Source organism: Hippoglossus stenolepis, chromosome 8 (assembly GCF_022539355.2).
Source record: "Hippoglossus stenolepis isolate QCI-W04-F060 chromosome 8, HSTE1.2, whole genome shotgun sequence".
Taxonomy (NCBI): Eukaryota; Metazoa; Chordata; class Actinopteri; order Pleuronectiformes; family Pleuronectidae; genus Hippoglossus; species Hippoglossus stenolepis.
In genome coordinates, this window is record NC_061490.1 from 26,124,379 (window position 1) to 26,195,354 (window position 70,976).

The 70,976-nt window shown below is 44.5% G+C and overlaps 5 protein-coding genes across 5 annotated transcripts in view; 4 read left to right on the forward strand and 1 right to left on the reverse strand.

Annotated features, from left to right (window-relative positions):
* Positions 1–2,996: 2,996 nt before the first annotated feature.
* LOC118113974 (beta-2 adrenergic receptor) lies at positions 2,997–5,937 on the reverse strand. The gene is made up of 2 exons (XM_035164143.2): positions 5,715–5,937; positions 2,997–4,318 (listed from the first exon to the last, which is right to left on the reverse strand). Exon 2 carries the CDS (start codon positions 4,281–4,283, stop codon positions 3,249–3,251), a length of 1,035 nt encoding a protein of 344 aa, XP_035020034.1. The 5' UTR covers positions 4,284–4,318; positions 5,715–5,937; the 3' UTR covers positions 2,997–3,248.
* A 5,148-nt stretch (positions 5,938–11,085) lies between these two features.
* plekhf2 (pleckstrin homology domain containing, family F (with FYVE domain) member 2) lies at positions 11,086–33,132 on the forward strand. The gene is made up of 2 exons (XM_035163442.2): positions 11,086–12,407; positions 27,601–33,132. The coding sequence occupies exon 2, from the start codon at positions 27,612–27,614 to the stop codon at positions 28,344–28,346; it is 735 nt and encodes a 244-aa protein (XP_035019333.1). The 5' UTR covers positions 11,086–12,407; positions 27,601–27,611; the 3' UTR covers positions 28,347–33,132.
* Positions 33,133–34,760: 1,628 nt separating this feature from the next.
* nagpa (N-acetylglucosamine-1-phosphodiester alpha-N-acetylglucosaminidase) lies at positions 34,761–52,285 on the forward strand. Its single transcript, XM_035164451.2, has 12 exons — positions 34,761–34,944; positions 38,915–39,120; positions 40,062–40,329; positions 43,485–43,624; positions 44,997–45,105; positions 45,855–45,983; positions 46,363–46,568; positions 47,835–47,882; positions 48,425–48,553; positions 49,235–49,366; positions 50,552–50,636; positions 51,404–52,285. Exons 1-12 carry the CDS (start codon positions 34,841–34,843, stop codon positions 51,558–51,560), a joined length of 1,713 nt encoding a protein of 570 aa, XP_035020342.1. The 5' UTR covers positions 34,761–34,840; the 3' UTR covers positions 51,561–52,285.
* Positions 52,286–58,976: 6,691 nt separating this feature from the next.
* On the forward strand, positions 58,977–68,970 carry tp53inp1 (tumor protein p53 inducible nuclear protein 1). Its single transcript, XM_035163514.2, has 4 exons — positions 58,977–59,196; positions 61,363–61,732; positions 64,227–64,752; positions 65,374–68,970. Exons 2-4 carry the CDS (start codon positions 61,612–61,614, stop codon positions 65,594–65,596), a joined length of 870 nt encoding a protein of 289 aa, XP_035019405.2. The 5' UTR covers positions 58,977–59,196; positions 61,363–61,611; the 3' UTR covers positions 65,597–68,970.
* A 768-nt stretch (positions 68,971–69,738) lies between these two features.
* The window catches only part of ccne2 (cyclin E2), a 7,970-nt gene continuing 6,732 nt past the window's right edge, over positions 69,739–70,976 (forward strand). Inside the window, exon 1 of the mRNA XM_035162469.2 lies at positions 69,739–70,300. The gene's annotated coding sequence lies outside the window, so the exon portion shown is untranslated. The remainder of the gene's footprint in view (positions 70,301–70,976) is intronic.

Consider the following 70,976-nt stretch of genomic DNA (forward strand, 5'->3'; position numbering starts at 1 on the left):
TCAATGGATGGAATAGAAAGTGAAGATAATGAGACGGATGGAGAACTCGCAGGTTCAACAAACAAAGAGCACTTTATCTCCGAGTCCAGCTGTGGAGGTTCGTCTGATGTCTCCTCCTGGACTCAGACTCGTCCCACTGACTGAATCTCGTCCTCCTACAGCTGCTGTCAAACCAAACTGAGCCCGGAGCCTGGAAAACGATGCCCATGAACCTGAGGACCAATCGCTGCTCTTCAGCCTGAGGATGTGACGTGCGTATGGAATTAACCTCAAATCAAACACAAACTCAAATCATGTCTGTTGCGTCTGATGACGATGAAATATCTCCAGCGTCTTGAAATAAAATGGTGAGACATTTTTCTTGTTTGTTTGATGCATCTTCTCCATTTAATAAAAGCAGAGGTGGATTTACTGCTCTGGAACTTAACTCGAGTATTTCAATTTTATTTCAACTGCACACTTCTACTCCACAACATTTAAATCTCTTGCACATTGAAATGAGGAAGTGGCCCAATATGACATCAGTGATAATGATTATTTGTGGAGAAAGCACTGATTCAGAGGTGGTGAGTCACCTCAGTCCTTCCTGCTTCAGTAACAGATGAACAGCTGGTGGCGCTAAGCGGTTCTCACACTGCTAACATCCGGACTGTGTCACTCTTTAAACGAAAAGCTTTCACCTCAATCATCACACAACCTTCATCTCCCCATGAAATCCGTCTTTCTGTTTGAATGGAGAACATGAGAGAAACTTCATCTGGTTGCTATGGTAACATCATGATGGTATTACTAGCAGTATCAGCACCTTCAAGCACAGTACTCCACAGTACTCCTCAGAACTCTAGTTCAGATGCACCAAGTGAACGTCCTCGTGGTTCAAACATATCGTCGGAGCTGAAAACTGCAGCTGCTTCCTCTTCTTCTACTGTTTAATTCTGTCTCTACTTCCTGTGATTGCTCCAAAATTCAAAGTGTTTTCACTGCAAACCAACAGAACCTGGTTCAGTTTGATCCAGACCCAGAACTCCTCTTCTGCTGTGAGGAACCTTTCACACCTGATGTTCAGGTTCAGACTGAACTGAAGAGTCTGAAGCTCTGAACCCAACCAGGTGTGAACGAGTCCTGAGTCCACGTGGTTCACATCTGTTCAGTGACACAATGAATTTCATCCAGATGTTTATCAGGAGGAAGATGTTGATGGAGACAGAGAACAGAAGTTCTCCATTTTATTTAGTTAGGGAGATTATTAAGACTGGAACAAGTCACAGTCATAAACATGAGGAATTACTAACACCTGACATGTAACTGTGCACATGAGCTAAATCCTTTGTGTAAATACTCTGATGATTGACGTTCTCTGAACTGTGACTTGACGGGCGCCTCGTTAGGCCTTAATGAAGCCTCCTCTTCCTCTGCATTAAGCTGCGACTCAGCACAGAGACCTTTAATTAACAACGTCAACCGAGGAGCTTCTCTCTTTACTTCAACACACCAGCTTCACGCTGCACAGACAACATGGAGCCTTAATTAGACCGGTTCTGCTCCACAGCTTCGAATCAGAGACACTTCACATCCACGTTGTTATTGTGCTGCTCGGACTTCAAAACTACATTCATCATCTCATGTGTTGTTCCTGGACGTTTCTCTCTGTAGACCCTGATGTGTTATTTTAATAGGTTCAGTCATAAAAAGTAAATTCTCATTAATTTTCTCCATTGACGTTTCAAATAATCCTTCGACAGAGGAAATGCGACGCTCCTGAAATAACAACTGTATTTGATCAGGGTATTTTTTATTTATTCTTTACTTCTTTAGCAAAAAAGTAAATAAAAGCAGATCCATGAATTATTCTCTGAGAAATCAGTGAAAATGTGAAAACACTTCCGACGTCATCAAGAGATGAAAGATTTGAAAACATGCCACAATACGAGATCTTTCTTGGCTCCTGTACCAACGTTCAACCGAGTTTTGTGGAAATTAGTTTCACAGTTTTTGTTTAATCCTGATGACAAATCCTCGGACGTAACAATGAGTCTCAGTTGGAAATGATTCAACAAAAACGGCGCCTGATTTATAACCTTTGACTGATTGAGTAAATGTAGATGGACAGTCTCACGATGTGTCCGTCACAGGTTCGAGAAGGACGTCCAGTCAGGACCTGGTTTCAATCCCACGCTGCTGCTTTTAATCAGCACAACCTCTTCAGAGCTTCTTCAGTATTAAATCACAAACCCACAACAGGTTTGTTTGTCCAGAGAGAAGTTGGAGACTTTGCTGCCGTCTTCTCTTCACTGACTCTGTCGATTTAAGCTTATTATCCATTTTCGGCTCAATTCTCCAGGTTTGTCAGGTTCTGGGTGATAAGCAGCTTACATTTGAATTGGACTCTGAAACAATCACCTGAGGGTTTTAAAGAACTGACAAACCGACTAAAGTGCAGCTTTCTGCATCGCCTTTGATTCTGCAGCGTCTCCAACACTTCCACATAATAACCACACTCCACGGCCAAGAGGCTTCAGCAGGTTCCTGCAGATGTTCATGGTCACAATAACAAACTATAAAAGGTTGTTCTCTGACGCTTGTTTAAATCAGCTGTGTGTGTGTGTGTCTGAATCACAGCGTCTCTGAGGAGCGTAAAGAGAATCGGACTAAATCGATCTCATCAACAATCAATCACAGAACTGAGCGAAGTACTGAGAAAAATGTCACATGTTCAGTTCATGTGAGAATCCGTGAACAACACGTGTTCACACCTCAAGATTCAAGACAGGTGCTTTTAACTCTTCATCTCTCAGCCTCCTCTTCTCCTTCTCCTCAGATTCTGTCCTGGTTCCTTTTCATGGCTCCTCACTCACTCAGTGATTGTTCACCTCTTCTTGCTTTTATCTATAAGTCATTTGGCCTCGATGCTTTCTGTGTGACGCAGGATGTTTCACCGTAACTGTCTCCGGTTGACGTCAGTCCTAAAAGTCTTTTTATCATCTCTACACAGCGGAAACTGTTTTAATTGTGTTTTAATAGATCACAGTGAGATACACCATCAGGATGTGGACCTGCAGCGTCACACACAACAAGACAATGAAGGACACTTCACATTCGGGATGTTCAAACTTTTCATGCTTTTTTATGATGTAAGAAAAGGAACAGTGATTTTACAGCAGCGATCTGAAGACATGCTTCTCTCGTCTAAATGATGCAGTTCTGCTCAGGTTCTCCTCTGAGCGTCTGTCCCGGACCTCTGGTTTTCTTTAGGTCTTGGTTGGGTTCTGTCTCTGGAAGGGCTCGAGGAGCTTGTGAGCACGGAGCCTGAACTTCTGATCCCTCACACTGTAAATGATGACGTTCCAGCAACTGTTGGAGGCCAGAATCCAGAAGGCGAAAAAGGAGAAGTTGCACCATTTATTCCCCAAAACGTTTCCCACTACGAAGACGGCGATGGGGGTGAACGACGCTGTAAACGCCACCGTTAGAGTCCCGATGGTCTTCGCTGCCTTAATGTCAGAGAATGTGGGATTGGTTTTTTTCTGGCACTCGGACACAGCCAGGTGTTTCCTGCGCTTTGAGTGCTGCCTGATGCTGGACAGAGAGACGAGGTTTATCACCACAGTGCCACCGAGGAGGGTGAAGTCAAACGCTGGGAACAGCAGGAGGATGTTCCAGGCCTGGCTGGGGAACTCGCCCACGACCCCCAGCGCGTAGTTGCACATGCGGCTGCAGGAGTTGTACTCCAGAGCGATCTCGCTGCTGAAAAGCATCGGAGACACGGCCAAGAAGAAGCTCCCCACCCAGGAGAGGACGATGAGGGTCGTGGTTCTCTTACGAGTGATCACACAGTCCTTGTGCAGCGGCATCAACACAGCGATGCTCCGCTCCATCGTCAGCAGGAAAATAGTTGTTATGGAGACCAAGGTGCACCCGGCAAAGATGGGGCCGATAACGTTGCACGGGTGGAAACTCACTACCTGCGAGTTGTATGAAGTCCACTCTGGTGCAGAGTCCGTCACCATGAGGTAGACCTCGGCGTAGACGGACAGCGGCACCACGAAGATCCCCACCGCCAGATCGGCCACAGCGAGGGACGCCTTCAGGTATCCCTGTGGCGTGTGGAAGTGTTTGGTTCCCACAACCACAGCCAGAGTCACCAAGTTTCCAAACAAGATGGCGAAGATCAGCAGCACCATGAAGAGCACCATGAGGACTTTGTTGGCCAGCGTACAGCAGCACACGGTGCAGTGTGCCGGGTCCGTTCGGTCCAACATGACCAGTGCGCTGCTCTCAACCATCAGAGAAACTGCTGCTGCCACGTTCACTTCATGACCTGAAATACAAACACAGCAAGTGTGAGTCACAGACCACCTGATCCAAAACCACAAACTAAAACAACTCTAATCAGAGGGATGGAGGGATGGAGGATGGAGGATGGATGGAGGATGGAGGATAGATGATGGATGGAGGATGGATGGAGGATGAGGATAGATGATGGATGGAGGATGATGGAGGATGGAGGATAGATGATGGATGGAGGATGGAGGATGGATGGAGGATGGAGGATGGAGGATGGATGGATGGAGGATGGATGGGCACTCCTCCCTCCTGGAGTGAGAGGAGAGGAGGATGGAGGATGGAGGATGGACGTGTGATGAATGATGGATAGATGATGGATGAATGATGGATAGATGATGGATGGAGGATGGAGGATGGAGGATGGAGGATGGAGGATGGATGGATGGACGTGTGATGAATGATGGAGGATGGAGGATGGATGGAGGATGGAGGATAGATGATGGATGGAGGATGGAGGATAGATGATGGATGAGGATGGAGGATGGAGGATGGAGGATGGAGGATGGATGGATGGACGTGTGATGAATGATGGAGGATGGAGGGAGGATGGAGGATAGATGATGGATGGAGGATGGATGGAGGATGGAGGATAGATGATGGATGGAGGATGGAGGATAGATGATGGATGGAGGATGGAGGATAGATGATGGATGGAGGATGGAGGATGGAGGATGGATGGATGGAGGATAGGATGGAGGATGGAGGATGGATGATGGATGGAGGATAGATGATGGATGGAGGATGGATGGAGGATGGAGGATAGATGATGGATGGAGGATGGATGGAGGATGGAGGATGGATGGACACTCCTCCCTCCTGGAGTGACAGGAGATGGATGATGTCATAATCGGACAACAGCTGTAATAGTAAACAAACGGTCTCTTTAATCCTTTAATCTGCAGCTTCTGTTCTTCTTCTTCACTTTTTACTTGTTTCAAGAATCAAGGTCAAACATTCTGAGACGGAACTGTGGTTTCCATGGAGACGCGACAGTAAGAGCTCTGCTGTTTGTTTCTGGATGTTTTTACGTCCCTGGGTCAGGACGCAGCTTTGGGCTGAACCCTGTCAGGACTAGTTTAGTTTCCCACATCCTGCAGCCTCCCTGTGCAGAGCGCACTGACGCAGAAACCTCCCGCACGTCCACACAATAATACTGGAAATCCACTGAACTGCTCTGCGCGCACGGAGCCGCTCTGCCCAGAGTCTGTGCGTCTTCGTGCTGCTGCCACATCCACTCACCTTTCACAGGAGGACAGCAGCTCCTTATGGAGGAAGATGTTGAGCATCTGTTTAGACTCTCTCAGTTTATTCCTGCAGATGTTGGCTCACGCGCTCAGGTCAGAAAGAGACGCGCACTAAACTCCACTTACTTCGGGTTTAAATTGCGCTCAGGACGCGCAGCGGCAGGTGGGCTCCGACATGTCTCCGCTGGAACAGCAGCTCGAATCCCCCCGGAGAGACACGAGAGGAGAAGGGTCCCGAACCCGGAGGACGCACCGGCTCCCCGACGCGCGCAGGAGGATGGATCCGTGGAGCCGTGCGCTCAGCTCCGCGCTGCAGAGACCGTGAGAGTCTCCTCCGCTGGTCCGTCCATTGGCTGAGGAGGAGGATGATGATGACAGAGAAGCCCCCACCACCACCACCACCACACTCCGCCCAAAGCCAGTGTTGGGATGTAACTAAGTACATTTCCTCCGTTACTTCATGTATCTGTTCTTTATTGATGCGGATTATTTTCAGGCTTTTCACTTTTGCTCCACTTGTTTGTTTCTGGTGGAATTCATGTTTGGTTTGCCGGTTGAATTCCTCTGTGTGACAGAGTGAGCCCGATGAGTCAAGTTTCAGACTGAACCTTCAGTAAACTTTACCACATTCATCAGTAAACATCTTTCAGACGAGTTCACCAACACATGTTCAGGTGAAGGTGGAGCGTCAGAGGCCGGACGTGACGTGGTTATGTTTACAGCACATTCAGCCTTTATCAACAAAAACTCTCTTCACATCTTCGTCTTCTGTGCGGCTCCACTTTTTCCTCCTGACATATTTTTATTTGGGTTTTTTCCATCTTTGCTTCTGTTGGCGTTAGAAATGTCATCAACCCCCCTCAGCCTCGAAGATGTCTGATTGGTCGTCAGCCTTTTAATTCATGTTCCTGCAGAGTCTGTTTTCAGCAGCTCAGTTTGAATCTCCTCCACTGTGCCATTTATAATTCAGTGAAAAACTAACAGTTGTGAAACATTTGTGAAATCTGTGTTGCGTCCTCTGTCTCTTCTTCTTTTTACGCTGCTTTGTGTTTCCTGTCGTTCAGGAAGCTTCATAAACCTGCGAGTGAAGTAAACACTGCCCACGTGTTGTAGTGTCACTCCTCTGCAGGGTTGGCTCCAGTCCGTGGACACAAGGAAACCAAAGCATAATCCTGTGGTTTCCTCTCTCTCTCTCTCGCTGTGTGTGTGTGTGTGTGTGTGTGTGTGTGTGTGTGTGTGTGTGTGTGTGTGTGTGTGTGTGTGTGTGTGTGTGTGTGTGTGTGTGTGTGTGTGTGTGTGGGTAATCTTTAATCCAGAGGTCACTGCAGGGGTCCTCACTCCAGCGCTTCAGATCCCAGTGTGAGGCGTTTGTCTCTGGACCTTAAATCTGCCGGGTCGCTTCCCAGAACCCGTCAGCTGCTTCAGTTAAAGGTTTTCAGGGTTGTGTTGTATGTTTAGAATAAGAATATCATTTTTAGATGTGTGCAGGTAAGAAAAAGGTCCAGAAAACAAGTGTACTTTAGCAACAAATGTTAAAAATATATCAATTGACAGAAGCAGTGAATACGAATTGAGTCCGACTCCCTTTTGTTCACATCTCATCAAAACAGTTTGTGAAATGTTGCATTTTTCCAGCTTTAATCATAAACAGCTAAAAAAAACACAATCATATGCAAAACCAACATAAATATGCATGACTCAGTGAGAGCAGACCAACAAAGAGAGAAGCAGGAAAAGAGCAGGTTGGTTTGTTGGTTTGTCGCCGGGGGAAACTACTGAACATATTTCCAGTAAACTTGGTGGAAGGATGAGACATTTTTGGAGAAAGTGTTGGATCCAGACGTTCTTTCATCACTTGTTTTAAACGTCCTGAAATATTCAAGGTTTCTGCTGAATCTTGGCTGAGACTCAAACATTTGACTTGAACAGAATTAACTTACAATCAGCAGCTTCACTTCAAATACTGACTCCTTCTGAGAATCTGGCACATTAACCTGCACAGTAAACCTCGTGTTTCACAAACGGAGTCTCGACATGCCGGTTGAAAACAGATGCGGCTCCTTGCTCGCAGTGGGACTGGTCGTCTTCTGCATCTCTTCTGGTTCAATTCAGATCTTCTCTTTCATCCCCAGTCGTTCTGTAGTTCTGATCTGACGTACAAGTCGTAATATTACGATAAGAAAAGTCTTGCATCTTGGGTTTTATTTGGTCGACTTTGTGTGTTTGCCTGCCTGAAGAGTTAAAAGTGACTTTTTATCCAGTTTGAAGTCACATTTGTATGATGCCCTTTTTACATCTTGGTGGTTTTCAACTCAGATGAAGGATTTTAGTCGTCGGACGTCTGGATCAGAAGTTTTCAGAGAAACAAGCTGAGCAAACGTTAGCGGCAGCTCGACCCAGCCAATCAGAGACATGTCAGAGAATCACTGTTGTGAAGACTACAACTCCCATCATCCTTTGCTAGGAGAGCGCATGTGGCTGTCAGGTGAAAGGCGTTTGAGAAGAGTTCACACTCTAAAGGTCTGAAGGGAGTGAAACATAGAACTGATTCAGTAAATGTCTGGAACACATGTGCAGGTTTTTGGACTCTTTGAACTAGAGTTTTAGCTTCTCTTTACTTCTTATAACCTTCTGACCCCAACATACGCTGTGTCCCGGCTCCGTAGTCGGCCGAACCAGAATTAGAGGTTCTCATAGGCAGGATTTCTGTGATCTGCGCCAACTTGTCCCGCCCTCAGTGCTGTTGGTGAGAAAGTGTCCCTTGGTATTTGACCATGTGTCCTGTAAGCTGCTGGGTTGATTGCAGCCTGATAGTGACATTGAAATGATTGGATCCTGGGATAGGTCGGCATGAGAGGGATCCGCCCGCTGGAGCCTCCGTCGGGATGAAAGGACGATTGTCTAATCACGTTACTGCGACGCAATCGATCTTCATTTGCAGCAGCTATGCTATAAGCTAGCTAATAGCATAGCTGACAGGACAACACAGAGTCCAGTGCTTGATTTCAGCAGAGACTTGATCCAACTATTACGTGTTTAAACCCAAAGCCCAGGTTTTCACATGTGACAGGAAAGAGGATTGCAGAGAGCAGGTTTCTCCTACTTGGATCTTGAGAAAATGTGAATCTGTTTCCATCAGACACGTCCATGTAAAAATGTTCAAGACCCTGGTTCATCGTGGTATTTTTCATCATTTCATTGTTGTTACATTGGTTTTTCTCTGTCTACAGGAACGCTCTGTAAAAAATATGTTTCCATCAGTGTCTTGTATTTTTCACCCATTTCAGCTTTGGGTCTTTATGTGCTACATTGAAAATGTGCGTAAAAGCAAAACTTGTAGAAATGTCAATGTTACATCAAACACAAAATATCCATGATAGATTATTCTGAACACAAGGTTTCACCTAATGAGCTGTGGTCGAAGCTGGTCCTGCTGAATGGCCTTTGACCTCTGTTGATGCTGGAAGCAGGTTCTGTCTGAAGTCTGCCTCCAGTGATCATTTGCATCCTGTAATATGTCTGGTGTTGATGAAATGAAGAAGATGAATGAACTTGATTAATGTTGACTTCACAAAATAATCTAGAGGCGACAGAAACCTGTAGGAGGAAACTTGCAGAATGATCAGAGTGAGAATACAGAGGAGTTAATGAGGAGTGTTTTCTCTCCACAGTCGGCAGAGCTGCTCATTGTGGGAACTGTTGGTTTCTCTAGAATTTTTAAAGTCTCAACCTCAATTTGTAAAGAGCCTTGAGATAATGTATGTTAGGATTTGGCACTATACAAATAAAATGTGTCTAGATTAAATCTATGTTCTCGAAAAGGCCAAGTCTGACGTCGCTTGGTTTCCAAACAGGCCTGAGACCGATGAGTCTGCAGATGAACGAGCTGCATCTCTGCGTGTCGTCGGCAAACGACTCGAAATAACTCCACAGAGCGGCAACTGAGGAGAGGAAGCTCGGGGGGGAGTTTTACAGTATACAGAGAGATGGAGATCATTACTGTGGAGTGGGGGAGGAGAGCTGGGGGAGGATGACACAGCAGCCAGCGAGGCAAAGGCGTCCAATCCAGCGGCCACAGACGGCAGCCGGCACGCCACCAACGAGTGTTGGATTAATTCGCTCTGACTGTGACGTGCTCGCTTGTCTGTGGGGAAAGACGAGCACTGTCGGCCGCTCCCCCTCCTCCTCAAAACTTCCTCCCCCCCCTGCTGGGCCGATGAAGTTGGGCTGGGGGCTGATGCCGTGGATTTCAGGCGACAGATGGGAGCTGAGCTTCACGGCCGCTGGCTCGGGCCGGCTGCGTGCCGAGTGCGGCTCTGAGTCACGTTTGAGTTTGCGGTGATGTCATCTCATTTTGGTCTTGCGTGTCCGAGCGAGTGCGGGGAGGGGCGGAGTGGAGGAGGAGGAGGGAGGAGGGAGGAGGAAGGAGGGAGGAGGGAGGAGGGAGGAGGAGGAAGGAGGGAGGAGGGAGGAAGAAGGAGGGAGGAGGGAGGAGGGAGGAGGAGGGAGGAGGTTCGTGGGAGGGGTTTCCTCAGCTGCAGCTTTAAGAACAAGACGAGACGCAGACTCGACAGCTGCAGTTTCAATTTATATAACAAGGGTTTAGACGGAGAAACGTTTTTTTTACTGTGGACACGATGATCACGAGCTGAAGTCAAACATGAAAAGATAAGATGTTGCCAAAAGTGGGGGGTTGCAATGTTAAGGAAACACTCATTGTTGGATCTGCACTTTTAATCGAGTCCCTCCCAAAATCTAATCTTATAAAAGGATTTCATTCCCCACCAGGTCTGGTGCTTTTAGCGTAATGCTGCTGACAAACAGACAAGTGAGGACACAGCCTCCTTGGTGGAGGTAATGTACGATTGCAGTGTCCACATATTCTATGTTGTGTATTTAGTGAGGTTTTGATTAGAAGGATCTGCAGCAGCTTCTTTATCTCTGTGTTTATTCATGTGCTGTTGTCAAGGTGGACAGGTGTCACCAAGACAGGGGTGTCCACAAACTTTTGGCCATGCAGTGCCAGAGTCTGAAGCTGGATCTGAACAATGGAAAAAAGTAAAAAGGATTTTAAAAAGCTTCGTGAAGTCCTGAGTCCAGATCTTCACTACTGGTTCTGAGGACTGAGACCAGGTCTTCAGGTTCTGAGGACTGAGTCCAGGTCTTCACTACTGGTTCTGAGGACTGAGACCAGGTCTTCAGGTTCTGAGGACTGAGTCCAGGTCTTCAGGTTCTGAGGATAGGGTCCAGCTCTTTATTTGCTGCAGCTCAGTTACTCAGGTAATTTTTACAGTTTCAGAAGCTGCAACCAACATCACCACAGGTCAAACAACTCATTCTAAACGGGTTTAGACACTGAACTGTTTTCGTGGAATTTATGTTGAAGAGAGTTGTCAAACACTACCCCCCCTACACACACACACACACACACACACACACACACACACACACACACACACACACACACACACACACGGCCTTTGGCCTGGCAGTCCAACAGAGAGGAGTGACAGCTGCACAGATGCATTATGGTTCTGCAGAGTCAGCTCCGATCTCCTTAACTTGAAATGTGTCACTGAATCTATAAAGCAGATATTTGTTCTACTTGTCAGTGAAAAGAGAGCAGCCATGTTGAGACGCTGTGTTGTTCTAACAGAGGTGATTAGTGATGCTAATCTGGTCTCCAGCGTCTCACTGATGACTCAGTAAGCTCCTCTGTTCCTCTGGATCCAGGAAGTTTCCTGATCCTCTTACTGTCAACTGCTCATTTGTATATTTCTGCAATGTAGCTGCTTCTGTTTATTCTGCTTTGTCTTCTCATCTAGTCATCGCGTGTGTTTTTTATATTCTCTTGCATCTCTTTTATTCTGTCTCGTGTCTAAATGTGTTTTCATGAATCATGTACAGAACTTTGTACTGACTTGTTGCTGAACGGTGCTGTACTAACTTGTCCCGGCTGAACAAAAGGATTTCGGATCAGAGCTGACTGGACTTCAAGATCTGCAACTCTGACTCAGAAATCTCCACCTTACAATCACTCACACAAACAGTTTGATACATGTTTATATTCTGTTTCATTTTTACCGGGGGCTGTGTTCATGTACTACAGACACACACACATTACATATATATACTCATACATATACATATATATATATATGTGTGTGTGTATATGTATTTCATTTTCCTTTCATGTATTTGTTTATTTGACAGGGACAAGGCTCATTAATCAACAGCAAAATGACTGTAAATGAGCCAGAGTTAGCTCCACAGGCTAATTTCCATCTGTTGTCCGTGGCCAGTTTTTTTAGAAATAGCAACTTAAAATCAAAATAAAATGACTTGTTATAGTCAACACATACAAACATGATATACAGACTAATATTCAGATACAATGCACAATAAGTAACAACACAACACATGAGACAAATCTAGTCTTTACTTCACTAAAGTACATTTCTATACAGATACTATGTCTGACTGTTGTGACAGATGAATGTTATGTACATAGTTTTGGTTTCATCTTCTCCTTTTCTATAACCGCTGTCTGCCTCATTCTGTCCGTTGATGAGCAGAGCGAGGTCGGAGGTTCCGCTGCTGAGTGCTGTGTTTTCCCACGGCGCAGTGCACCTGAAGGCGGCGCGGCGCTCCGCTGCCATGTTGTTGTGAGAGTCCGGAGGAGCGGGACCGAGGCGCACCGAGGCGGACTGAGAGGCGCAGTGTGTGGGTGTGTGTCAGCGGACACTCGGTGAGCAGGGAGCCGCTGCTCCGCGGACTCGGTGTGGATCCAGCTCAGCTCTGTGCGGAACTCTCGCTCCGGTACGTCGTGTTTTTCCTTCAGTTCAAACTTCTCTCTCCGTCACCACCTCCGGCTCCGTCCGACTTTTCCCATTCATGCTAACAGGCGCTAGCTGCTCGAAGTTAGCACCGTGGAAAACTCCCTCTTCTCTCCGCCCGTGGGGCCGGGCCGGGCCGGGCCGGGCTGTGGGGGGGAAGGAGAAGTGAGCAGAGTTACTTCGAGCTCCAGTATCGATGAACGAGCGGTGTGTTGGAAGCTAACCTCCGTGCTAACAGGCTAACGCCACCAACCGAGCCACAAACTCTTGGAGTCAGGAAACGTGTTGAAAGTGTGAACATCAAAGCGTGAACATCAAAGGAGAGCATCAAAGGAGAACAAAGTCACCGGGATCCGAGTCTGTGGCGTGTTTATCATGACGGACTGGAAACGAACCATTTATCACGTGTGGCACAGTTTGTACAAGTTTAACTTTATGTGTCATTTAAAGGTGCAGTGTGTAGGATTTAGTGACATCTAGTGGTGAAGTGTCATCTTGCTGCTGAACACCCCTCACCCCCACCCCCTCCTTCCAAACATGACAGGGAACCTGTGGTAGCTTCAGTTGTCATAGAAACTCAAAAAGTTTAGTTAGTCCAGTCTGGGCTACTGTAAAAAACATGGCTGTCTCCGTAGAGACGACCCGCTTTATTTAAATATAAAGTATGTAAATATAGTGTATTTAAATATGAAGTTTGTAAATATAAAGTATTTAAATATAAATGGCTCATCCTAAAACTTCGTACAATTTAGATGATTACACACTTTCACCTAAATCGTACACACTGGACCTTTTTAATAATGAGAACTTTCCCCCCTGTAGCGTAAAGTTTAAAGTTCGTCCGTTAGTCTTACATCAGCTTAAGTGACACGTTTTCTTCCACAGAAGAAAAAGGGAAGTTTGTGCTCGAGTCAGGTTGGTAGTTGGGATTTTCTCTGCACTAAATCCTCTTTTGTTCTGACTTGACTTCTCCTGTGAGAGGCCGGTGTTAGTGCTCGTTCACATGTCGGCTGCTGCTGCTGGGATGAAGCTGATTATCCATTTACACTCAGTCGCATGCTGCTTAGAGTAAGAACAGAATTCCTGACCCCCGTTTGTAGACCTACTTACAAGCTGCCAGTTGCTGTGTGAATGTTGCACAACACACTGTCACTTTTAGTTTTCTGTCTTTCAGGGCTGTAATCAATTTTTATTGTGATTTTTGATTAATCTGATGATTCTATTAGTTGATTAACTGCTTGTCAAGTCTGTTAAATATCATTTGTACACTGTGAAAAACAGACGGGTCATAAACCCTGCCTCCTCCATGTTAGTGGAAGGGAGGAGGACCAAACAAAAAACAAGCAAAGAACACATTGAATCAAATTTACTCCAGGATGGTTTCTGTCATTTCAGGTCGTTCTTATCTCACTGATGTTTGTTCAAGTGTTTGTGATCAGTTTTGTTTTCATTCGTTGTTTGATGATTTAAAAAACGGACAGAGACATCATGATGATGATTGACAGATGAGATTGACTCATAATTGGTTGAGTGTGTGTCTCGATGGGGATTTGCTAGTATGACTCCATCTCCTGATCACTACTACATAGACTGACTTCAAATCCAAGATGGCAGCGTTCATAGGAAGGATATTTTGGCTTCATTTCTGGATAGTGGGGTGAACTTTATTTACAGTCTGTGGTGCAGATTGTGATAATAAAGCCAAATATTTGCAGGTTTCAACCTCTCAAAACAAAATCCACCCAAATATAATTCAAGGATGTATTGATCATTATATCCGATCACTGTCCAGAGCGGCAGTTCCTATAGTGGTCAGTGTGGTCAGAGGTGGATTAACAACTGACTCTGGAAGCTCTGGAGAACAAATGGGACAGTTTCCACACAGGTGATGAGCCGCTCATTGTGATTAATCAATTCATTGACTGTGAGTGGGCGGAGACGCCCTCTTCCTCTCGGCTCATAGCATTGTAAAACTAGTTCTGCCGGAGCTGACGAGGGCGAGGCTGAGTTACAGTAAGTACCTGACAGGTTATCACCCACCTGTGCTTTCACTCAGCGAGCTCAGTGTCTGTCCTGGCTTCCTGTGTAATCCAACACCCAGCATGTAATCCAGTGTGTCTCTGTTTATAAATGGATGCAGATTACATGCAGAGAAGAGCAGGTTGGTTCATGGTTGCCATGGTGATGAGGGAGCGCTTCATTTGAAGCACTGGATCTGACGTGGTATAGTTCAGAATCTGTTGTTTCGATTGATCGGCCGATAAATTTCTTATTTAATGGATTCGTTTTTTTTTTTTTAATGGTGAAGCATGTGCATCCCTCAACAGTCCCAACCCCCAAAATATTGAATATATATTCAACATGAGACAAATAAAGCAGCATATTCATATTGTTTAAACCCAAGAACCATCAATGTTTGGCATGTTTGCTTGAAAAATTACTTAATGTAGTCTGGACGAAACAACCCGTCCTCGCCTCTGGCCAAAGGCTCGTGTGTCGAGAGCAGAGACTCAATAGATGTGCACAGGAAGTTAGCTGCTTTAGAACAGGTATCAACAGATGCAAGGGAGCAGATGAAAATACATGGCATACATTTTAAATAGTTCTGGACAACAGGAAACCACCACAGCCTGCTCGCAGCTTAACTTAAAGGAGTTGTACACCAATTTAAAACTATTTACAATCAAAAAGTGCAGCAGAACCAATGTTATGGTCTTTTTCTTTATCAATTATACACAATATTTTTACCTGTCAACGTCTTTTGCCTAACAGTATACAATGGAGATGATTAATTGAAATACAGAGGGCAGCACGACCCGTTCCCATTTGCCGCTTCAATAATCCCAGATGCCGTCTGGTGGCACTGTCAGCAGCAGCCCAGCAGGAGAGACTCTGCGCTGCTGAGCTGTGGCCAAGACACCAGCTTCTGTTTTCTCTGAATGTGTTGAACTGTGACGTTTTCACATTTCAGATGATGAAACTAACTTTTTAGGTCAAACATGAAAGAAAAGGTTTGGTTTTGTCCAATCAGGAACCAGAACCAAACGTTGACCACGACACCGCAGCTGGAAAGAGTTAGCGGAAAATTCCAGCATCTCTGCAGTTGTTACGGCCATCAACTCATATTTAAAGGTGTTTCAGTTTCACTTCTCTGTTTCTCATGTAGCCTGAGCAGTGAATCTCTCACTTCATTGTCTCCGCTCTGCTGTTTTCTGCTCATGAACCTTTCCTGTCAGATGTTCTGAATGTGCTGAGGTTCTGCTCAGTCACATGATGCTGAAAAGATTCCCGAACATTTCCTGAAAATCTCTTACACACACTGATTAGAAGTAACCTGGTTGAAGCATGTCTGCATTTACATGCGAACTAGTACCCTTCTTTGTGAAGCTTATCCTGGTGTTGATCATATTCGGGATATGGTGTTTACATGAAACATTAAGAAATCTGGTTATTCATATCCCTGTTTTCATGATAAATACAAGTATCCTGAATACTAATTACTGTGCACTTTGCGTTGGCACCTGTGATGGTTAACGTCAACATGAATACCAAAACAGCACCCACCTGCAGTTTTGATTCCCTTGTGGTTGCTATTGAAAGTGAGGCAGTCTGTTGCTTCTCAGACAGGCTCGATGTCTTGGTATTTTGTTCCTAACAGATGCAGGTTTGTTTTCACAGGGGTTTTCAAAGCATCTTTGCACCAAAGACTGTTAATAAAGATGGACGATGCATCTCCACTTCCTCCCACTGTACAGAAATTAAGCCAAAATATTCAGCATACCAACTCTGCCATCTTGCATCATTGGGAGTCTGAGTCTTTGCAGGAGTGATCGCGAAGTGGAGCTTTGGTGTTGAGGTCCCACCGATACATGAGGCATTGACCTGAAGAGATTTTGGTTTTCCTGGTGCATTCATAAACATCCAGGATTAACAGTGTTTGCTACCTGTCGGCTTTATTTGCAGTGGAAAGGCTCAAAGGTCGAGTTCAGCAGAATGAGGGAAACAGATGGCTGTCTGTTCAGAGCACATTCCTCAGGAACGCCATCCTGCTAGTCTCGTTTTTAACACAACACTACTACCTTTCCTGCTCATGTTACCATCCAGCTAGCCTACCTTTGTGTGGTAGTGTAGGAGGAAGTTTTGAATGATTAGTTTTTTACACAAAACTTTAGTGTTGGGTGCCTCTACGGGTTCCCTGTAGAGCTGTTTTCTGACATGTACTCTGGAAAATGTGGGTGCGGCCTTTCTCCGGACTTTGTCCTTAAATATGAAGAACACGGAAGGGGATGGTCTCGATCAGACCCGTTCACAACAACCTGACAATCTTTGGAGCGTTCAGGTGACGGGTGGAACCGGGGAAGAGCATGCTGGAGGCAGGATGCGACATGTACATTCTGATACCGAAACCACGTGATTTTGTAGCTTATTGACCCGTATCACTAAAAGCTCTTGAATCTGTCCAAGTTTACGTCGTTTCCTGCATTTTCTACGTGTATGGCTCCTCTTTTTAATCCTGAGATATTTGTATTGTGTTTGTTTTTATATGAATTACTACCAGTATAACCAACTTCAGGCGCATGGTCAGACCATGTATGTGGTTTGGTTGCCAAAGTATATGAAACACTTGGTGAAACTCAAGTTACCATGTGTCTACAAAGATTTGCTAATATTAGAAGACGTGAAAGATCTCTGTGAAGCTGCTTCTGTTCCTGCATCTGATGGATTTCACCCAGTCAGTCTTCTTGGGAGTTGTCTGCGTGTTGGAGCGTGCACTTGCCGGATCAGTTACCAGATATTTGTTTGAACCTGTATGAGTGACTGATTAAACCTGCCCACAGTGAAAACAGCAGTGACTTCAGGACTGAATGAGTTCCGGCACAGATTGCAGCTTTCGCAGACACAACACCAAAATCCCAGCAACACACAATAATGGTTATAATGGTTTAATCCCCAGAGAGCATTAATTTTGGCACAGCCTTCAGAACAGCTGCAGCTGGAGTTTTGTTGTTTGCACATTTCTGTTAAAAAACAAAAGGATTTTTATCATGTGAATTACACTGGCCACTCCCATTTGGTTCTCATCTGTCAGTCATATTATCAAACCTGCCCAATTTTAGATTAATGGTTTGTGATTGGCCCGAACAGTTTCAGGATGGAGGGAAATCAAAAAGAATGAAGTGGATTAAGTGGATCAGGATCTAAAGATTTTTTTAAATATTATTTGTCAGGTTTTCTTTCTATGTTAATTAATCATTCTCTGGTTTCAGTTGTAGGATGTTGCTGCTCTGGTCAGACAAGTCATTTAAAGTCACTCCGGAGTCTAGGAACTCTCTTTTCTCTCTGACACTCGTACTCAAAGAAAAACAAATTGACAAATTCACGGACAATGAAAACAAATTCATCTATAGTTAAGTATAATCCTATAAAGAAAGTGTTTATCTATACTTCAGAGTAGAGCTTGTGTGTTTTCTCATCTTATTAGCATTATTGTTTGTTAGACATCGATTGTGTTGTTAAAGGATTAGTCCACTTTCACAGAATTAAACAAACTTTATTCTGAAAGTTTCCTTGTGTGTACTGGAGGTCATATTTCTGCTGACGTTGAAATGGAAAAGGTTTGGTTGGGAACGTTTAATCACTGCACTGGTCAGCATTTAAAGACAGCTGAGGTCAGGACAGAGCAACTGCTGGAAATGACTGTTTAGGTCAGTTGCTCTTCTGTAAGGCTCTTGGAGCTAAAAATGGAAGATTTAAAATCTTAGTTTGCTCATATAACTTTGAGCAAATAAATATAATAAATATTGCTCATCCATGTGTGCAGATATTTATATTGTGTCCTCTTGGAACATGGGTTTCCTTTGGGTATTTTTCCTTTTGGAGATATAGTTTATGTGGTAATTATTCCCTTTTTGCAGCCTGCTGTATGTTGCACACTCAAACCTGACGTTTCAGAGTAGGAAAAGTGTGGAGTGACTTCCACAAACTGATGTCTCAGTGTATCTGAACTCTATGGTCTGTTATTGCTCCGATTATAACTCGGATCTGCCCTCAGATCACTGTGGTTTTAATCTGCTCTACGTGCCTCTTCTTTTCCCCTGAGACGAGTCGAGCACTCTGTGTTTATACGACAGGGTTAGGGGTTGATGCTGTTTTCGGACATGGACACGTAGTTTGTCTCTCATGTATGAAGAACTTGGCAGGAGATCGTCCGGGTCAGACGGGTTAATAACGGCAGTACGTTTCTGGAACATTCAGACGAGGGATGGAGCAGCAGGAGGCAGGACATGACATATAAATCCCACTATGATAATCACATGTTTTTGTTTAAACATGAAACCAGTCAGATTTCGTGAAATAGAAATAATCAAATTATCTAAATGATCTGTTGCCTATTTTGACCCACGGTTTGACCCACGGTTTGACCCAGTTGCCGACCACTACTGTAGTTGATCGGTCCACAGACTGAAGGCACGCTGCCCCGCCCCCACTGACTGCTACACAGTGCTGGTCACAAGTTTATTCAATTAGTATTTTTATTGAACGTATCACAATGCACCAAATTTGACACTGCACTTCCCTTGGCCCTTAACAATACACACGCCAAGTATGAAGTTGATAAGGTGACGGTTGGAGAGGTATGCGTTCCACAGACACAGACGTTTGTGGAATTAGTAGGTAGATTCCAAGAGAGAGTTCATAAAAGATGTAAAATTAAACTAAACTTGTGTGTTGTCTGGTTAGAATGCTTATTAGTGATCCATTTTCTTTCTCTAGCATAGCACCTCATGTCTGTTTCAGGAGTCACATTCCCCCAGTTAAACCTTTATTCATTTGTGCTCTGCCAACCGAAGAGCAACAGAGACGATCAGACACACACACCTGCAGACAGGAGAGGAGCTCTACCTGCAGATTATGACGCAACTCTGTGTTTGAACTCTATTGAGCAGCTTGATTGAATTGAAGGAAACTGTTGGCAGAGCAATGCTCTCTACTGAGAGTCAAGACCCCACCTTCTCTATCATACATCACTAATACACTGCAGTTTGGGGTTCAGTTTCTATGCCAAGGACAAGTGGAATGTGGGAGACTGGGGTCAAACCGCCATTTTGTTGGATGGTCCACGCCGCTCTTACCCCTGAGCCACAGCCGCCCACAAAGGCATTCCATGACAGACATTACTTGTGAGATCCTATGAAATTTGTTATCCATGAAAGAAATGTCTTTTGTAAAAATTTGTAAAGACTTTATATGTCTTTGAAGTTTATCTTCTTCAAAGCAACAGCAATGTGCATTACTGCAATCTACTGTGTCTTCTTCCTCCTCTGTTCTACAAGAACATTTGATGAAAGCCATCTTAGGCAAGAGTAGATACTGATTTGGGCCTTGAAGAAGTAGTTCAGTAGTTTGGGGCTGAGCAAAGAAGAAGACGCATACAGGACAAAAGCAATCCAGTGAATATGGAGCCTATTGAGAACATGGAGCCTAATGAGAACATGGAGCATACAGTGAATGTGGGGCACTCGGAGAACGTACAGCAGCACACACAATATGCAGCACTCGGAGAACTTGTAGCAGCCCTCGGAAAAGTTGTAGCAGCACTGAGAGAAAACGCAGCAGCACTGAGAGAAAACGCAGCAGCACTGAGAAAACATCTAGCGGCACTCAGACACAACTTGCAGCAGCTCAAAGAGAATGTGGAGCTGCACTTGGAGAACACGGCGCAGCATTCGGAGGACGCGCAGCAGCACTTGGAAAATGCGGTGCAGCACACGGATAAAGCAGCGAAGCACTTGGAGGACGCGGTGCAGCACTTGGAGAACGTGGCGCAGCATTCGGAGGACGCGCAGCAGCATTCGGAGGACGCACAGCAGCACTTGGAGAACGCGCTGCAGCACTTGGAGGACGCGCAGCAGCACGCGGAGAAAGCAGGGCAGCACGCGGGGAACGCGGTGCAGCACGTGGATAAAGCAGCGCAGCACGCGGAGAACGCGGTGCAGCACGATGAGGACGCGGTGCAGCACGCGGATAAAGCAGCGCAGCACGCGGAGAACGCGGTACAGCACGATGAGGATGCGGTGCAGCACGCAAAGAAAAGTGCAGAGCAGTTCAGCGTGTACAGTCGGACACGTTCCTTCTTCATGGTTATCGCTGTGTTTCCAGTAGTGATTGCCCTCTATTGGTGCAGCATACTAGCTTTTACTATATACGACTTCTAAAACCAACACCCTGCGTGTGTGTGTCAGTGTGTCAACGCGAGAGTGAGGAAAAGAGTGATCAGCGGAGTCCGTTTGTGTGTGTGTGTGTGCGTCCGTACGCAATGTGATACCGCTCTTATCTTAAACACCTTACCCTCAAGTTCTGGGATCATACAGAAGCTACGCAATTCAGTTATAGTAATCAACCGCTTATGGGGATAACTTTAGACCTGACAAAATGCCTGGAGATAATGTTTATTATGGTTTGGCACTATACAAACAAAATAAAATTTAATTGAAATAAAACGTGTGTGTGTCAAAACTTAAATGCTTTCTCTCGCATTTATGATTAGGACAATTGTTTTAATTGCATATTTTTATACCATGTAAAATCATATAGCTTTCTTTGTTATGATAATGAGGGGACAACTCTCTATTCTCAGAAAGGGGGCGTCTCCCCCCATGATATCTTCCCCTGGGAGACTGCCTCATCTGTGACAGTGTGTGCCCTCATATTTACCCTCAGGGTAAATGGGTGTCCTTGTGGCTGCTGTTTACAGCCCACAGAAACACTGTCTCTCTTCACTGCCTGTCTTTGTCATTGTCACTCTCTCCCTGTAGCGGATGACTAATTGCTTCCCTTCCTTCCCAAGGCTTCTCATTGTTGTACTACTGGAGGTTTAACAGCAGGTCATGTTGAAGACTTAGAAACACCATGGCCCATTTTGCGTATAGGCAATAATTGCATAATTGATTGAATTGAAGGAAACTGTTGGCAGAGCAATGCTCTCTACTGAGAGTCAAGACCCCACCTTCTCTATCATACATCACTAATACACTGCAGTTTGGGGTTCAGTTTCTATGCCAAGGACAAGTGGAATGTGGGAGACTGGGGTCAAACCGCCATTTTGTTGGATGGTCCACGCCGCTCTTACCCCTGAGCCACAGCCGCCCACAAAGGCATTCCATGACAGACATTACTTGTGAGATCCTATGAAATTTGTTAACTATGAAAGAAATGTCTTTTGTTAAAATTTGTAAAGACTTTATACGTCTTTGAAGTTTATCTTCTTCAAAGCAACAGCAATGTGCATTACTGCAATCTACTGTGTCTTCTTCCTCCTCTGTTCTACAAGAACATTTGATGAAAGCCATCTTAGGCAAGAGTAGATACTGATTTGGGCCTTGAAGAAGTAGTTCAGTAGTTTGGGGCCGAGCAAAGAAGAAGACGCATACAGGACAAAAGCAATCCAGTGAATATGGAGCCTATTGAGAACATGGAGCCTACAGTGAATGTGGGGCACTCGGAGAACGTACAGCAGCACACACAATATGCAGCACTCGGAGAACTTGTAGCAGCCCTCGGAAAAGTTGTAGCAGCACTGAGAGAAAACGTAGCAGCACTGAGAAAACATCTAGCGGCACTCAGACACAACTTGCAGCAGCTCAAAGAGACTGTGGAGCTGCACTTGGAGGACGCGGTGCAGCACTTGGAGAACGCGGCGCAGCATTCGGAGGACGCGCAGCAGCACTTGGATAACGCGGTGCAGCATTCGGAGGACGAGGTGCAGCACGCGGATAAAGCAGGGCTGTACGCGGAGAACGCGGTGCAGGACGCGGAGAATGCGGTGCAGCACGCGGATAAAGCAGCGCAGCACTTGGAGGACGCGGTGCAGCACTTGGAGAACGCGGCGCAGCATTCGGAGGACGCGCAGCAGCACTTGGAGAACGCTGCAGCACTTGGAGGACGCCGCAGCAGCACTTGGAGAACGCCGCAGCACGCGGATAAAGCAGGGCAGCACGCGGAGAACGCGGTGCAGCACGCGGAGAACGCGGTGCAGCACGCGGATAAAGCAGCGCAGCACGCGGAGAACGCGGTGCAGCACGATGAGGATGCGGTGCAGCGCGCAAAGAAAAGTGCAGAGCAGTTCAGCGTGTACAGTCGGACACGTTCCTTCTTCTTCATGGTTATCGCTGTGTTTCCAGTAGTGATTGCCCTCTATTGGTGCAGCATACTAGCTTTTACTATATACGACTTCTAAAACCAACACCCTGCGTGTGTGTGTCAGTGTGTCAACGCGAGAGTGAGGAAAAGAGTGATCAGCGGAGTCCGTTTGTGTGTGTGTGTGTGTGTGTGTGTGTGTGGGTGTGTGTGTGCGTGTGCGTCCGTACGCAATGTGATACCGCTCTTATCTTAAACACCTTACCCTCAAGTTCTGGGATCATACAGAAGCTACGCAATTCAGTTATAGTAATCAACCGCTTATGGGGATAACTTTAGACCTGACAAAATTCCTGGAGATAATGTTTATTATGGTTTGGCACTATACAAACAAAATCAAATTTAATTGAAATAAAACGTGTCTGTGTGTCAAAACTTAAATGCTTTCTCTCGCATTTATGATTAGGACAATTGTTTTAATTGCATATTTTTATACCATGTAAAATCATATAGCTTTCTTTGTTATGATAATGAGGGGACAACTCTCTATTCTCAGAAAGGGGGCGTCTCCCCCCATGATATCTTCCCCTGGGAGACTGCCTCATCTGTGACAGTGTGTGCCCTCATATTTACCCTCAGGGTAAATGGGTGTCCTTGTGGCTGCTGTTTACAGCCCACAGAAACACTGTCTCCCTTCACTGCCTGTCTTTGTCATTGTCACTCTCTCCCTGTAGCGGATGACTAATTGCTTCCCTTCCTTCCCAAGGCTTCTCATTGTTGTACTACTGGAGGTTTAACAGCAGGTCATGTTGAAGACTTAGAAACACCATGGCCCATTTTGCGTATAGGCAATAATTGCATAATTGATTGAATTGAAGGAAACTGTTGGCAGAGCAATGCTCTCTACTGAGAGTCAAGACCCCACCTTCTCTATCATACATCACTAATACACTGCAGTTTGGGGTTCAGTTTCTATGCCAAGGACAAGTGGAATGTGGGAGACTGGGGTCAAACCGCCATTTTGTTGGATGGTCCACCCCGCTCTTACCCCTGAGCCACAGCCGCCCACAAAGGCATTCCATGACAGACATTACTTGTGAGATCCTATGAAATTTGTTATCAATGAAAGAAATGTCTTTTGTTAAAATTTGTAAAGACTTTATATGTCTTTGAAGTTTATCTTCTTCAAAGCAACAGCAATGTGCATTACTGCAATCTACTGTGTCTTCTTCCTCCTCTGTTCTACAAGAACATTTGATGAAAGCCATCTTAGGCAAGAGTAGATACTGATTTGGGCCTTGAAGAAGTAGTTCAGTAGTTTGGGGCCGAGCAAAGAAGAAGACGCATACAGGACAAAAGCAATCCAGTGAATATGGAGCCTATTGAGAACATAATTACATAATTATAACCGGCGCTGCTTCAGAATCAAGACGGACGCACATTAATGGTCCGGTCGTCCTGAGTCTCTGTCGGAGTCTGTTTCCTCCTCTGACCTGCGCTCACTTTACAATTTAACAATAAACACCATCACTGATCACAAGTTATTAGGACACGTACAGGACTGACGTTTACTTTGTATTTGTTTGATTCTCTCGAGTTTATGAGACACATGTTACGTAACGTGACGCGCACAGTCAGGACATCAGCGTTAAAGTGAGTGGAAGGATCCGGAGTCATGATCCGACATCATCGATTAATAACTAAATACAAGTGATTATCAGTTCATGTGTGAGCAGGGACAGAGACTAGCAGACACACAAACACACACTCGTGCAGACAGAGGTTCCTCTCGCAGATTACGACGTAACGCAGTGTTTTAATCTTTATTGTTGCAGAAGAAGCGACGCCCCGTTTATCCAGGAACATATAGATGAATTTAGCAGGTTTTTTATAAAGATCAGTTTGTGTGATGATTAGAAAACGTCAGAGGAGCAGAGTGACTTGTTGACCAGCGGAGTAATGGCCTCAGTGCAGTGGAGCTGCTAAGGCAGGCGGGGCCACCATGATACAGTGCAGCACATAAGAACTGAATGAATGTAAAATCAGTGTGGAGAGCACTGACCACTGTCATAGATTTATTAACAGTCGATGTTTTTAAAGTACTTTCTAAATAAAAACAGAGTTCATGTTTGACTGAATTTATCCGTACATGCAGCTATCGCGAGTTCTTGTGAGAAGAGTTAAGAGTTTAAAAAAATATCTGCTACCTTTCTTTAAAGTGACATTTTGCTCTGAACAACGGCTGCAGCAGCACAAACCCGCTTGTGCCCTGTACCGTCAGTGGTTTGAAAACCTCGTTCAACCTGTTGTGGGGAACAAAGTTTTTATCTCCAGAGGATTTATATTTTTCTTTTTTGGTTCAATCTGATTGTGTCCTGGCAGCAAATGGTCAGACCTAGTAAGCTGAGAGAGGACTCGTAATGAATTAATCATCGGGTTTATCTAAAGCCACTGCTCCTGTAACCCAAGGTAGCCGAGCCAGTAGCCTGGACTGCATTGACATTCCAAGCAACAAACTCCAGCTGAGCATTAACAAAACCACCCGTGTACAAAAATATCCTCCATTTCTCAGCAATTTCTCTGAACCTTTCTGAGAACAGGCTCAGTTTATACAACACTGACATCATCTGTACGTGATGGAGTGGGTTTGAGTGGCACTTATCGTCAGAGTAAAGCAGCTGAAAATTAGGTCTAACAATAGAGACCATGAGCTCTGGTTGTGTTGGATCTTTAAATTCTATGTGCACGGAGACTAACAGTAACTTTTGAAGCCCCTTCACATTTTCTATTGAAAATCTGTGGGTTGTGGACTTTTAGTTGTGTTGCACTACACTAGCAAATGGGACATTTTCCCTGATACACTACACAGGTAATTAATTGTAATCGACCAGTTGAATGATCATGAAAATGATCGTTAGTTGCTGCACTAACTACATGTCATAAGCTGTTAGACATGAACTCCAGACAATGTCCCGACCGTTGCGTTCAGACATTTCCTGTAGTTAGTGTTTGTGAAGCAGCAGCAGCAGGTTGTCGGGTCCGACTCGTTCACACCAACAGGAACATGTGGGGAACATCCAGGCGAGGGGCGGAGCCTGTAGAGCAGCAGGAGGCCGGACATGACGTATAAACTCTGCTGTGGAAAGATCAGTGTTGTTGTTTACAGCTCATCCACACCGGCGTCGGCCCTCAGCACCAAAAGCCTCTCCTCGTGTTTCCAAGTTGACGTCTTCGTCTTCTACGTGTACGGCTCCTCTTCTTCATCCTGAGATGTTTGTGTTCTTCCAGTTTCACGTCACGTGTTAGAAACCTCATCAACACGTCCACTCAACTGCCCCCAAAAATCCATATCTGTCAGGGTCTAACTTGTATATTTTTGTCCTCTGTTGGACTCTGTTTTGTTGTGAAAGCTTTTATCGCTGTCACCGCAGATGAAGGAAAGCTCATTCATTTTTTTTGTTTAGTTTTCTCTGCTCTCTTCAGTCTGTTCCCCCCCCTCCGTCTCGTTTTGATTACTGGGTGGGAGCCTCCAGCCGGTGTTTACGCCGCTCCCTCTCTCCTTCTCTGTGGAGTCTCTGCTCTTCGTGCCCTCTTCTCTCCGCTGATGGGAGCTGGTTGCCCGATTGCCTCAGTGGTGGGCAGCGAGCCCTGGCTAACAGGGTTGACATGTCAGTGCCCCCCCACCCCCCGCTGTCTCTCTAGGGCTCTCTGCTGCCGCGCTCTCTCTCTGGGTCATTAGTGTACAGATCACTGGGGAGCCCAGGCCCAGGCTGCAGCGGCATCCTGACTAATTAACATCGTTTCCAGCTCTGGGGTTTTTGAAAAGAGGCACTGTTACACCTACACTTTGTTTTCCTTGTGCTACAGTTAGTTTAGCTCCGGATTGTTGGAGTCAAGTCCCACCCACAAACAAATCTCAATAATTAAATCACCACATGGACTCAGTAGCTTATTTACTGGAAGAAAAGTCTGTTCAACTTTGCACACATTGATTTGTGGATTTTGTTCTTATTAGTTGTGGTGCTGAAATGATTAGTCGGTATTTTCATTTGTTGAGTCTGCCTTTCGCATCTGAAGCAGCAGCAGCAGGTTGTCGGGTCCGACTCGTTCACACCAACAGGAACATGTGGGGAACATCCAGGCGAGGGGCGGAGCCTGTAGAGCAGCAGGAGGCGGGACATGACGGATAAACTCTGCTGTGGAAAGATCAGTGTTGTTGTTTACAGCTCATCCACACCGGCGTCGGCCCTCATCACCAAAAGATCTGGAATCTCCTCGTGTTTCCAAGTTGACGTCTTCGTCTTCTACGTGTACGGCTCCTCTTCTTCATCCTGAGATGTTTGTGTTCTTCCAGTTTCACGTCCGTCACGTGTTAGAAACCTCATCAACACGTCCACTCGCTTGTGGTGAATCCTCAGGATAATCCTGGATAGAACACATTAAATGTGCTGGTGTCCAGTGGAAACTGTAAAACGTTCTCCTGTGTTCAAGTGACCGTGTTCAGCTGCTATTGACATTTGTTGAGTAAAGTTGAACACACCTGAAAACGCATATCACCACGTCACATGTTGGCCGAGTGCCACCGGATCTGTTAGCAGAACATGTCTGAACTGCGGGATGTGGCTTCGTCCAGAAATCGGATCACATTGGCTAGAGAATGTCTGATCTTCATCACATGTGGGTTTTAAAAGGCTTTAAAAGTTGTTGTTGTTGTGTTACAAGCACGAGGCATCACCTTCTGTTTCAGTCCAATGAATCAATCATGTTTGATCCCGGAACCAAATAAATTGAACAGAATAATTTTGTCTACCTGTCATTTTGGATCAATGAGAAATTGGCTGATGTCCCACTTTTCCTGAATGCTCGTTTCATGGCTAATCTTTTCTACAATATTATCAACAGTTGATAAAAGTTACAGTTTTAGGTCGGGGGGGCATGAATTTATTTAATCTTTGAAAGAAGAGCTTGAAATAAACGAGTGATGAAGCCGAGCTGATGATGAAAATGTTTAACGTCTGTCTCTCTCTCTCTTCCTTCAGGTGAGGTGAAGATGGTGGACCGGCTTGCGAACAGCGAGGCCAACTCCAAGCGCATCGCGGTGGTGGAGGGCTGCTTTGGTGCAGCAGGTCAGCCGCTGGCCATCCCTGGTCGCGTGCTAATCGGCGAAGGAGTCCTAACTAAGCTCTGCCGCAAAAAGCCCAAGGCGCGTCAGTTCTTCCTCTTCAACGACATCTTGGTCTACGGCAACATCGTTATCCAGAAGAAGAAGTACAACAAGCAGCACATCATCCCGCTGGAAAGCGTCACCATCGCCACAGTGCCGGACGAGGGCGACCTGCGCAACGGTTGGCTCATCAAGACACCCACCAAGTCCTTCGCTGTCTATGCCGCCACCGCCACCGAGAAGTCAGAGTGGATGAACCACATAGGGAAATGTGTGGGAGACTTGCTTCAGAAAAGCGGCAAGGCGCCTACTGGAGAGCACGCCGCTGTCTGGGTGCCTGACTCGGAGGCGACGGTGTGCATGCGCTGCCAGAAGGTGAAGTTCACACCTGTCAGCCGCCGCCACCACTGCAGGAAGTGCGGCTTTGTGGTCTGCGGGCCGTGCTCAGACAAGAAGTTCCTCCTGCCCAGCCAGTCGTCCAAACCTGTTCGAGTCTGCGAGTACTGCTTCGTGCAGCTGACGTCGGGAAGCCTGGCGCCGCGGTCAGACTCCATTGGCCGGGCGGCGTCAAAATTCAACAACCTGTCAGACGATGAGGACGAAGACGACAGCAGTGACTGAGGAACACATCGTCCTCCACGCGGCCTGTCCTGTCCCCTTGTCGAGGAGGAAACACTCTGCTTCTGAGTTCTTTCTCCTCTGATCACCGAGTCAGGCTCTGCCGTGAGATGAACTCCACCTCTGAGGATTGATTTGTTAAATTCGTGTCAGAGTTGGAGGCTCCTCCGCAAAACCAACTGTTTTATTTTACTTCCCTGTAATTCCTGCAGGGATGAATATCTTCCTGAGCGTGTTGATTAATCAGTGAGATGTGGAATTAACCGGGCGACCAGCAGAACTGTGAGGAGGGAGGGGAAATGTCGCACTTGACTCTTGATTAGGCTGCAGTTCGTCACTACAGAACAATGGTGCTAATGAGCAACTCCCTCTGTCCTCTTCTTAAATTAATTTCACCTTCTGAGAGGATTATTTTTGTTTTCTGTCCATGAACTACACAAGGTGACTGTTATTTCTGCAGGGAAAAGCAAATGTTTGGGCTCTAACCTTTATCTCCTCTGTCTTTCAGGTATACCAGCAAACCTTTTTCTAACAGTTTGGTGTTTTTCTGCCCTCTTTTGCAAATTTTCCTCCGTTTTTTATAAACAACAAAATGTAGATATTACTCTAAACTCTCCGTTTATTGTCAACATAATTTAGCTGCTTCTGACAAATCAGCTGAAGCATGTTTCACAGTCAGTGTGTTTGTCTCTGCTAACACACTGACTGTGAGTTTTCTCAGCGGCTTTCCCCAAAAACTAACTCTACCGTTTGCCTATATGGCCACAAGGTGCCTTATAAAAAAACAGGATTTACATGATGACTTTGACTCTGAAACACATCTCACAGGGTGCAGTTGAATATACAGCAGGGATATTACCAAGTTTTAGTTCCAGTTGTGCGTCGTTAAAAAGACGTAATTTTCATGCAGTCTTCTGAGAGCACAGCGGGGCGGATGTAGATTTTCTCTCAGGTTCATGACTTTTAAACATCAGTAAAGCTGTTTTCAGACATGAACTCTGGAAAATGTCCCAAAAATTGTATTCAGTAATATTCTGTAGTTTGTCTTTCATGTGACGTTTCTCATGTGAAGAAGCAGCAGGTCTCACATAAAACTCCTCCGGAAAACCTTTACGAAACTGTTGGTACTTCAGTGCAGGTCTGAAAACAGCATCTGATTAAATAAATGAAGGGAATCAGGGACAAACAACTCCAGACCAGAGCCGCCTGAGTTCCTCCTGAAATCAAAGACATGGAGATGAAGGAGAAGAAGCTGCTGCAGAACAAACTGCAGTAATTTCTGACCTTATTATAATTCAAAAAGTAGTAAGTCGAGTGTAGGTGTCAGGGGTTTGATGTGGATGTGTCAACAACAGGAACATCTCTGGTCGTATTATGTGTCTGACAGATTCAGCTCCAGTCCAGGGGCTCGTTAGAAATGGTGACGGGGCAAATACATAAATACCCCCAAACTAACATCTGTCTGCTGGAAATGCCACACCCATATACGGTGAGTGGGCACCAATAGGCTGACGGGCTCTGATACAGGTGCCAAAATACCAACGCTATGACAGCAGGACTAGGAAATGTATTTAAACCAGTAACATCAGGAAACAGAACATGTGACTTTCTGTCAGTGTAGGAGTTAAAATTAGATTCAAGATCTGTTCAGAGGCTGCAATACGTTTTTAAGTCTAATTTCTCCAGTTGGGATGTTTGTGTGGACACTTCCTGTGAAAGAATGACACCAAATGCAATAATCGTTCATTACAGGAACTGCCCTGTGTTTTCTTTTGCAATCACTTGTTGTAATTTGTCCTGATTCAGTAGTTTAGGTGGTTTCACTGGACAACAGTAAATCAGACTTCCTGTCAGTGACTCTTCCCTTTGCCGAGGTCAGAGGGCAAAACAAACGCACCCTCTCTGAACTTGGCTCCTCCCAGCGGGTGGAGTTGTGTAACCTCTCCCTTTTCTCTCCTTCCTTCCTCGTGTCCTTTCTTCCTTCTTTTTTCAGCACCATAACTTTCCTTTGGAAAAGCGCCGTCTACTGATCATGTGACGTCTCAGGTTTCAGGTCTTCTCACAGATGTTCATGTGATCAGTTTCAGTTGGAGTTTCTCTTCCCTGCTGCGACTCTGAAGGGTTTTGTTCCTTTTTAATCAGGCAACATTTAAAAGACCCACAGGCAGAAGTGACTCATCTCACACCCCACAAAAAAAACCACCTGACCTAAACTTATTATGGCAAAAACCTTTTAATATATTACAAATCATGAACTATTAGTTTTATTAGTTTCATATCAGTTAAAGGAGGTGAGGTGTTGAGTGTGATTTGGGTCAAAGTGGTCCGACGGTCGCAGCAGCTCTTCCACACGTGTGCTTTGTAGTTAAAGTAACTGAAGTTGTGCAGGAACCAGAATAAATGTCTTTTTTTTTTAATAAAACCCCTCAGATTAGCATTTGAGTGGAAACTATGGAAACCTTTACTGCATCTTTACCTGAGACAGAAACACATCAGTCGCATCTTAAAGATGAACAGTTTGCTTAGTTATGGCTGCGATTCATCGGCATTAATCAGCATCTTTACATGCGACGCTTCTTAAAGTGACAGAACGGAGAAGAAAGGGATCATTTTCTGGGTTTTTTTTTTTTTTTATTTGAAGCAGATTTATGTTGTTAATGTTCACGTCGCTGCAATAAAAACCACCTGAGAGATGAAGGCGGTGACGATAACTAACCAGCTGTTCTTCCTCCTCGCTGTGGCCGAGGAGACGACTTCACCGTCCAAACCAGAAACACAAAGTCTGACCTGGTTTATCTGTGGATTGCACTCAAAGTCGGCACATGGACTCACATCTACAGTGACTGTCGGATGTCTTTTTGTTTTTTATGAATCTTTTCTGTTTTAATCCTGATGATTTTGTTTGTACATTTGTACATATTTGTTTTGGGTTCTTGTGTTTTTGTTGTACAGCTACGATCAGTTCTGAAATGACGCTGTTTCAGCTCCTCCTCCTCGTCTTTGCCCACATGAGCATCATCTTAAACACAGTGATCACAGTGATTCCTGAACTCGTCACAAACTGGTGACATGTTCCACACATCTGTATTTGAACCCCTCCCTATTCCCTGGGGAGGTCGCAGGTCAGCAGCAGGACTTGGTTCATCGTCCTGTTTAAAGAAGCTTCAGCTCCTGGTTCAGAGTTATCACGCACTTTAGTAATCGGGTTACTGTCGACTTTCTCCTGTAACATCACTGGACAGCCAGGTTTCCTCCTGTACACATGGTCTCCAGATTCTAACAAAGACATGTACACAACGAAGGCTGCAGACAGGAAGAGTCACAGCTGGATAAACGACACACACTCAGGCTGCCTCTTGTTTCATGTTTACAACTGAAGAAAACTGATTCTGGCTCTAAATTTTGGTTTCGGCTTAATAATTAGCTTCTTTGCACCTTGAGAAAAAGCTCAGTCTGCTCTGACACAGACAAATAAGTGAGTAATGATTCAAAACATCAAGAAAACGACAGAGAGGAAACCTGGTGACAGACCTGCTGCATGTTCATGTGGATTCACAGGAAGAAGGTTATGTGAATAACCTGATTTCAGTCTGAGGAACCTGGTTGCTCCAGTTGCTGTTTAAAATATACAGAACCCCTCCAGATGTTGGTAGTCACTGCTGCTGTTTGGTATTTTACGATCCAGCGGTTTGTTCACACTGAGCAGCATCTGACACTTGGCTCACTTCTGTCAACTGTATGTTTAAACAAATCGTACACAGTGTCTTTGGTTTTCTTTAACCGAGCGACAAAATAAGACCTGGTGAAGAAAACGATAAAGGAAGGGAGAAGGTTTCAAGTTTCCCTTCACAGTTGATGTATTTTAACTTCAGTTCCAATGAGTTTATAGCTGTTTACTTTTCACTTTTCTGAATTTATCAAGTCTCTACTCAGTAAATCTGAAAATGACTTCCAGCATGTGAGGATTTAATATATCTCCCAAGCAAACGCTGCCATCTTGTGTTCTTTAAGTCATTTGGAGTCCCAGTGTGCTGAGTGATCGTGAAGTGGAGCCGTGGTATCGAGGGCCCACCCGTACACGACAGTCTCAGCTGTCAATCATGACGTCTCAGCCCGTTTTTGATATCATCAAATAACAAATTAAAACCAAATAAATCAGAAACTTGAACACATCAGTGTGATAAGAACTCCCTAAGTAAGTCTCACGCCTCTCCAAACAAAACCACGTACTTCTGTTAGGGGTTTTAGGTCCCGATGACGTTTTGGCAAATCTCCAATAACAGCTATCTATACGTGAATGCGGATTCACTAAAAAGCAGATAGTCGATGCTTTTCTTTCATTTGGTTCCGTTCAAATGTTATTGGTCGAACTAAAAACAAAACTAGAAAATTAGAAACATTTCTGCAGTTAGTTGCACTAATTTGTTGAATAATTAAACAATGGATTTATTCACCGAGAAGTGTGGAAGCTACAGCGGCTCAGTGTGAACAGCAAAGACCTGCAGGACTGAAATATTCACTGATTAAAACCTGATACATGTATTGTTTCTGAGGAGGAAAGCTGCGACAGCTGAAACAGGTCACTGTTCTGTCACTTTGTTTTTTATATGGGAGCTGTTGCTGCTCAACAGTTTTTATGTTCTCATTGATGGTGGCAGTTTTTTTTTTTTAATTAACTTTAAAAGCATCTTTGAAAAAGGGCTGAAATCAGAATGTTACCCATTGTATCTTTGATCAATACTAATTCTTTCAGAAATCTTTAAGTTTATGTTATAAATGATGCATCGCTTAAAGTTGCACTGTTGTCTTCATTCACTGTGTGTGTGTGTGTTCGTGTTCTCTCCAGTCTAGTATCTTCAGGTAATTCACATTTGCAGATAACCAAAGGTTAAAATCAACTGGTCTGAAAAACACATTTGTTTACTCTCCACAAATCATTAACAATCTAAAGCTGATATTGAGCAGGAAATTATTCCCCATCATTTGATGTCATATGACCAGTGAGGGCAGGAAGTTCTGTCATGCAAAGTTCAAAAATCGCTGCATCCTACAGAATTAAAGCTGATAGAGTAGAAATAATAACCTCAGCTACAATAATTTAAGATGTAGAAAATCACATAATAAATAAAACCCAACCACATTCATTTAAAAATTATAAAATCCCACTACAATCATTTTAGATGTACAATATCACATAACAAATGAAACCTAACTACAATAATTTAAAATGTACAAAATCACATAATTACGGAAAGCGTATTGCATTCACTTGGAAAAAAAAAAGTTCTGTTTTTCTGAGATAACTAACTCGGAAATTCTGAGATAAGTTCTGTTTTTCTGAAAAAAAAAAAACAGGAAAAAAAATTTATCAGAAAAACAGTTCTTTTTTAACATGCTTTTATTTTGAAAGTGAAGTTCCTGTATAGACGCTATACGTCATGGCGCTAATATACGGAAGCGTATTGCATTCACTTGAATGGAATATCTATCTATGCAATAGATACTTGTAATCTAGCGTTTTGATGAAGCTACATGTTGCACGCACGTTGCGCACAGAGCCCTCGTTCATGTAGCTGCTGCTCTTAGACAGTCTAGTGTTCGGCACGACGTCTCAGCGCCATGACGTACAGCGTCGCTTCAAACCGTCAGACTCTCCTTCTGTAGAAATAACATGACCCACAACAGCCTGATGCAGCGTGTTGTTCTGTTATTCTGTCACAGGCCTCAGGAATCACACCCGGTTCCTTTCCTTCACACTTCAGAACTTCTCTATGGACACAACCCTCCTCCGTTAGAACCCCTTTCAAAACAAGAGTCCCAACCAACACCCTGCTTATCACAGGAACTACACATCAATCTTCCATAATAAAGCCACTAAATAAAATAGCTTACACTAACAAACGAAATATTTGAATTATGGACAAAAATGAAAACTATCCTTTATCTATCTGCAGCATATCCCCGAAAGATGCTCGAGACTTTCACCTGATGTTTCCAGGTTTATTTGAAACTTCCCTAAACAACAAAGAGCGTGTGGCTCTTCGGAGGGTCGCGAAACATCAAACTTTCCTTTGTGAAGTTACAGATTCATAACAGGAAGTCCGCGTCTATACAGGAACTTCACTTTCAAAATAAAAGCATGTAAAAAAAGCTCTGTTTTTCTAATTAATTTTTTTTCAGAACTACAGAACTACAGAAAAACAGAACTTATCTCGGAATTTCCGAGTTAGTTATCTCAGAAGAACAGAACTTTTTTTTTTCAAGTGAATGCAATACGCTTCCGTACGGCTTCCGTATAAATTAAACCTAACTACGATAATTTAAAATTTACAAAATCACAAAATAAATAAAACCTAAAGACAATAATTTAACGCACGCTTTTATTTTCTGATGTAACCGGAAGCTGAGTGTGTACTTCCGGCCCGCGGCCCTCCTCCGCAGGAAGCAGGAAGAAAGAAGCGGAGCGCGGACTGTAACGGACTCGGTTCATTCCGACTATGGACGTCGGGTCGGTGACAGGTCTCCGCGTCTGGCTGCTGCCGCCGCTGCTGCTGCCGCTGCTGAGGCACAGTGTCCGGGCCGCCGACACCCGGGACACCCGGTAAGTCTGCTGCTAGCCGCTAGTGCTAATGGAAGTGTGCTAGCCGCTGTTAGCCCAGAGTGTTGAGTGACAGCTCAGATCTGTCTGTCTCTGCTGTTTGTTAAAAAGTTATTGAAGTTACAACTAAGTTTATCTGCGATGACACAAAGTTTATCTGCGAACAATCAATGGGAACTTGATGTTGTGGTTTCAGTTCATCGCTCTTCCGTGATTTAAAAAGGAGAAGATGAAATATTAAAACTGTTAAGACTAAAATCTATGTTTTTCTTTGTGTGTGTGTCTGTGAAGATGGCATGGAAACTGAACTCTAAACAAATGCAGTATGTTAGACGGGGGGGGGGTTTGGGCTGAATATGTGGGAGAATGTGTGGCCTTCACATAGTGACTGTTAGTAGCCGCTGCTGGCTGGTTTTAATCTTGAAGTGTGTTTTTTGAAGTCTCGCACCTGTCTGATAATGCCGGTTTGAGAAGACTGTACATCTGTGGCAGACAACACACTGTACTTTAACTTGTTCTCATACCTAACTTACTATATTACAGCCTAAACTCCATTAGCTTTATTCAAACATCACACATACATGAATGCACTGTTTCAAGCAGCTGCTTGAATAGGAAAGGCGTTGTTTTGTATTGACAATGCGCATGAGACACATGGAATGTACAATGAAAAGATACAGCATGTAAGTAAATACTTGTTGAACCAAACCGGCTCTTCTCGTATCTCGGGATTAGGGCTGGGCAACGATTCAAAGTTTTAATCCTGATTAATCACGATTAATTGCCGTAAAAAAACTGGCCACAAAATCCTGAGCCACAATCATATCATTAAAACAGGCAATTTCTGAGGTAACAGCAGAAACATTTTACTTTCTTCAGGCAGCAGCATAACCAGTCTAGTACCAAATGTCCCTGTTAGAGTGAGACACCAGAAAACACTTTCAGTGCAGTTTGTCGATTCCTACAACTTGACACTGTTATTTTAAATGTTCTGCCATATGAACTAAAGTGCCATAACATTTGTTGTGCAAACAAACACTTAACATCAGCATTTTTATATAGTAGCAGTTAAATAAAATAAATACTTTGTGTAAATCTCAACTTAAACAATGTTATCAAAACAAACACAAAACTAAAGCTTATTACCACTGCCAGGGCATTAATGTTAGAGTGTGGTGAAGCACCAGAAAGTTCACTGCTGGCATTTACTGTGCAGAGGACTAGTCTGTGCAGAGGACTAGTCTGTGCAGAGGACTAGTCTGTAAAGTGCAGAGGACTAGTCTGTGCAGAGGACTAGTCTGTAAAGTCCATGTTTATACTGGATTTCCTTTGGTCAAAAAAGAACCAGAAAACACTTTCAGTGCAGTTTGTAGATTCCTAAAACTTGTTTTTTACTCCTCTGCACTAAGCCAGTTGCTAAAGCACACCAGATTATTTACATTTTTTTTATTTACATAGATGATAAAATAGCTCTCTTCTTCTGGACAATATGACCAGCAAGAGAAAACAACCTTTCGCAGGGGACGGAGGTTGCCGGTGTGGCCAAGTACTTCTGTGCATAGGGGGCCAGCCTGCTGTGTGAGCCTGCATGTTTGGACCACCACTCTAATGGACAGGAATCTGAACTGATGGCGGGCTCTGCTCTGTATCGACGCACACTGTTCTCAATTGAGTCTTCTTCCTGTTCAGAATCAGACTCGGATGAAACAGCCAATAGGGTTAACTTTTTCTTTGGTGGCTCTGAGTTTTTTTCTTCCCTAGGTTTCTCTGCAATAACCCTCTGTTCCTTGACTAAGTTGGTGACTGAGGCCCACACCTCACTCCTCTCAGCTCTGGGTATACACTTGAGGTCCTTGAATCTAGGGTCCAATGCAGTAGCAATCTTCAGATATGCACAGATCCTTTGCGTGTCTCCATGTCGTTTCTGAATGTAGACTTGAACTTGGTCAAGGAGGCAGGGTCATCATCTGAGCTCTCCATCACCCGGGACAGATGGCAAAAGCAGGCAGAGCCACAGAGCATGAGACATACTTTTCTCCTCCCAAAGTTCAGTCAAATACCTGCAACAGAAAATCAACTCCACTTCAGTCAAAAATAAATTGCATTCACTTACAGTATACACAAAAAATATCCTCTACATATTCATGCTGCATTTACACATTTACACTATTTCTCTCTTACATGCACTCAGACAGGATAGTGAGAAATATGATGTAAAACATACCTGCCAGGCTCCAGTAGCGTTTCCAACCTCTGCAGTTTGTCCATTTCAGCTGTAGTTGGCATGACAATCTTGGTGTTTGTGGTGAGGACGTCCCTCAGTGGCTGTTCGTTTCTGCGGATGCTTTTTATCATGTCCAGAGTAGAATTCCATCTGGTTTGAACGTCTTGCATAAGCGACTCCTTCTTCTGTCCATGTTCAACTTGTTGTTGCTCTAATTCTGCTGCACTTGCTGGACTGTGTTTAAAGTGTCCCACAACCTTTCTGCACTTGGCCAGGACATTGTCAAACGCACTGTTATGCAGAGATACTGTTACAGAACGCTGGAGACTGTGCGCGAAGCAGGGGACATGATCAAAAGGCAGTTGTCTCGCAGCAGCGATCATATTTCGTGCACTATCTGTGCTAAGTGTGGTGACTTTATTTGACACATTCCGCTGCTGTGCAACGTCAGTAAAGTGTCCCGCGCACGTTTCAGCATAATGTCTCTCCTCTGTTTTCATCACAGTCAGAGCATGTGAATGCAGCGCCCACTTTTCATCAATATAATGCCCTGTAACTCCGAGGTAATTGTGTTTACCGAGTGATGTCCAGTAGTCCACAGTGAGAGCAACAGCGGGTGCACGTTGTAAAGTTGTCGCTTTTGCAGTCCTCTCCTTTTCATACAACTCGTGTATACCTGCCGTCATTTGTTGCGATTCTCAAAATGTTTCTCAGACCGACGTCTTCCACAACACTAATCGGCCTGCAGTCTGTAGCTATCCACTTCGCTATGGCATTTGTTAGCTTCTCTTGCCTTTGTTTATCTGTACTCCTCCCTGCATCTAACGGAGTCTGCCGAAGCCTCGCTCCACTGTCTGTTTCGTTGAATGATTTGCTGGTATCAACTGTGTGTTTTGCATTTAGGTGATATTTTAGACTGGAAGTACTCCGGTGATAAGAAAATTCAACTTGGCAGTGGTTACAAATAACTTTGGTTCTGTCGACTCCGCCGTCTGGAAGAACTTTAAAATGAAAATGGCCATGTAAAAGCTCCGTACCCTTCTCCATGTTTGTTTATTCGTTTGTTTATCAATTCTTGTCTTTTCCGGTTCCGCAGCAGTCAGCAACAGACTTTCACAAAATAAAAGCCTGTGAGCAACAGACTTGTACAATAATACAATAAATAATAAAAACCTGCACTAATGCGCGATAAAATAATTGTTGGCGTTAAATAATTGATGAGTTAACGCGATTATAACGAGTTAACTTGCCCAGCCCTACTTGGGATAAAAGAACACAACAAAACCCAGCTGTGAAGTGATGGGAAGTGCTGCCACTCGTCTTAGAGCCGAAATGGCTTCCAGACATTGAGCAGGATTCTCCCCACTCCCCCTGCTGGTCCCACTCGCTGTGTCCAGACCAAGAGGTCCAGACATCAACCCTCCTTCTGGGCTCCAGATAATTACAGACGTACTAATATGGGCTCTGACTAAATCAGTTTAATTAACATTTTTATTGCACAGGGTTACTTTTGTAACGACACAAAATCAAACACAAACTGGCTATAACACAATGCCTATGCTGGACAAACATGAAACAAAGTGCCATAAACATTTAGTCTTGGAATTTGCATATAGGCCTACATTCCTTTTAACAAGCCCACAAGCTGCTCGTCCTCCAGCTGACGAACCATCTGACCATCTACAGATGGATTCCAATGAACTAACACCAAGTGATGGGACGTTCTCTCTCTCTCTCTTTGCTTTGTAGCGTCTCAATGGACGATGACTTCCTGCTGCCATACGCCCACGGCCACGGCCCCTCCCACTCTCACCGCCATGTTCGAGACTGTCAGCCCATCTTTCATGGAAGCACCACCCACGAGAGCCGGCCCTCCAGTAACCACAGCGGGCTACCTTTCGTCGAATCCAAAGTTTTTGTGACTGATGTGCCGGGAAGCTCCAGATTCGCTTACGGTCAGTGATGGAGAGAAATACAAAATAACTACATTGACCTATTGATCCCAAAAGACTTGTTTTTACAGTTTTCTGTCCAGCATGAAAACCTTTACCCTCTGAACTCTGCAATAGAAATGATCCTCCAGTGTGTGTGTCTGTTTGTTAGCAAGATTACACAAAAACTCCTGGACAGTTCACTTTGTTAGAAGGGTGTGGTTTCAGGATCTCTCCTGACCCACTTGTTACATTTTGGTCCAGATCTGGATCAGGTGATGGATCCAGGAATGTTTTTCCACTTTCTTTAACATTGTGAGATGTTGCTGATATTTATCAGCGTGTGTGATTTGGTGCAGATCCAAATAGAAATCTGGGTCTAGTGAAATCACTAAATTTAATGATGCACATGCACAAACTCTCAGGTGCAAAAGATTCAGAGTGACAGGTGTAGATGCGTGAGAGAGAACTGCATTTATGCCAAGGCAAAACATTTTTATCAAATTTTACTGAACAAACACATAAAACACATTTTCTAAATATAGAAACGTGATCAAAATATTTCTTAATACTTCACAAGTTATTTGAGGTATGAAAATGTTTTAGTTTTTGAGATACGAACATTAATCGCTGCTCCTCTCCCTCCACTCTCCGATGCCACCACGCGTCATCAACACGTGTTTTCACTGCACATAGCGAAATACAAAGTGACGACGCGGAGCTTTCTAGGATTTTAGATCTGTCTCAACAGGATATCTCCAGTTCAGTGCCACCAGCTGGGTTTTGAGAGGGATGGACCCTTTTTCACTGTCTTAGCTGCGTCTGTAGCTCTACTTCACTTTGTGGAGGAGACAAAGACTCAAATGTTTATTGATATAACGCCTGTGTCCCCCCCCCCCCATCCTGGTGTTGTGTCCCTGAAGCATCCGTGTCGTCCGACCTCAACACATTGTTTTTGTTTGCAGGTCACATGACGGTGGTCCAGGACCCGCTGAGGACGGTGTCCGTGTTGGAGCCGGTAGGGCCGGGCGGCTGCTGGTTGAATCAGAGGTCCTCGGTGGAGGAGATGGCCAAAGCTGCTGGGTGTCTGTACGCCCTGAACGCCGGCTTCTTCAACCCAGACACAGGAAAGTGTCTGGGCAATCTGGTGAGCGATGGCAAGAGGGTGCTGGACAGCGGCGGCGTGCAGAACGCCCAGTTTGGAATTAGGAGGGACGGCACCCTCGTGTTCGGGTAAGAGATTCAGTCAAGAGCCGACACGGTAACAGGAAACGGCCCATTACATTCAGATCTGGATCAGGGAGTGAATCCAGGAATTTTTCTTGATTTGACGTGTTTGCCAACTTCCCAGGGAATAATAATTTATGGTTCTAGACAAAAAAACGAGTGTTTGAAATTTGGGTGCAGCTTGAATCTAAGGAGCTGTTGTGTCTTGGCAGATGAACACGTTATCAAAACGTCTTTCATTGTTAAATAAAGCATTTGAAAATATTTAACATTATAGCTGCTTGAGACATTCTCAGTTTCTCTGGATCAAGTGTATGTGTGAGGAGATTCTCTGGTATAAATTCTGCAGAATGTCCGTGGAAGCCATTGGGCTTCATTCACTAACACGTGCGCAGAAATGTTCTTACGCTCCGCAGAAAATAAGTGCTGCTCCAGGATCAGGACAGACGCATATTAAAGGAGCGGTCGTTCTGTGTCTATGTCGGAATGTGACTCCTCCGCCTCACTCCCCCTCTGACCTGCGCTCACTTTACACTTTAACAATAAACACTGATCACAAGTCATCAGGACACGTTCACGACCGACGTTTACTTTGTTTGTTTGATTCTCTCGAGTTTATGAGACACATGTTAAACCTGCTAAACGAGACGAGACGTGACGCTCAGTCAGGACAGCAGGGTTAAAGTGAGAGGAATGATCTGGAGACATGATCCGACATCATCGATTAATAACTAATACATGTCTATCAGTTTAAGTGTGAAGAGGGACAGAGATGAACACACACACACACACACACACACACTCTTAATACAATTGGTCAATGCATTAGTAAATTAAATTATTGCTGTCTACTATTTCTATTTTTCTATTTTCTATTTAAATAGATGGAGTTTTAATATACTATGCATTTAGTCTAAAGCAGGGGTATTCAACTAAAATGTAAAGAGGTCCAGTTAGAGAAAATTTCTTGACGCAAAGGTCCGGAAGATCATAATGTCTAACTATTTAGTGTGATATATATTTAAGTAGCCTAGTAGTTGTATCAACATCTGCATGTACTAAATACCTGACTGTCAAATCAAATGAATTCAGTACGATTCAAAAACTTTTTGACAATATTTATTGTCACGTAACATAGAACTGAACATATATGTATGATTGCAGATATGTATAATGTTCTCTCATTAACTAAATAAAAGTAGGGCTGCATTTCAAAATAAGAGAAAATAAATAAAATGTGAAAATTGTGCATGTTCAAATAAAGGGCTTAACTTCAGAAAAATAAAGGGAGCAAAAGCTTGAATTTCCCTTTTTCTGTTTCACATCTTGACTCAAAAGTCTGAACCAATTTTACAGATAATAAATCTCAACACATCTTAACAATTGAACAGTTTTAGAATCACTTTCTTCCTCTGTTTCTCTCCTCTGTTTCTCTCCCTTTCTCCGTCTCACTCCTTCTGGGTCCGGACCCGGACCGCGGTCCGCCTGTTAGTGACCTCTGGTCTAAAGGGTGTGTTTACATTTTCCAGGACAGCCGGGTCTTCATGTTCCGTGCCAGAGCAGGAAAACGTGTGACAAACAACCCGTATAAGGATGATAATACCTTGAATCTGTGCATGTTGACCTAACTCTTGTTGTGCCATAATGCATCAAAGATACCATAAAATGGTGTGCTTTTCGGCATTCAATAAATTTGGTTATCAAGATAAAAATATTAAATATTAATATTTTATTATTAATATTAAATAACTTTAATTGATTAAAGTTACCTCGGGGCACCACCCTTCAAAGGAAGGGAAAAGATAGCCAATTTATTGATTAAGTCTCATAGATTAAGGTTCTAACTACAAATTTTGGAACTCTGATTAACAATTAAATTAATAACTATAACCAAAATTACCATATAGATAGTTAGCTAAGTTGAAAGATATGGGGTTCTTGACAGTGTAGAGGTTGGCGAAATTCACTTATGCAACATTAATGAAAAAACATTTGTGAAAGAAAAACATTTATTATGAATATAATAAAGTATAAAAACACAAATTACTAACGGTATAATTGCTAAACAAAGATAGGTATGTGTGTGTGTCTGTGTGAGTCAGCGTGCTTTCAAGATGGCGGCTGGCCAAAGAGATAACACCCTTCCCCCTATTGGAATGTTTACGACCTGTAGAGATAATGAGGTGAGGAGTTATGCGTGTGTGTGTGTGTGTGTGTGTGTCTGTGTGTGTGTGTGTGCCTGCCAAATTAGAGGAAGTTACTAGATTGGATGCAACGAAAGACTGTGAAGAGCATAACAGACTAACATTACTTTCTCAATAACTTGTACCCAAAATATCACAACACCACAAATCAAACTTATACACCTCACACAGAATCGAATAAACAGTCTTGCTTAGCCTAGTATAATTATTAAGCCCAGTTGTGTTACCAGTCCGTGGAAAGGGGAAAAAGGAAGTTGCTGTGCAGTTCGCAGTTTTGTATTGTCTTGCTGGTTTCTGTAGCCAATGCCTCAGGTACCTATCGGTGTGAAATGAAGTGAGACTGGTTGGACTTGTAGCTATTGTGACTCCCTGACTGTATGTGAAGAGTAGAGTGAACTGTATCTCCCACCTGGAATGTGAACACCTCAGTTCAAACTATGAACCACAACCAGTAAAAGTAACGCGATGCCCTTCTGACTCGTTGTTGTTAGGTTTCATCTCTGATTTCTCAACAGATAAAAGGATGCATTATATTTGTGGAAAATCCTGTAACATTGCTCCACTTCATCATTCACGATTCCTATTCAAACAAAAGCACAAACCGAGAGTTAGAGTTGCACCTCCCACCAGTAGGGCGACCCTGAGTGAAGATGAGAGGTTGTTTTAATGTGATACTGTGATTTTATCATTTCTTTTCACCTTTTATTCGACTTGTTCACTTATTTTTATTGTCATTTTACTTCAAGTCTATTAAAAAGTGCTATGTAAATAAAGTTTATTATATTATTATCGAGACACGAGAGGAAAATCAGGTGGTCACGAGAGACCATGAATGTCTCTTATTGTTTGAGATATTTCAGTCTGGATTCCACAGTTTGTAAATGTAGAAACATTAAATGATGATGTTCAATAGTTTTATCTATGATCGGTCATAATGTCTCTCGTCCGTCCACCCAGGTATCTGTCGCAGGGAGACGTGAATGACCCCTTCAACCCGTTCGTCCAGCTGGTCAGCGGCGTGGTGTGGCTGCTGAGGAACGGTGAAGTCTACATCAACCAGAGCCTGGAGGCCGAGTGTGACGCCACACAGACGACGGGTGCGTGCTGTACTTTCACATCCACGAACATTAACCGCAACGTCCACCGTCGACTTCCAGATTTTAGTCTTTGGCAATGAAAGAGTGTCAGAGACAAACCTCTTTCACAAGAGAGTAAAGAATTGATCAGAAACAGAAAAGCCGACTTACAATCCCCTGAACTGGTTTGCTGTAAGGTCACAGGTTGCCATAGTGACAGAGACAATCGATAAACAGTTTGCAGGGCACATGTCTCGACCTTGGTACCGTGTCAGTGTATCTCATGGTGCAGCTCTGTTCTTTCAGTGTTGCAGAATATTGTCTGTGACCTGACCCCTGACCCCTAACCCCTGACCCCTAACCCTAACCACAAAAACACACAACGCTGCAGTTTTCGATCAACAGCGACAAGAGTGAAAATATGTGGAGCAGCCAAAGTCCACATGGGGTTTCTTCACTGAATACACACGTGTGGTTACAGACGGTGCATTGACAGAAAGACACACACATTCTGATTGGTCAGGGTTTACATTCATGTTGAAACTTGGCCTCAGCTTTGTATGAACTCCCGTTAGTGGTAAACTCAGTGAGGACAGTCAGGCTTCATCCACACGACTACGACTTTATTTTTTACCAGTGTCTTCAAACTAAAACTTGCCTGCAGTGAACACAGGGAGCAAATAACATCAGGTCTCATCCACATGTAGTTGTATGTTTTGTAAAATACAGAATGGAGCTGAACAGCAGCTGTTGGCAAACACAACAGGGTCAGTCACACTTGTCATTGATTCTCTATGTTGTTCTACTCTGGAACATGAGGTCGTTTCATTGTGGAAGGAGGTCATGTGACCGGAGCAAGAGGTTGTGAGCGTCTGCGTCATAGTTTCCAAACGTCTCCGTTTCTGCTCGTCCAGAATAAAACGCAGCCTCAGAGTCTTCAAACTAAACCGGAACCAGCAGACGTCTCTGTTTAAGCGACTAAAACTCAAAAAAGATGTGTGGAGAGCAGATGCATCTCTAGAAGAGTTGATGCGTTTTTAAATGAAAACGTCGTAATGTGGATGTAGCCTCGGTCAATACAATGGGCGCTTCCTTCCCTGTGATGACGTCGTAAAAAACGGCCAACAGTGATTGGTCGGGGAGCAACATGTCTAATTTATAGACTTGTTTTAACACACTGAGCATCAACCCCAGCATTTGACTTCAGGAAAGACATGACGTGAAAGCAAAATATAAACATTTTAAAATACGACTTGCACATTACTGCCGGATCAAGTCTTTTAATTATTCTGAGACATATTAATATAGTTTGATTTAATAAGTATTTGACTCCTTTGATTTGTATCATACCCTTATACAAATACAAAACGTTTCTTCTCTCATTGTTTCACAGGGCAATTCCGCAATTTTGTGGATGTGGTGTCGGCCAGGTCGGTGGTGGGTCACGACGCCGAGGGCCGACTCGTCCTCTTCCACATCGAGGGAATGACTGGAGTCAGAGGGTAAGAAAAGGAGGTGTGACGAGGGCTGATGTGACGCAACCGTTTGGTGTTCATTTTAATAGAGAAACCACCTCTGTACGTGTCGTCATCTTGAACCTTCAGTGTCGTACGATGTGAAATGTTATGTTTGTGAATAAATCGTCTGTGTGTATTTTAATAGGGGCTTTCTGCAGATAGGATCAACACAGAGAGTCACAGGGATCTCAGAGTGAAGATGCAGAACAGTCAAATGCACGGATCTTATATCAGAGAACTCAGGCTGTTTGTCTGAGCCAGTTCAGACCGGTTCTGTAGGCGCAGTTTGAGACAGGAATTAAGACACAGGAAACTGATTTACATGTGTTTCCTGTGAAGATAGAGCAGACAAGTTAAGTCCTTGGACAGTCAATAAGTAATAGAAAGGTCTTAAAGGTTTCAGGTCACAAAAGTCTCAGACAGGTATACAAAAAGTTATTTTCAACTACAAAATAGTTTTCCACCACACTTAGTTATTTTCCACTACATAGTCAGCTGGAATTTTTTGGTGGATTTGTGATATAATAATAAAATCTAAGAATAAAAGTGTTAGAGATGAGATAAGAGTGAAAACTAAGTCAGTCAATTAAACGATGACAAACTGTGTACACTAAAGTGTGTGTTAAAGAGAGAAGAGGATAGACGATGCCGCGCTCCTCAGGGAGGTTGTTCCAGAGAGCGGGGCCCAATCGGAGAGGTTTATATTTCATTTCTTGTTTTGTGTTCTGACGCAGGATGAGTCTCTGGGAGGTGGCTGCGTTCCTGAAGAAGAACGGAGTGATCAATGCCATTAACTTGGATGGAGGCGGGTCGTCCACCTTCGTGGTTAACGGCTCACTGACCACCTACCCCAGTGATCACTGGTGAGCCAATGGATCCGTCACGTGTGTGACATCACGCTGTCATATCTCTACAGTTCTGGGCTTTAGTCTGTATTTCATACAACTTCGTTTTTGTAGATGATCTTTGTCCACAAGAGCGTTTTTGCTCCATAACTTTTTTAATCCCCGTCCTTACTAATTTGCCCCAAAAAAACCCACATCCCGCCCCTCACGTCCACTGGCAGTGAGCGTGCTGCTGTACACAGATTGCTGGGACAACATCTCGTCTCCTCCGCGTGGAAACAGGCGTATCTCTAGCAGAGTTCATGTGTTTTCAAACAATATGTAGTTTAGTGGATATAGCCTTAGTACTTTGCATTTGCTCCTCTGTTTCTTTTCATCGCTCTCTGCTCTCCATCAGCAAACTGGACAACAGGTGGCGCTGTAGCCGGGAAGTCTCCTCTATCCTGTGTGTTCACCCGCGGCGCTGTGAGTCACAGGACTGCAGCGGACACGGTGACTGTGTGGACGGACGCTGTGTGTGTCAGCCGGGCTGGAAGGGCATCGCCTGTCACGCTCTGGTGTGTGAGCCGCCAGCCTGCGGCGCCCGTGGGCTCTGCACTGCCAGTAAGTGTGGATTGTTTTGGTTATTATTTGTATGAATGAAGGCTGTTAATGCAGAATCACACACACTGCAGCTTCCACAATGATTCAAGTTGGATGGATTCCTCTGTCTTTAAGGGAGGATTTACTGCAGGACTAATGGATGCACCTGAGAGTAAAAATCTCTCATCTTTGGACTCAATGTTCCACTGAGAATTATCAAGAGGTATACATTTAGACAGAGCTCACACAGTCCTGAGAAAATCAGCTGAAATAAAGGAAAAGAGATGTTTAACATAAATCAAGATGGACGACGCGTCTCCACTTTCTCCCACTGTCCAGAAATGAAACCAAAATGTCTCAGATATGAGCACAGCCATGTTGAGCCGATGACGTCACCCGGACTCAGTCTGTGCAGTAGTGATCGCAGCGTGGAGCCGTGATGACGAGGTCTTGCCGAGACGTGCAGCTGACCAATCAGGAGTCAGTCTCAGCTGTCAATCATGACGCCTCTGCCTGTTTTTATATCATCAAATAACTCATTCAAACCAAACTGATCAGAAACATCAGTGTGATAAGAACGACCTGAAATGACAGAAACCATCTTTGAGAGAGCATTCAGTCCATGTCCCATCTGCTAACATGGAGGAGGCAGGGTTTGTGATCGCCACTGTACTGCAGCAGTCCACCAGGGGGCAGCCCTTTTGGGAGCCGTCATGTCTTATATATCTTTATTTAATCTGTCTTAAACTGAGAAGCCACAGAAATGTAGTAAGTCAAACTCTGTCCCTGCTCAGACCTTATGGGGGGGTTCTGGTTTACTACCTCGGCCAAGGAGGTTTTGTTTTTGTCTGCATTTGTTTGTTTGTTTGTATTTTAGTTAGTTAGTTTGTTTGTTCGCAGGATTACACAAAAACTACTCAACTGATTTCCATTAAACTTTGTAGAGGGGCGGGACTTGACCCCGGGAAGAACTCATCAAATGTCTCTTTCTTTAACAAGCGGACATCTTCACTGTTTTCTCTGGTATTTATAAGTCTGTGTGATTTGGTGCAGATCCAGATTCCAATCTGGATCTAGTGACTTTAACAGTGGTTCCATAAGGAGCCTGTTGAGTCTGTTCAATCTGACAGACGATCAGAACATTCAGAAGGAGAAACGTCAACTCGCTCTCAGGGGACACGGGAACATTTGTTTACAGGATGTCGAGTTTGTGTTGTGTTGTGTTGAAGTAGCTTTGATTGTGTGTTGTGGATCTGCAGCGTTTCATGCGTCTCCTCTGTTTTGTAGATGGCTGCGTCTGTGATGCAGGATGGAGCGGGACCAACTGCAGCCAAGGTAAACTGCAGCTTTAACTGATCACACACACAAACACACAAACTGGGTTGTCACACTTATGTTACATCGCTTTTAGACAAATTGTGATTTGTGAGTAAGGGCTATACAAATATAATTTGATCGATTTTATTAATTGAACTAGTAAAATCAGTTGTAGGCAGCCATAAGTAGTAGTGATAATAATTCAGATAAAAAGGTCTCTGGTATCGGCAGAAGTCTAGATTCAGGTTCTGGAAACGGATCATAATTATAAAACTTTATTGGTTGAGCACTTTTCACTTTTTTTGGGGCGGCATCAACATAGAAATCAAAACAGTTTGTTGTCGAGTACAAAACCTAAATATGTGTAGCTCTGAACCAGGTCAACAGCGACATCTTTGTAGACAGCTCACAGTTGGTGATGACTTTCTGAAATCAATAACTCTTTTGTTTTGAGACAGTGGAGGAAACGCATGCTCCTCCCCCTCCAGGAGACCAACAATCACAGAGCCCAGAAATACAAAGTTATTTCTATCGTAATATTTCTTTTTTCTTATTTGAAGAGTGCCTCCCAGGTTTCTACGGTGACGGCTGCCGTCAGACCTGCGACTGTGCTAACGGCAGCTCCTGCGACCCCGTCCACGGACACTGCACCTGCCCCCCCGGTTTTCAGGGCAACACCTGTGAACAAGGTGAGTGTTCAATGACATCATCACCCCTGAACCAAATCTACAGATCACACCACTTCTTATCCACCTTCTCCGGGCTCCAGTTCAACCGGGTTGAGCCGAAAACTCGGATGAAGCGAGTACCTGGTACAGATAATGTACTTTTACGAGCAGGACTACATCCGATGTGTCAATATCCGTACTCGTGATGAATGGAATCCTCATTGAATCGCTGTGTCCACATCGTGCCAGCCGCACACAGAGCTCCTCCCCTACACAACACGATCATGTTTTTGTCACAGAGTGCGCCACGCCCGGCTCGACACTCTCTCTCTATCTCTCTACACACACACACACACACACACACACACACACACACACACACACACACACACACACACACACACACACAACATCATTAACACTGTGTAGAAATAAAAAATACAGCACCCCCCTCTGATCTGTGACCAGTCACACACACAAGCATCACACTGTTTAAATGTAATTTTTAAAAGTTTTAAAAGAAAATCTATAAAAAGAAAATGTTGAGTATGAAAACCTGCATTTTACCTCAATTCTTTAGTTTTCACTTGTTTCAAATGGAGCGAACACATGAAGCTTGGTTCATTTGTTAAAATGTCTTAAAAGTGGTGGCGATTGTTTAGTCTTTGTGTAGTAACTTGTGTTGTGTCCTCCCTGTGTCAGTGTGTCCTCTGGGGTTCTTCGGTCTGTCCTGCGCTCAGGAGTGTCACTGTGACAACCAGTGTCCTTGTGACCCACAGACAGGAAGCTGCAACGCCACGCTGCCACTTGTGACCACCGACACCTTACACAGAGGTACACACACACACACACACACACACACACACACACACACACACACACACACACACACACACACAATGAACATGAACGCAGGGACACACCCTCAATGCATCATGGGAGTTCCCCCAGCAGTTATGGGCTGTACCACAGATGGTAAATAAGGACAGCTCTACCAAAAGATCAGCCAAAGTGTCTCACTATTGCTCCCTGGTGGCTGGCTGCAGTAGAGGTCATAAACCTCACCTCCTCCATGTTAGCAGATGGGACATGAACCAAACTAAAAAAATCTAAATCAAAAGACGACTGAAGAAACAGACATTCACCGGCTCCTGAGTTTACTGAAGTTGTTTTTATTCACTTTTTATTACGTCTGCCAGGACATTATCTTTTTCACTTCTGTCCGTCGGCTTGTTTGAACAGATTTCCAGTAAACGTGGTGGAAGGAAGAGACATCAAGATAGAACTCATTACATTTTGGCATGGATCCAATGTGTGAAATATGCTGCAGCTTGTTTACATTTAATTTGACTGCTGTGCTTTGGAGGAGGAGTGATGTTTATCCTTTATCTCTGGTGTGTGTGTCACATTTAGCAAATGGCTGCCATATTTCCATAGAGTAGAATTTGTTTTTTGTTGCCATCTGTTCAAACAGAGCAGTGTTGACATCTCTGCTCATGAGCTCCGAGAACGCCCATCAGCTTGTAGGATGAAAATTGAGTTGTTTTCAGGCACACTGACATCCAGACATGTTCCAGACATGTTCCAGACATGTTCCAGACATGTTCCAGACGTGTTCCAGACGTGTTCTGCAGGTTCTGTCTGTGAGAACAAATGTCTGAGTCAGTGTCTCTGGACATTGTCTGGATCTTCTCCTGCAGCCTCCTAGTGAAATGTCTGTAAAATGTCTGAGTGAGTCCATGTGAGGAAACAGCAGGACAATGTCTGGAAGCTTCAGGACTCCTGGATCTTTCCACAGCAGAATGTATACGTCATGTCCCGCCTCCTGCTGCTCTACAGGCTCCGCCCCTCGCCTGAATGTTCCCACATGTTCCTGTTTGAACGACTCGAACCCGACAATCAGGAGAAACACTGACTCGGAAAGCAGCTTTAAATGTTTGAGACTTTTGTGTTGGACAAACTTGGTGTAAACAACCAGAACAGACGTGCTTGTATTTCCCTGAACTCTTCTTCCCCCAGCTGGCGTCTGTCTAGCCAAACAGATCACGTCTCGGAGACAAGAGGATGAAGCTCACCACAGAGCACAGCAGCCTTATCTAACTGAGTAAGTTTCAAAGGCCAAGTCACATGACGCACACTCACCTCTGACCTTTTCACCTCCGCTGTCCTTACTGTCTGTTGCCGCCTTCAGATTTTACCACTTCAAGTCAAATGCTTGAGACAAATATTCCTGGAGAATAATGTCATGTAATGAATAAGAAAGCCCAGAACAGAAATCCGGTGGTATTGTTCTTTTATTTCATCAAACTGACAGTTCCAGATACAAACTCTGTCCCTCACATGTAGAAAAGTGTGATGTCGACTCATCTGGCTTCCAAATGTTCAGACATTTAAACCACAGCTGCTCTGTCTCTCTCCTCTTCCACAAGGAAACACGCATTGTGATGAAGCTCTACTTTCTGTCAGTGTGGCTTAAAGTTCCAGCCGTTAATTAAAAATAAATCTAAAACTATGTTGAATGTGATGAGGCCAATTTAAGCAAAGGATGTTTCATGATGACGAGGAGTCACAAAGAGCAGTGCCACATTTCACAGTTTGATGTGAGACTTCTAACAAGCGATTATCGTAAAACTACATTTTCATTTGAAAACACATCAGCACTGTTGAGGCAGTTCTCCTCCAGTCCAGAAGGTGGTGGCATTACCACAGGAATACACACGTCGTACGTCTTTTTCTGAGACCGGTCCAACATCAGCTAAAGCTCCAAACTGTAAAGAGGTTTTCTGAAATAGTGACTGAAATAGTGACTGAAATAAATGGTGACGAGTACTCCGTCCAACTCTAAACCCCGCCCCCTGTCTCTCTCCACAGGCCAACATGGCTGATCATCAACCTCACCTTGGCCACTCTGCTGTCGGCCAGCCTGCTCGTTCACCTGGTGCAAGCCTGTCGCGGCTCGGATCCAAACCAGCGCGCTCGCTACTCCTACGTCCCGCTGACCAACATCAACGACTCAGGCCTAACATGAGTGAGGACCTCTTTCCTCTGCTCACAGCAATTTCCCCTCTTTCTGGAAGGAAGTGGAGGCTGTAGGGAGGTCACATGTTTTGTTACATCCTTCATACTCCGATGATATTGAAGTTCCTCTCTAGTGTTTTAAATTGAAGTGCGGGTGGTCAGGGGTTCGCTCAGCAGTTGTGTTCACAGACGATGAGGACAGGAGCTCAGAGCGATGAACTGTGATCTCTGAGCAGGCGCCTGCATCGACATCACAGGCTCTTTGAGGTTTCTCAGGCTTTTCTGGAGGGGGCGGGGCTTATGAGTTACACTGCAGAAAGTCGCCAGGGGGCAAATCAGATGTTTCATCTACTGACCATGTAAAAGGATCAGTCGTCATTTTAACAGGTTTAATGTGGTTTTTTTTAAAAGCTGCCTTACTGAAAACACAAACGTGGAAAAGTGGAAATAGATTTTTACGTTATTTTCCTATGCACTGAACTTGAATGTCTGAATGTCAAATATCTGAGGTCAATCAAAAGGAGGTGAATCAGGTGAGATGAAGAAATGAAGAAGCACAGAATGTTTGCTCAGATTACGTGAAAAAGTTTTGTATTTTCTACGCACCACTTACCAGTTACATTCCTCTCATGGACTTTTTCTCAAAGAAACTTTGCTGTCGTAGTATTTAAGGATCTGTTCTCAAATGTTTTTTAATCTCAGGTTGTTGCCAATAAAAGGGTAAAGGTTTAAAAAGCAGAGTGTGGACTGTTTGCAATATCAGAGGAAAAATGTTTTGCTTTTATTAGCGCCTAATGCTAACTGCAACGTCCCTGTGTGCCGCAGCAGTGCAGGTATGTTTCTCTGCAGAACACACTGACGTCTTCGGGAGCTGCAGGTCGGACGTGTGCGGAGCAGCTGCAGAATCACGTCAGAGGTTATTGCGTCGTCATCATCTCGCGGCGTGAGACGCTGGAAACCTGTCAGGATACGTCCTCTGCTGCAGGCAAACATTTACTATTCACATTTACTAACAGCTGATCTGAACGTAAACAGTACGAGCTGCCGTCGGCGCGTCGCCTTCAGATCTGCTGCTGTCCGCTGACGTGAGCAAGGTGACGTCACACTCTGCTGCTGTTCGTCACATTTTACAAATACAATACAAACTGAAACTACTGTGGTTGTTTGTCTCCACCATGATATCAATAATTTTTCCAAATGAATATGTGGCCACTGTGACCTTTGACCTCAGACATCTATTCAGTTCATTTTTATTTAAATGAGAAACAGATCATTTGTTCATGAGGCCTTGTGAGGTCACAGTGGCCTTGACCTTTGACTGTTAACCACAACATTTGAATCAGTTCATCTGTGATTTGTACCAAATTTGAGGAAATTCCGTTGAGATAGTGTCCAACAGACTGGGACGGATGGACAACCTGAAACCATGACTCAGTACCTCCGGCCACTAGGTGTCAGAAAAACTCTTCTAAAGCTTTTCTTTAAACGCTTCTATTCATTTAGATATTTGATCAGGTTTTATTCATTCAGCCGTTTGATCGTTCTTGTGTTTTCATTCTATTAATACTTATATTGACGTCTACACACTATGTGAAACTTCAGCCACTGAACTTTAGATCGTAGAAGGTGAATTGTTCTTCAGGTCAGAGATTGAAGGCCTCGCTCCAGCAGCCTGTGGTGCTTCAGACATTCTGTGGGTTTCAGGACAAACACGCGTCTCCTCTCTGTCGCTCTGCTCTCGTCCTCGTTTGAGCTCTGTGCTCTTCGATGACTTATGGAGGCCGTTAACCACTTGTCTCCACAGCCGCTGCCGCTTGCTGGATGCAGCACGTTCGATAATCCCGTTTGCACGGAACATCTGTGGAGGCAAACGTCCACATGATCTTTGTGCTGTCACAATCCACGACCTTCATTCATATTCTTGTTTGTATTGATCACATGTTGCCTCTGCAGATTTTTTTTGTGGCCAGGGTTTAAGTTTTTAGCATCAAAATGGACGTGAATCCAGTTGCTGGTTTGTGAAGATGAACACAGACGTCCTGAGGGATCTTCCCTCCTTCATCAAACGGCTCCTGTTTCCTCAGGCAACGGTTTGAAACCTGCTTCAGTCTCTGATACAACACGACAAAGTGGACCTGCTTTTACATCCTCCTGTCAGGAAGCATTTCAGCAAATATTTGTCGATGTCCCTGCAGAGAAATGAGTTTCTCTGAACATCCACATGTCCAAAGATTTCTCTCTGTGTCTCCAGCTGACTGAAGCTGAGGAAACGGTCTGACAGTGGTTTCCTGTTGGGATTCAAGTGTTTTTCTTCTGTTACATAACAGACGAGAGTTTCAGCTGCATGTGAAAAATACAGATCTTCTCTCTGCATCTTTTCAAACGACGTCAGGAGCTGAAGGTCAGAGCTCGTTTTCACTGAGGCTGAAGATCTTGTCATTTGTCAGGTACATTGTTTGTTTATCCAAGATCTAAACAGCAGCTGGACCTGGTCGAGTTTCACTTCTCGTCCAAGAGGCTTCTTCAGCTCTAACTGATGCTGGAGTCTCAGGTATTTGTAGAGTCGTTACCTGAGAGGCTGGACCCTCTGGGATGAGAAGTGAAACCTCTTCAAGGAACTCAACCAGGTCCAGTGGACCTGTGTTTAGCTCCTGGCTTCACCAGGACCTGTTAAGTAATAAGTAACCAGCACCTTGGTGATTTTTGTAGGAGGAGGAACGAGCTCTTCTGAGTGATGTCGTAGTTCTAGTTCGGGTGAATCTCTTCACACACGGTCCAGGCGGTGACTCGTCCTGTTCACAGCAGGTTGTGTTTACTGACTTCCCCGTTCTTCTCCACTGGAGAGCAGCCGAGCACAGAACCAGTTTACAGACGCCAGCTGACTGGGCGGCTGCTGCTCGGCCGGCCTCCAGCTCAGCTGATGCAACCCAGCAGGAGGATGTCGTGTGGGAGCAGTTCTCTGGGCCCTGTGTGTTCATGTAGAAACAGAGTGACTCCCCCAGTCACCATCAGACCCTCGACGTCTCACACTGTGTTTTTCCTCTGGGTGTGGCCACACATGTTTTTGTTTATTAAAGGGACAATCCACTTAAAATCTGTAGAGTTGTGGTTTTTCATGAATGACAAACTTGAATTCAGTCACTAAAGCCTCTTTTCTATTGGTCGAAACACAAACACACTAACATCTTCAAACCCATGATCAGCAGTGATGGAAACAAGACGCCAGGTGAACACGTTCACTTCTTTATTTTGACAGTTTAGATGCTGACGCTGCATCATTCCGATGTGCATTGAACTTCTGGGTGTTGAGCGTAAATAGATTGTGTACTTACAGTTTTTTTTACATCTCAGGAACAACGTGCAACAGTGATTTGTTTCTTCGTATTGTGCAAAATGTAAGGCAGTGGGTGAGAGACCTTCTGACTGTGTTCACGGGGGGGGAATAAACAGGAAGGCAAACTTCTGGAGTAGAGAGTAATATTTCAGTCACGTTCGACAGGTGAGATGGTGAACGAGGGACAAAACCAGTTATAGAGCCTGAAAAGGGTGAAAATCCTTCCAGACGACCAATCAGTACAGACTGCGCTTCATCAATAGGGGGGGGGGGATCATAAAAGCCATTTTCAGACATGACCTCTGGGTTAAGTCTGGAGAAATAGCTACAGAGGTAACTATTTCTGGATCCGCACCTAAATCTAAAAAGTTCCTCCCTGACTCGTACGACATCCTTCCACCCAGTTTTATGATAATCTGTCCTGGAGTTTTTGTGTAATTTTGCAAACTAACGGACAAACGAACGCAGTTCTCTGTGTGTGTGGGTGGGTGTGGGTGGGTGGTATACTCAACTCAACCTAAACTTCCTGCGTACTTACATACTGTGGCTGATGTTGACAGTGTGTGTTGTGCAACAGCGTCCTGAGTGTCGAGGTCAATGACTTTGTGTTGTTGTTGAGTAACAGATCAGTGAGTCACACTCAGATCGGACCTGAGCTTCGTCCTGTGGAAAAACACACGGAGACGTTCTGGGCCTGATGTGATGTTGACGTGTCTGGAAGCTGGAAGTGAGAGTCGACACCTGGAAGTCTTTGTCGTGTCGCTCAAACTATTCCTGAACAATAAAGGTAAACAGAGAAATAAGGAAAAATCCGTCTGTTCATCTGAATCAAAATGTCCAGTCGTCTGTTGTGGGTCCGAGGTTCAGTCGTCTGAGTCGAACAGAGAAACGAACAGAAGGAAACATCAGTAAACTTCTGATGGAGTCAGTGCAGCTCCTGGACTCCTGATCACTGTTCTCCACAGTTTCACAGATCATAAAGATGGACGACACGTCTCCACCTCCTCTGACCACAGAGAAATGAACAAACGCTGCCATCTTGTACTGATGACATCATCTGGAGTCTGTGATGGTGGACATGGGGTACCGAGGCTCCGCCCACTCATGAGGCGTCATATCTACAGCGACTTCTCTTCCACGACGTAAAGAGAAAGTTTCAACACGTTATGAGGATTATATGTAATTTATGAATTCTTCAAACCAGACCTTTAATTTACTCAGTAAACACTGACTCCGCCCCTCCAGCTGTTGACTGTTGCCGCGGTGACCTGTCATGTCAGCTGGGGTTTGGGGGGGGGGCATCGTAAACATGCAGAGGAGAATGTGGGCCACGTACACACACACACACACACACCTCATTACATTCACTCATTTAACCTCAATATAACTCTCATAATAATAATGATGACTATAAAGGAATCATAACCGTGTTCACTTGTAAAAAGGAAAATAAAATAATGAAAACATCTGAACCTTCTTGTGTCTCGGATGTTTTTGGTGAAGTTGTGGTTTCAGCAGGTGGGGGGGGGGGACAGAACAGGGATCGGAGGTGCAGGACGTCTTATCAGTGTTGTGATGTGGGTAAAGCTCAGGTATGACCTTGTTGTCTGGGAGTGGACAAATGGAGGGTAACGTGTCGTCCCTGTCCTGATTCTCCTCCGTGTGCTTTTCCGTGTTTTGGGGTCAGCGGGTGAAGCTCTTTATACAAACACACCTTAGTTTGGACTTCAGACCGTCACAGGTGACACTTCACTGACTCATCTCAGAGTGAAAGATCACGAGTTCTGTTCATTTCAATTACGACGATAATGTTTTCATGTAGTAATGTTCAGAAAACCCATCAGACTGTCCACTGCTGCAGCTCCTCTCGTCAGCCTCTGTCTCTAACACCGGCTCTGAGCTCCTGATCGTTTCAGGAGGGAACTCAAACGTCTGAGTCAGTGTCTCTGGACATTTTCTGGAACTGAGCCTCCTGGTAAAATGTCTGTAAAATGTCAGAGTGAGTCCATGTGAGAGAACAGCAGGAAGATTAAAATCGATGAAAGCAAAAAGACAAATCTTCCCGTTGGAGAAGAACTGTGCCGTTATTAGAGCGGTGTTTCTGATGAAGTGATTGATGTCAGACCTTAATATTTCTCCTGCTCTCTTCGCGACAGAAGAATGTGGCGAGCAGTCACAAGACGGTATCATCGCCTCTTTGTGTCGACGCATTAAACGTGTGATGCAGCATTCCTCCTGAGTTCCAGTTGGAAGCTCGGCCGGAGCAACGAGACAGGAATCTGCAGAACGACCGGGCGGAGACTCGTCTGTCTACTTCCTGCGTGTTGTCATGACTACGAATCATCACAAACGCATCATCAGACGGATTAATATCCCCAACGTGGCCGGAGGCAGCACTTCACCTTCTTCTTCTGCTTAAACGTTAGTCTGCAGTGCTCTGAGCCAGCGGCCGTTTAGAGGTCAAAGGTCAAGTCGACAACCGCGTAGTGTGAAGTACCTGAAGTACATTTACTCTAATCTCAGAGTTATTGTTTATATTAATATTTTATTTTTCTTTCTACTCATTTATTTGACAGTTGCACTAATTTTACAAAGAAAACCTGCAGAGTTTGTAAAATAGACATTTATATTTTATTTTGACCAAAGGTGAAACAAGTAGAACTGGTAGAGCCCATCAATCATGAATCTGTTTATTAATTGGTTGATTGGATATCCACTTGCATTGTTAATGTTGTTATCATTGAAGAAACAAACAGCAGTTGGATGTCGTTTCAGTTTCTGTTGCATAACTCCTGCATCTTTATCCCCTGAGATAAAAACCGGATTGTTTGTCTTTCAGAAGCGGTGGATTGTGACGTGACCTCGGACGAGCTTCTGTCTGAGGCTCAGGTCTTTTCCTGTGGATTATGGATTGGGTGGGGGTCAGAGGCAGGAGGGGGGGGGGGGTCTGGTTGAAGCTTGTTTTAACAGAACAAACCTTAAAATGAAAATCTGCCTCTTTCACCTTCAGCTCAGTTTTCACTTCAGTGTTTCTACTGTTAAACATGGAGTGAAATTAACCCTCTGTGATTATTTGCTTTTCTTTTTCCTCGTTTCAGACATTTTTAATGAGGCTGACTAATCATGATTGACAGCTCAGACTGAACTGAACCCCCACAGACTCTGACCCCAAAGAACGTCATCGGTGCAAGATGGCGGATGTAATATCTGAGATGTCACAGCAAACTGGTTCTGTGCTGATTGGAGCAGATTATCTAGGACATGTTTCCCTTCAGGTTCACGTCCAGGTGACATGTTTCCTGTTTGCAGAACCAGGCCCACGTCTGCTGTTCCACCAGTGAAGAGCAGAGGAGCCACGTCAGTGCCTGAAGGACCCGGAGCTGTTCCCCTGTCTACCTCCAAACTACCAGGATGGAAACCCTGAGCTGCAGCAGCCACATGTTTACTGTAAACACTGCACCTGACTTCCTCCTGTAGATTAACATGTTTGATCATATTATTTATAACATATATGTTACAGCTGAACATTATCTGCTCATGAGTCATAGTTTTTACACGGATTCATCTACTTTGTACTGCTCCTGTTTGCACTGCTGTTCATATCGGTTGTGTACTTATATATTATGTACCTAAATGTTCTGTACGTTTATAATGTGTACTTACATGTTGTGTACTTCTGTATGTAATGTGTATGTTTATGTCGTGTACTTATATATGTGTACATGTACATATGGCAGACTTGACCATAAAGTTGACTTACAGTATTTAGGAAATTACCGAATGTTTTTATTTATAATTTCTTCGCAAATTGACTGTAATTTATTTTATTTTAATTTTATTATTATGTTTATAAACAGTTTCGTGTGTCGCAGATCGTGTTCAAACGTGTTTATCTCTACGTCATCATGTTTATTTTTCAGTAAATAAAAACAATCTGTACCCGGAAGTGCTTGTGTAAGATATGTTTTTGGGGGGCGGGGCCACATTCAGCAGCAGCTCAGAGGAGGGGGGGGGCGGGATCACGTGGGATAGTGACAGCTCCCACCGCGCGTTCCCATTGGCCGAGCCGCTCCGGGCCTGTCCCGCCTCTGATAGGCCGTGCCTGGTGACGTCACGGCTATCAGCTGTTGGAGCTCCACAACAACAACAAAGGAGAATCAGTCCGCGGAGGAAACTTCACCTTTTTATACTTGAACATCATTTTATTTCTTCCGAGAAGAAACATCCGGGTTTTCTATTGGTCCTGAAGAACCGCGTCTACCTCAGATTCAGGGTGTGAAGCGGACTCCGTGTTCTTCTTCTGCGGCAGCAGGTGAGCTCTTTGTCTTCTTCTCCGCGTTTTACAGCCGCGACACAAACACGTTCAACTTTGACTTCGACGCGTTTTAAACTCGCGTGTCAGTGTTTCCTGTGTTTCCTGTGGTCACGGTGGTCACGGTGGACACGGTGGTCCCAGTGTCCCGGGTCCGATTCCCACTGTTTGTTCCACTGAAATAAATCGGGAGGATTTCTTCTGTTCGCGTCGAGTTACAGACTCGCTCGACCTGTGCGGGTTCAGTGTCTCTGCCTCGTAGACCAGTTCCCGAACCACGTCAGAGCACAAACACGAAGCCGATTAGTCGATTAGTGCATCGGGAAGAAAATTAACCGAGAACAATTTTGACAACAGGCCGTTTAGGGGGAAAAATACTAATTAATCTTTATTTCCGGCTTTCCTGAACGGGGATTGGCTGCTTTTGTCCTATCTTTGTGTAGTGTCCCTGTTGTTGCTGAGACAGTTGAAGGGGCCCTGTTCGCTTTGTGCTGTTCATAAATATGTATTCATATATTTATAAATATATATTCTTCTTATAAACCAAGCATTTGATCGATATCAGATTATAGAATCAATAGGAAACACGTTCTGACCTTTTATAAAAACAGCTGATTGATTATTAAAGAAGTGACCGACACAACGTTTTAATCAAATTCAACATAGTTTATCATTTAATGGGATTTATTCATGTGTGTGTGTGGGGGGGGGCAGTTTAATTGCGGTGGTGAAAACCTCGATCGTGACCCGTTGAATGACGTTAACGCTTCGTGTTTTAACGATGAGCTCAGATGAATGTGTGTGAGCAGGTACAGCAGGTTACCTCAGTGAGAGTCAGTCTGCTCCTGTCACAGCTGCCTCGTGTTTACACATTCTTAGTTTCACCTAAATTTATAGAAATATCTTGTTTTATTTATTTTTCTACTCGTCATGAATGTGAGCACAGAGAAAAACGAGCCGGAGCAGGAGGAGTGAACGCATCACAGCTGAGCTCTATGGTTGTTTCATTCGAATCTGAACCGAGGACGCGTTCAAAAACGTCGGATATTTGTGCTTTCGTGCTGTCGCCTGAAACCACAGACTGTAAATAAAGATGGAGGACAGGACGGCTCCCCACAAGTGAAGCCAAAGTGTCTGGCTGCAGTATAGGTCATAAAGCTCCTCCTCCTCCATGTTAGCAGATGGGACATGGGCTCAAAGATGTTTCTGTCATTTCAGGTCGTTCTTATCTCACTGATGTTTGTTCAAGTGTTTCTGATCAGTTTGGATTTTATTAGCTATTTGATATAAAAACGTAATGATTGACAGCGGAGAGTCGCTCTTGATTGGTTAATGGGACTTTGAAACTGTGACTCCGCCCAATGATCGCTACTGCACAGACTCCAAATGACGTCACACCTCAAGATGACAGCGCTCCTCTATTTTGGCTTCAGTTCTGGATATTGCCGATTGGAAGTGGAGACATGTCGTCCATCTTCACAGTTTCATGTGGTTTTTCACGTCCTGATGTTTCCGACTCCAACAGAGAAGCACCGGGTGAAAAGAGACGCTCACTTCTTTGTGACTGGTCGATTCTCGGCTTTAATTCGTTACTAGAGATGAGGCTTCTCCTCCGTACAGCAGTGACACTGACACTCAGACTTTGTGTGTGTGTGTGTGTGTGTGTGTGTGTGTGTGTCTGTGTGTCTGTGTGTGTGTCTGTGTGTGTTTCACACCAGTTATTTACTAACAGGCTCTGCAGGTCAAATGAGCAGCTGTAAACATTTCCTGCTTTCAGACGCTGAACAAACAACTTCTTTGTTTTATAACTGAATTGATTAAATGTGTTGATCATCTGTGATTTATTGTTTCTATTCTTTAACCATCATCTAGGTTTTCAACAACCCTCACAGATATTTTGTCTAAAAAGCTGCAGCGTCTAATGTGGACTCACAATTGACTCATGAATCGATCACCAGAAAATTCTGAATCATCATGTTTCCCTGTAACGAAGAGAGTAGAATGAATTTATCTAGCTTATTCACATTTTATGAATAAAATGGTTCTACTTGCTCAGCTGACGTTTATCCTGATAATTCTCGATATGGGGTCATTTCTGTGTCCTCAGTCACTCAGAGCGCTCAGCGACTCGAGTCTAAACTTTGTGTCCCCTTCGTTCTTTCTCAGGGTTTTAGATTTTTCGACTCGTTGACTCGACCTTGGCGCTAAGCGATGTCCATCCTGCGTCTGCTGACCCTCAGATGATCCCTGACCACACGCTGTTGATGCACTTTACCTTTCCGGAGCCTTCCTGCTGCCGTGAATCCCGCAGCTGATGACCAAAGTGCCCGCCACGCCTCCCCGCCATCGCCCCGTGCCGCGTGCCCCCCCCAACCCCTCCCTCATCCTCTCGCCCCTGCAGGACGTCCAGGCGGGATGTTTCAGAGGTTCACCAGCGCTCTGTTCGGGGACGAGGAGCTGAGCCGAAGCAGCGAACCTGGAGACAGCAAAGAGGAGGAAGAGGAGGAGGAGGACTGGATCCTGGTCAACTACCTGGGTGAGTGTCTGAGGATGTGATGGAGAATCTCTACATCGATGCCTCTTTGTTTTCAGAGCAAGAAATAATCTTGTCACATTCTTGTCTGACTGATCTGAGGACGAGTTCACGCTCCACTTTGAAATCACATGGGTTCATTTCCATCTGCTTCTCTCCCAGTTAACAGACCAGTGGTAACTGAGTGTGAGCAGCTGAGTAAAATCCTGCAGATCAGCGTGGTTTGATTTTATGTTTTCACTTCACCTCAAATAACATCCAATAATATCCTCCCTCAAAACACACAGTGAGTAAAAGAGTAAACACACAAGCTGACGGTTATAATCCAGCTCGCGTGTTGGTGTGCAGACGACGGGCGACACACTCACTGACCGCAGCTATTAGCAGTTTGTTATTAACATAGACATAAACCTTGTGTGTGTGTGTGTGTCCCTGATGGTGTAATGTGTGTGTGTGTGTGTGTGTGTGTGTGTGTGTGTGTGTGTGTGTGTGTGTGTGTGTGTGTGTGTGTGTGTGTGTGTGTGTGTGTGTGTGTGTGTGTGTGTGTGTGTGTGTGTGTGTGTGTGTGTGTGTGTGTGTGTGTGTGTGTTTTCTCCCTGTAACACAAATCGAAACTCCACCTCAGCTTCATGTGAAAGCTGGTGCAGAGCAGAGGAGGCAAAAGTCCACATGATTTACTTCAGTGGAAGAACAACAGGATCCTGAAGCTTGTGGAGCAACGTGCAAAGAAATGTTTAAAAATGAATATAGTAACACACATTATAACACACACAGTAACATACAGTAACACACACAGTATCATACAGTAACACACAGTACACACTACAGTAACACACAGTATCATACAGAAACATGACACACTGCAGTCACTGCCATGTGGCTCTGAGTGAATGTTGGCACAGTTTAGGTTTGAACCCCTGTTCACCCGTCAGTGGTCTTGACTTGACCCGTCTCAGATTCCACAGATGTGTTAATATGTCGGGGCGGCGGATGGCCCACGGCCCACTTCAGGCTGGGATGTGGGAGGGGGGCGCAGGCGAGGCAGTTTATGGTGGTCACCCTGTAAACAAGTCAAACAAAGCGCCAGAGGAGCCCGAGGAGGTATAAAAAGCTCCTGGTGGTTTCCCGCTGTGGACATGTACGGGCAACGAGCTGCAGCTCCACACCTGAGCTCAGTGTCGAGTTCCAGCTTCTGCATCCGACTCAAAACACTTCACCTGTCGTGGTTTGTTTCAACGTGAAAGCTTCTCTATAGTTTGCAGAAAGTCGACCTCCGTCGAGGCCTGACTGTCCCTGAATCCTGATCCAGCTGCAGCGACTCCCACTCGTGGACATCAGTCCTCCAAACACGTCTGACTCGTTTCATCAAGATTCATGAACGATTCTCTGAGAAATCAAGACGTGACAGCTTCTAAAAGTGAACCCAAATCATCTGGGACGTCCCCTGGTGGCTGACTGCAGTATGGGCCATAAACCTCCTCCATGTTAGTAGATGGTACCAAATAATTAATTAAACCCAAACTGAGCAGAATCACTTGAACAAACATCAGTGGGATCAGAACGGCCTGAAATGACAGAAACATCTTTGACAAACATTTATTTAACGTCTACTTAGATTTCTTAGTTCGGTCCATGTCCCGTCTGCTAACATGGAGGAGGAGGGGGTTCACTTTGGGGAGCAGCCGTGTCGTCCATCTTTATTTAGTGTCAGACGTTCATTTGACTGCAGGAGAAAATATCAGGTCCTTAAACAGAGCTGGCATCAAACGCAGACGTCTGCTCGGACGATATTTTTAGCTCATGTTTCCTCTTCACCTTCTTAACTTCCTGTGTCTCAGTGACTCATCGGACTCTGAAGTCGAGTCCTGGGATGTTGGAAGTGTTGCAGTGCAGCACGTTGGTTCACTCTGATGACTGATGTGTTGAAAAGAGAAAAGTCTCGTGCACAGATCCAGCTGCTGTGTCTGGTGAGCCGGGTTCAGCATGTACACAAACAGAAGCGTGGCTTCACTGGGTCATGTGACGCTGAGCTCTTTGACTTCACCGTTTCCATGAGCCCTGCTGCGCCGGGAGGCCACTGTGCCCCCTGCTGGCAGGATGCAGACGTTACTTCGGGTTTTTAAAGTGAGAATTCAAATGTCCAATCTGGAACTTTTCCTCATAAATGTCTTAAATCCACCAGATCTGTGTTCTGTCTAATGAAAGAACTCATAACTAATAATAAACTAATTTGATTGATTCTTTAGATCTTTGTGGTTTTTAACCCTAAAGCAGATGAAGGATTTTAGTCGACTCCTCAGAGACGAGCTGCGTCGGACAAACACAGATTTTTAACATGAAGCTGCTTTATTCAGTGTTTTCTAATCAACGCAGAGAAGATTCACATGGAACTTACTTTCAGTTACAGATTTAACCATTTGAACAAACTCTAAAACTCCCTCATGCGACTGGTCTGATGTGATAGATGTTATTAGTGAAACCCTGTCTCTCTCTGCAGCTGAAGCCTGCTCCGCTCAGCGTGCTGACGGCCTCTCTGGATCCTCTGGTGCTCGTGAAGAGGAGGAGGAGGAGGAGGAGGAAGACGATCTGGTGATGATTCCCTCTCCGATGGCCAGCCCCCCCATTCGCTACGCCTCCTGCACCTCCCTCAACTCCACGACCGACACTGACCCGGATGGCGGAGCCGAGGAGGATGAAGAGGACGGGGACGAAGAAGAGGGCGGCTTCCAGCGCCTGGACGCCTGCTCTCTGGAGGAGAGTTGGTTTGTCACCCCCCCGCCCTGCTTCACCGGCCGCAGGAGCCAGCCCGTCCTCCTGGAGACCAGCCCTCTGGAGAACCTGCTGATCGAACACCCCAGCATGTCCGTCTACACCCACCACAGCCCCCCCCGACTGACCATCGACCCCCTGCCGCGCTCACTGGACCGGGAGCTGGACTTTTTGTCCGGCAGCGTGCCCGCGCCCCCGACCGCCTCAGGTGGGAAGGAGAAGGCGAGACGCACGCTGGACGGCCCCCGCCACAGGTAAAGTCCTGGGAGCTGAGGTTTAGAGTATAGATCAGATTTATGGGGGCTGATGCAAATATCAGGGAGAAAAGAATTTCAGATAATGTAGAGAAATTATTTCTGAGAAGTTAAACTAAATTATTAAAGAAAACACAAACACAACCAAATATATAGAACTTGAATTAGGAAAATAAACATATTTTTAAATCTAAAATCTCAACATAAATGCTAATTTTCTGTAAAATATAAGTTTTCATATGTTCAAACATGAAAGTAGATAGAAATGTCTTTTAAAGGCTCTTATTGGCCAATTATATAAATATAAATAATATATATATATATATATATATATATATATATATATATATATATATATATATATATATATATATATAGAGGAACAAACTGGCGCCATCTGCTGGAGCTCTATATGTTTACAGCCTCTGTCGGCTGAATCCCTATTATAGTGTTTGTTGTTGATTTGACTCTGTGACGAAGCTTAAATACCAAAATATGTTTGTTTGAAAGTGTTATGCTAATAAAGGTAATTTAATGGTTTTAAACTCGAGATAGAATATTTAAAATTATATCAACAATCTGTCATTTAGCTAATCTTGCTCCTTGTGTCGCCCCCTGCAGGCCAGAGGTGGCGATTGTCCCGCGTCGCTCCAGCCTCCACTCCGCGTGCTACGCCGCAGCGCTCTCCGCCCGCTCCGGCCTCGTGCAGCAGCGTTCGGGCGGCGCCACCCAACGCACCCAGCTGCTGTCCCGCAACGCCCTGCGACGCCTCAACCTGCTGCGCCCCCCCAAGACCAGCTCCATGCACCTGCACCAGCCGTGCCAGAGACACCTCAACTTCTGAGGCCAGGGCGACCTTCATCCCCATCCCCATCATCATCATCCTCCTCCAGCCTTTCAGCAGTGTGGAAACTCAACCCACACACATCTCACCAGCAGCGAATCATCAGCCCTCACTTACACACATCTGTTCCAGAATCTGATTGGACGGTGAAAAAGGGAAACTGGCTGGTGATGTCTCCTCTTTTTATCAATTAATGTAGCACCTCCTGCTCCTCATCCTCCTCCTCTTCATCCGTCCATCCTGTGAAAGAAAGGGTCATGTGTTCCCACCTCACGTTCTTTGTGGCCAATCACAATGAGTGGGCGTTGTCACGGGGACGTCCTCCTCCTCCTCCTCCTCTTCGTCTTCTCCTTCTCCTCCTTGTTCTTTAAGGACAATTTAATGTGTAGAGTCGATGCTGTGGGTCACTTTACTCAGCGGCAGGTTCACAGCGCGGCGGAGGGTAAATCCAGCGAGGCTCCGTCGGGCATCTCTCTGGGCAACTTGAGGTTTCAGACCCGGCATCACCTGAACCTGTGCCCTTTAATCAGCGCGGGGGGGGGGGGTCAGGCCTCCAGAAGAGTTGCCCAAAAGGTTTCTAGTGTTGACACGTTGAACACAGCGCTCGGGTTACAGTCAGTGAAAAGAGGCTAAAACACAACTTTAAAGGGAAAGTCTCCTCCAATAGTCTGGACACTGGGACACTTCCTGTCATCTCATCCAGTCGAGCATGAAAGTAAACGCCCACTTTTTCATCCTGGAACTGGAGATGAATCGTTATCACATAATATTCTTTAATTTAGAGAAAAAAACAAATATTAGAAAACGGGAAAAAACAGCCTTCTGACAACTTTCAGTGCCTCTTCTTGAAAACCTGTTTTGCTGTTTTGCTTCATGTTTAGCTTTCAGTCCGACCTGCAGCAAACATTTAGTGAATCACTGCTTGTTTAAATACGGAACTGAAGTGGACCGGGCGTGAACCTGCTGCGTTCTAACCTTTACTGTCCGTGTTCTGTCGTGTGTAGAGAGACGCCGTCCCTCCCGGAACCTGACTGAATCATCGTCATCTCGTGACGTAATAAATGTAAAACTCGTCACCACAGTGTTTCTCAAAGTTTTCGATCTTTTGTGGAGATTTTTCTTTTGAAGTCCCTGATTCGTTTGCCTCGTGTGGATCCTGCAGCGTCGCCCTGAACCTCTCGTCCTGCGGCGCCGCTCGAACCTGCCTCTGACTTTGTAATTCAGTAGTTTTCACAATATCTTTTTGATAGAAGAAAAAAAAGACGGTAAAATTTACTGGGTTAAATATCACTAAACGCCTTGTTTTAACGGTAGCTTTCAGATGAATAGAAATATAAAAAAAATGTATTTAAAAAAACTTCCAAAATATTTTTTGAAAAGAAAAAAACAGATTACATATCAGTATGAAGTTGGTTTGTATGTGTCCATGTGTGTTTGGTTACGTTCATGTGTTGCATGGTTGTAGAGTTGTGTCAGTGTCATGACGGCTGAAAAAGAAAATGGAAAAAGATGATTAGTTCTTTTGCTCTTAAATGAATCTGCAGTTCACTTCTCAGGGTCACAACCAATCACTTACACTTAAGGAAAATGCAGATTTACTTGACAGCTGATCTTTTTTGTGTGCTCACACTTTTCCCCTCGCGGAAGTTTTGACTTTTAATTTGGTGTCTCGGAAACGAATCCTGGTCCCAGGACTGTGAAGGTGACGCTTGATGCTCAGTTGGAAATCCATCGAGATGGAGAGAAACGTGTTTGTCTTTATATATCTATAGATATATAGATTGCTCAAGTGTACCTATAACATAGTTTTAGAAATGTATTTTAATGCTTTTTATTTGTTCTATTTTCCATTATAACTTAGTTACATTTTCATAAACTGTTAAAATATTTAAACCAAAAAGTAGCAGTGACCTTTAACCTTTCACTAGTTGATCATACTGATGTTCTTTTGTGTTTTTTGTTCTTTAGTTGTTTATCTTGTAATTGTTAACAGCTCTTGGTCTCGTGGCTCTGAATCAGTGGCGGAGCGGTTTGAGTGTCCGCTGTAGGGAAAGTGGAGCCCGGGCCGAGTGGCCACACTGCAGCTGGACAGAGGGACCGTTAGGAACGACCACACTGAACATGAACACGTCGAGAGACAAATAATGAGACACTGATTCAGACACATTCAAAAAGTTTGACTTATGTCATAATAACGACTTCCTGTCAAACTACAAACACAAATACATTATTCAACACTTATTTTGAATCATTTGTGGAAGTAATGGACTGAGTCTCACATCGTTGGTGCTCTTGAATCCGACCTGTCATCTCTCGTGTCGTCTCAAACATGAGAGAAAAAACTAAATGTTGATGTTGGACTTTGGGGAATTGATCCACTTCCCTGTGCTGTGTGATTTTGGGATCAGTTAAGATCCAGTTTCTCGTGACGGAGACGTTTTTGCAGTGTGGCAGCTGAATGTCTGAATCTGGCGGCCGACCTCGGCTGATGGGACGGTAGCGTTAATAACAAAGCACTAACACGCGCTTGTTAGGCGTCTGTATGGTTCGCTGTAAATAATCGTAACGATAGTGGAGTGGTTCTTTCTCTGGTGTGTTGGAGCTTTTCTTTTCTCGAATGTCTCCCTCTGTTATCGAGCTTTGCAATCATGGACGATGTCATTTTGTGTTTCTGTTGTTTTTGAAACAGACAAACTTTACGACAGAAGGGATCGGAGGAGACAGCGATCTGTCGGGAGCCTTTAAGATTTGACTTGTAGTTTCTGTTCTCGCCATCATCAAACTAACAGGGATTTGTGATGTTTTTCTTTTTGTTTGATGCCTTGAACTTTGTGGATCATGTGCCTTCCAGGTTGAAATGTTGTAATGACAATGCATCAATGAAGAACTTGAACTCTCTTTTTTTTATATACAGACACACAAACAGACGTCAGAAACCAACTATGCACCACTCGGGGGGGGGGGAAGCTCGTTCGCCCAGTGTACGTCTTTTATAATGACTCAACAAACCAGACCGATGATGTAGCAAAACCTCCTTTCTCCTCTCGTTTATTTAAAGAAAAGTGTGAAGAATATTTTGTGGCATTTTTTTTTCACCCAGTGTTAGACAATTGTTTTGCTTTTTTTTTGTGTAGTTTACTGGAATAATACAGCACTTTGCCAAAAACAAAAAAAAGGTTTAGGAATTTTAGGTTAACGTTTTATTTATCTACATATCTGTTCTCCTTTTTTTTGATGTATGAATGATGGATTCTCTGATGTCAGAAACAAAAAAAAGAATGCTAATTGAAGAGCGGGGTCATCTGTTTTTGAACTGTAATAGTTAACACATGTGATCTCTTATTAGCCCATAATAAATGTTTTCATACACAGCTCTCCTGTCTCTGATTCCTGTCAGATTCCTCTTTCACAGGGTTAATCAGCAGCACCTGAAACAAAAGTATCTGAACTTTAAGTAGATTTAAGCTTTTCACTTTTACTCCTACACATATGATCAAATATCTGTATGTGACAATGTGTTTTCGGTGTCATCATCTTCAGAGGTCTTTATTATTTTCCTATCAAACACAATATACAGGACTGAGTAGACGGATGCACTCGACAAGTACTTTTACTTTTCAATTTATTTATTTAATCTTTATTTAATGAGTCACATTGAGATCAAGATCTCTTCTCCAACAGAAACATTCACCATCAGTAACAAACTAATAAACACGAGCAACAACAAAACAACACAGTCGAAAAGATTCATAAAAAACATGACAGAGTAAAGATTTAAAATCTCCAAGGGAAACACAAGACTGAAGTTTGTCAATGATTCTGTTCAGATCTGTAAATGGACCAGTTCTTTGATAGTGGTGCACGTGAGGAAGTGAATAAGTAACTGGATCTGGTTCTGTATGAACTGGTTTTAACTGGGAGAAGATCTCAGGGGATTTGTAGGTTTTAACAAACAGCTTCATAGATGAATAACCTGAGGGACAGTGTCTCTTGGTTTGTGATGAACTGTTTTAACTGAGGAGACAGAATATCTCCACACACTCTCTTTTTAAAGATTTAATACTTTAAGTATATTTAAAGTCAAATACTAAGTTACTTATATCAAGTACAAAAGTTAATGTGGTACTTTTCCTCGATTACATCGTGTGTATTTATTTGACAGCTGACCCACGTGCTCCTTCTGTTTACATCCAGGAGTTAGCACGCGGTGGCCGCTGCTCGCTGTCTCATTGGTCGGACGTCACGGAGGCCCCTCCCACAGGCGGGGCTCGGATGCGGAAGCTGTTCTGCTGCCGCGTAAAATAATCGGTAAAAGCGTCGTTCTGTAAAAACATCACGAAGACTTTTCGCTCCCGGTTGATTCCTGCGCTTCGGCCGCGCCGTCAAACTTCAACCGGAACAGACGGGACGCGTCGTTTCCGTGATAGAGCTCCCGGTGACTCGGTGCCCGTTAGAAGTGAACGTGAGGAGCAAAGCTCCGGTAGTTCTCCGTGTGACGCCGCTAACGAGCCGCTTCCCCGGGAACCTGCGGCACCGGCTCCGGTTCGACGCTCCGGTCTTTGGCGCTACTGGAAATCTCACGTCCAATTTAAACGTTTAGCGCGTTCCTGTGAACCGGGAACGCGCATGCGCAGTGGAGGACGCGGATATAAGGATTGGCGCCGGCGCCACAGCTGATGCGCTCATTCATTCTTCAGAGACGAGGTAAGAACAACACGTCGCGTCTGGTTCTCATGGTCCTGGTTCTGAGGATCCTGGTTCTGAGGATCCTGGTTCTCATGATCCTGGATCCTGGTTCTCTGCAGCTGAGCAAAAACTGCTGCAGTTTAAAACCTGTCTCTGCCATGTTCGATTCTCTGCTGTTTGTTTCTATGTGTTTGAGTCCTGAAGGAGAAAAGGATCCGAGTCCAGCTTCAGTTTAACTTCAGGTCATCTGTTTAAAGTATTTATACCCTGAGAGAAGTATCTATACTCTCAGTAAAGTATCTATACTCTCAGTAAAGTATCTAAACCTTCAGTAAAGTATCTATACTCTCAGTAAAGTATCTATACTCTCAGTAAAGTATCTATACTCTCAGTAAAGTATCTAAACCCTCAGTAAAGTATCTATACTCGCAGTAAAGTGTCTCTACTCTCAGTAAAGGACCCAGACTCGTGTTAGACTCGTTAACCCGGGTGAAGCAGCAGATCTCCCGGCTCATGGCTGGGTATTGTTGACCTAGTTAGCAGCTAAGTGACCGTAGCTCCTCCGCAGCTGGAGCCTCGTTTCAAACTCGTTAAAACTCGTTAAAGTTATATTTCTTTACTTTGCTGCTTCTCCACATTCGTGCCTCGGCTGGAGCTCCGTCTGACGGCGGCTCGCGTCGTGTTCCGCGGGGTT

Excerpts from the sequence above, each read along its gene's own strand:
- plekhf2 (XM_035163442.2), top strand. The coding sequence starts at position 27,612 with ATGGTGGACCGGCTTGCGAACAGCGAGGCCAACTCCAAGCGCATCGCG.
- LOC118113974 (XM_035164143.2), bottom strand. The coding sequence starts at position 4,283 with ATGGTTGAGAGCAGCGCACTGGTCATGTTGGACCGAACGGACCCGGCA.
- tp53inp1 (XM_035163514.2), top strand. The coding sequence starts at position 61,612 with ATGTTTCAGAGGTTCACCAGCGCTCTGTTCGGGGACGAGGAGCTGAGC. Across the intron at positions 61,733-64,226 it reads GATCCTGGTCAACTACCTGG|CTGAAGCCTGCTCCGCTCAG; the intron begins GTGAGTGTCTGA and ends CTCTCTCTGCAG. Across the intron at positions 64,753-65,373 it reads CTGGACGGCCCCCGCCACAG|GCCAGAGGTGGCGATTGTCC; the intron begins GTAAAGTCCTGG and ends CGCCCCCTGCAG.
- nagpa (XM_035164451.2), top strand. The coding sequence starts at position 34,841 with ATGGACGTCGGGTCGGTGACAGGTCTCCGCGTCTGGCTGCTGCCGCCG. Across the intron at positions 46,569-47,834 it reads CCGTGGGCTCTGCACTGCCA|ATGGCTGCGTCTGTGATGCA; the intron begins GTAAGTGTGGAT and ends TCTGTTTTGTAG. Across the intron at positions 47,883-48,424 it reads CGGGACCAACTGCAGCCAAG|AGTGCCTCCCAGGTTTCTAC; the intron begins GTAAACTGCAGC and ends TCTTATTTGAAG.